The 50,554-nt window shown below is 39.4% G+C and overlaps 4 protein-coding genes across 4 annotated transcripts; 2 read left to right on the top strand and 2 right to left on the bottom strand.

Annotated features, from left to right (window-relative positions):
* The first annotated feature begins 315 nt into the window (after window positions 1-315).
* Window positions 316-1,269, top strand: LOC109568901 (olfactory receptor 51Q1-like). The gene has a single exon (XM_019974266.2). The coding sequence runs from the start codon at window positions 316-318 to the stop codon at window positions 1,267-1,269; it is 954 nt and encodes a 317-aa protein (XP_019829825.2).
* Window positions 1,270-11,205: 9,936 nt separating this feature from the next.
* LOC109568900 (olfactory receptor 51L1-like) lies at window positions 11,206-12,342 on the bottom strand. The gene has a single exon (XM_019974265.2). The coding sequence runs from the start codon at window positions 12,154-12,156 to the stop codon at window positions 11,206-11,208; it is 951 nt and encodes a 316-aa protein (XP_019829824.2). The 5' UTR covers window positions 12,157-12,342.
* A 7,521-nt stretch (window positions 12,343-19,863) lies between these two features.
* On the bottom strand, window positions 19,864-20,808 carry LOC109569348 (olfactory receptor 51I1). Its single transcript, XM_019974686.2, has one exon. The coding sequence runs from the start codon at window positions 20,806-20,808 to the stop codon at window positions 19,864-19,866; it is 945 nt and encodes a 314-aa protein (XP_019830245.2).
* A 20,853-nt stretch (window positions 20,809-41,661) lies between these two features.
* On the top strand, window positions 41,662-42,600 carry LOC109569365 (olfactory receptor 51I2). The gene has a single exon (XM_019974713.2). It carries the CDS (start codon window positions 41,662-41,664, stop codon window positions 42,598-42,600), a length of 939 nt encoding a protein of 312 aa, XP_019830272.2.
* The last annotated feature ends 7,954 nt before the right edge of the window (window positions 42,601-50,554 follow it).

Below are 50,554 nucleotides of genomic sequence, written 5' to 3'. Positions count from 1 at the left end.
ATAAAAGGAAGATTCCAGGGCACTAAGAAGAAAATGGGAATTGAAAACTACAGGCAGGAAAAAAATTAAAGATGTGTTCATGAGTTAATGTGTATAGACTTATCAGAAGAATATGAGTTGTATGGAAACAGTCTCTGCAGAGACAGGCCAGGAAGAGCAACCACTGTCTTCCTAAGCTTCCTTAGTAATACTCAACAGCTCTGTATCTTTATTCAGATAGAGTTTAGATCAAACAAGGTAAAGATAAAGATTATTTTTAACCTTTCTGGTTCTCTCTGAGTGAAGAGCTTCAACATGAAACTACATTCGACTATCATGTCCGAGGTGATGAACACCACCCAAGACCCTTTCTACTTCATCCTCACGGGCATCCCTGGGTTTGAAGCCTACCACATCTGGATCTCCATCCCCTGCTGCTGCCTCTACACCATCTCCATCATAGGAAACACCACCATTCTCACTGTCATCCGCACAGAGCCATCCCTTGTCCAGCCCATGTACCTGTTCCTCTCCATGCTGGCCCTCACTGACCTGGGTCTCACCCTCAGCACGCTGCCCACAGTCATGCAGCTCCTCTGGTTTAACAATCAGAAGATCAGTTTTGAGGGCTGTTTTGCCCAGTTCTTCTTCCTCCATGCGTTCTCTTTTATGGAATCTTCAGTCCTGTTGGCCATGTCCTTTGACCGCTATGTGGCCATCTGCCGCCCCCTCCATTATGCCACCATCCTCACCAACAGTGTCGTTGGCAGGATGGGGTTAGCCATCCTTTGCCGCTGTGTTCTGGCCGTTCTTCCCTCCCTTTTCCTACTCAAGCGCCTGCCCTTCTGCCGCTCCCACCTTCTCTCTCACTCCTACTGCCTCCACCAGGACATGATTCACCTGGTCTGTGCTGACATCCGAATCAACAACTGGTATGCTTTTGCTGTGGTTTTGCTCATTATTGTGATGGACCCTCTGCTCATTGTGCTCTCCTACATCCTCATCCTGAAAAGTATCTTGCGCACAGCCTCATGGGCTGAGCGACTGCAGGCACTCAATAACTGTCTGTCCCACATGCTGGCTGTTCTGGTCCTCTATGTGCCCATGGTTGGGGTGTCTATAACTCATCGATTTGCCAAGCATGCCCCTCCTCTAGTTCATGTTATCATGGCCAATATTTACCTGTTGGCGCCTCCAGTGATGAACCCCATCATTTACAGTGTAAAGACTAAGCAGATCCGCCACGGAATTTTTCACCTCATTTCTCAAAGAAGCAGGCATTTAAGGTGAAGTACTGAATGCACTTAATTACACAGAAATTGCAGTCGATAGGTCTACAGGGAGAGTATAGTCAAATTTTTTAAATGGAGAGTGTAAAAAAAATTCCATCATATTTTTAAGGGAGTATGACATGATCTTGGATTTAATTAGATTTTTGTTCTGGGAGAAACTAGCAGCAAACATTCTATCCAAAAGAGTTGTGGTTCCAATTTGATCTGATTCTAGCACATTTATCTGCCAATGAAATAAGCATCATTGACTGAGTAAAGGTCTGTTTAAATTTTTTCCGAATATTTTTCTCTCCAGTGGGCCTGGTTAAGTAAATGTGAATGAAAACCTTTGTTGTTGCCTCCACCACACATTCTCCTAGGCAGCTCCACTTACTCCAGGTAAACTCCACTTTTCCGTTTCATATAATGGATAGGTGTGCTCTGAGTTTCTCTTGCAAAAGAATAGTAAATATTTGATGGAAGACAGATACTGATCAAGTTATTTGGATATTGATCCAGGCTATATGGATATTGATCAAGATATTTCTCAGCTATTCAACTGAGATTATCTAATCTATACTCAGCATGATTTAAGCACACACAATGAGCAAAGAGCCTAAAGATGGAGGTGAGTATACTTCGAAACCCCACCATTGGATTAATGCTCCTGCATTGTTAGAGGGTCTTAGTATTTAGGACCAAAACTTCAAGTATGTCTGCAGATAACATTTGTGGGGATATAAATTCATTTTTCTCACTATGATAGGCTTTTTCTTTTTAACCTTAATATTCTTAATGTGGTTTAAATTCTTTTTTTTATTTTTTTTAACTTTTATTTTATTTTTAAACTTTACAATATTGTATTAGTTTTGCCAAATATCGAAATGAATCCACCACAGGTATACCCGCGTTCCCCATCCTGAACCCTCCTCCCTCCTCCCTCCCCTACCCTCCCTCTGGGTCGTCCCAGTGCACCAGCCCCAAGCATCCAGTACCGTGCATCGAACCTGGACTGGCGACTCGTTTCATACATGATATTATACATGTTTCAATGCTATTCTCCCAAATCTCCCCACCCTCTCCCTCTCCCACAGAGTCTGTAAGACTAATCTATACGTCGGTGTCTCTTTTGCTGTCTTGTACACAGGGTTATTGTTACCATCTTTCTAAATTCCATATATATGTGTTAGTATACTGTATTGGTGTTTTTCTTTCTGGCTTACTTCACTCTGTATAATAGGTTCCAGTTTTATCCATACACACTGAGGAAACCAGAAAGGAAAGAGACACATGTACCCCAATGTTCATCGCAGCACTGTTTATAATAGCCAGGTCATGGAAGCAACCTAGATGTCCATCAGCAGATGAATGGATAAGAAAGCTGTGGTACATATACACAATGGTTTAAATTCTTGGAGGCCATTTCCCTTTGGCATTCTGGACTTGGGACTAGAAAATGTTATGATAGACAGGATGTGGCTTTTGGACTTCCCTGGTGGTCCCTGGTAAAGAATCTGCCTTCTAATTCAGGGGACACAGATTCAATCCCTGGTCAGGGAACAAAGATACCACCAGCTGCAGGGCAACTAAGCCCTTGCCACAACTAGAGAAGCCCATGTGATGCAGCGAAGACTCTGTACAGCCAAAACAAACAAACAAAATAGATGTGGCTTTAATGATCATAAAAAAGTATTTTATGGAAACCAGGTAGCCTCTCTCAGAAATATCAGTTTGAAGGGTAGTCATGGGATTTCTTTGGTGGTCCAGCCAGACTCCTCTGTTTATGTGATTCTCCAAGCAACAATACTGGAATGGGTTCCTGTGCCCTCCTCCAGGGGGTCTTCCTGATCCACATCTCTTATGTCTCTTGCATTAGCAGGTGGGTTCTTTACTACTAGCACCACCTGGGAAGTCCATGTAAAAGATACAGTCTTGAATTACTAATAGGCTTCATAGGTGCTCAGTTTATGTGAATTATTTTCTCCTTCTCCACTCCACTACACTCCAGATTATGGATAAGAACATCTGTGGGGACATTTATGTTTGCAGCCATTATGGGAACAGGAATTAGGGTGGCCGAGTGGTAATCATCTACATACACAGATGCTCCCAATTGCCATCTAAACACATCCCTGGACAAAAAGGGGTTTCTGAAGGGAGAGGTGACAGAACAAAATTAGCTTCAGGACAATTAGATCTACTAGTGACTTGGGCTAAATTCCCCACACATTCCTATTTTGAAATTCTAACCCCAGTATCTTAGCATGTGACTACATTTGGAGGTAGGGTCTTTATAGACATAACTGAGTTAAAATGAGGTCCTCAGGGTGAACTCTAATCCTGGGTGACTCGTGTCCCTGTATGAAGAGACTATTAGGACACAAGCACAGAAAGAAGACCAGAATGATGACACAGGGAGAAGACAACCACCTGCAAGCCAGGGGAGAGGCCCCCAGAGAAACCAGAAATGTGAGAAATTGTTAGAGGCCTCCATAATTTGAAGAAAGAAAATTTCTATTGTTTAAGCCACCCTTTTTGTGGCTGTCCTAGCAAACTAATACAATCAAAGACCTATAGACTATATTTCTGAAACTGTGAAATAAAGGTCAGCTATCAGAGAAAAAATAATAATATTTAGGTGATAAAGGGACTAGAGCTTAGAAACATGAAGGGGAATTTGGGGGCAAAATAAGCTGTTCAATGACCAGTGGTGGTGGTTTAGTCACTAAGTAGTGTCCTATTCTTGTGACCCCATAGGCTGTGGCCTGCCAGGCTTCTCTCTTCATGGGATTCCCCAGACAAGAATACTGGATTGGGTTGCCATTTCCTTCTCCAGGGGTCAAAGACCAATGATTGCAAAATACAGGCTAAGCAATTAAAGACAAAGCATGTTTGACAGAAAGCATCAGCCAAGCCTCTGCATAACGTCTTTACAGCAGCTGCTGAGAATTATCAAGATACATAAAGACATGGATGAATCCTAAATGTTCATTGCTAAATGAAGGAAGGTAGTCTAACAGGTCTTTAAAAAAAATTATGATTTCATACAGACAAAACTCTGAAAACGGCAAAACTTCATAGAGAGTAAGCTTACTGGTGGTAACTAAGAATTTAAGGGAGTGGAGTATTAAATTCATGACGCACAGAGGGTTTTGTAGACTGTAGAATCATTCTGTAATACTGTGATGGTACACAGATGACATTAGGCATTTGCTAAAACTCAAAGAAATTTACAGCCGCACAGAGTGGTCATTAATATATATAATTTATATATATTTATTATATATAATTTTTAAAAATTACTCAGGATGGAAGACACAATATGATAGTTCTATTATGAATACATGAAGCAACTGCACTGGAAAAGATGGAGGGAAATGGTGCTGACCTTTGGAATTGGGTGGGATCTGTACTAAAGGCAAAATGAAATATAATAAATGCTGCACCCAGGGGTCAAACCCACATATTTTATGTCTCCTGCCGTTGGATTCTTTACCAGTAGTGCCACCTGGGAACCAAGTTCCTCCCTACTTGGCTGGGATGTTATGGAAAAGCAAGGGGAGCAACATGAATGATCCATGGACTGGAGTTGGGGATATCAGTATGAAGTTATGTTTCGCTTAATGTAGATACAGATGATTAAGTAAAACATATTTATAGATATTTGTATATAAACAGGTCAGTATACAGACATATATTTTCTTGCTTTCTTAACTGGGAGGACCAAGAAGAAACGACAAGCTAGTAGCAATAATTGCATATATCACATAAAATTCAATATTTTTGGAAATAATTTTAATTTATCTGGCAAAATCTGTACAGGAAATATTGAAGCTAAATTTGTTAGATTTCCAGTGAGAAAATTAACTGAAAACTTGTATAAATTAAAGTTATTCTAGCACTATTTCCCATGCTGAAATAATATCAGAAAAATAAGAGATTTAAACTTTTTTGTAAAAATGCCAAACTAACTTGTCTTACAAGCAATACTAAGCAAATCTGAATACTTGTACAACCCGTCTGAATTTATTTATAAAATATTAAAACATTTTACATAATGTTTATGTCAATATGAGCATATTCTGTCATTGTGTTATTATGACTATGGATTTTTATAACTTATTATCTATTTGTATTTATTTTGCCTCTCATCTTAGAAGCTAGGTTTTTGTCATGGCTTGGCTATTTTCAGTAAATATATCAGATCAGATCAGTCGCTCAGTCGTGTCCGACTCTTTGCGACCCCATGAATTGCAGCACACCAGGCCTCCCTATCCATCACCAACTCCCAGAGTTCACTCACACTCATGTCCATCGAGTCAGTGATGCCATCCAGCCATCTCATCCTCTGTCGTCCCCTTCTCCTCCTGCCCCCAATCCCTTCCAGCATCAGAGTCTTTTCCAATGAGTCAACTCTTCGCATGAGGTGGCCAAAGTACTGGAGTTTCAGCTTTAGCATCATTCCTTCCAAAGAAATCCCAGGGCTGATCTCCTTCAGAATGGACTGGTTGGATCTCCTTGCAGTCCAAGGGACTCTCAAGTGTCTTCTCCAACACCACAGTTCAAAAGCATCAGTTCTTCGGCGCTCAGCCTTCTTCACAGTCCAACTCTCACATCCATACATGACCACAGGAAAAACCATAGCCTTGACTAGCCAGACCTTTGTTGGCAAAGTAATGTCTCTCTCTGCTTTTGAATATGCTATCTAGGTTGGTCATAACTAAATATTTTAAGTGAGTATAGTATCTACATTGTGTATTAAATACCAGGTAATATTTGCAAAACTAAAAGTTCCAGTAACAACTTTTAACCTGTAAATTGGCAGAAAAAGGTAGCATCATCATGTGTATTAAAAACTGGCTAAGTTATTGCAGGGGCTTCCATGGTAGCTCAGTAGTAAAGAGTCCACCTGCCAATGCAGGAGATGTGGGTTCTACCCCTGGTTTGAGAAGATTCCCCTAGACAAGGAAATGGCAACCTACTTCAGTATCCTGACTGAGAAATCCCATGGACAGAGGAACCTGGAGGGCTACAGTCCATGGGATCACAAAAGAGTCTGTCCAACACGATTTAGCAACTAAAAAACAACAAAGTTATTGCAGGCACCACATTCATTATGCTACAGTACTGTACACATTCTTTCTTAGAAATTAGCTATTTGTGTGTATCAGTATTTGTAACTTCCACATATTGTTATGTGAGAAATGTCATTGGGGAAAAAGGTCAGCCACTTTTAAGATGCTATCATATATCTTGAAATGAATGGCCTAAAATTATTTTAACCATTGCTGCTGAAAGGTCAAAATTAGAAGGTTTTATTTGAGCAATACATTTCAATTAGCAAGCAGCATTTCTTTGTTTAATGGATCGCATATGTTCAGGTTCATGAAATTTCCAACATGAATGGTAGAGAAAATATCTTATGTTTAGATAACTTTATATACATTGATATGTATATAATACATTATACATATTTTTCTAATATTTATTTCTTTCACCTACAAATTGTTGTGAAACATGATCAGCTTTATTATGGAGACAGGTATTCCACTATATTTAAAACAATTTAAGCATGTATTTTCCCTTTCTAATATTCTCTTCTTTTATATATTGTTTAACCCAATATATCTAAAATGTAATCATTTAAACACGTAACCTATGTTTAAAAATAAGATAGTTTACACTCTTTGTTTTTTTTAATGTTAAGTCTCCAAAGTCTGGCCACATGTCATTACAACAGATATCAATTCAAATTAGCCATTTTTCAAGAGCTCAGTAACCAAGACTGCAAAGCATCTCTGCTTTTGCCATTTGGAGGTTGTTATTTAAAGTTACAATCCACTGAGAGAGTCAGACACAATAAGATATACTAGATAACGTTATAAAATAATGCTTTAAATAAATTGTACAACTATCACTTTGGATTTTTCTAAGATTTGGATTCCTGAACAACTGTGAAAAAAATCAATAATAAATAATGAAATAATATCTGCATATATATGAAATCTAGAAAGATGGTACCGACGATCCTATGTGCAGGGCAGCAAAGGAGACAACAGACATAAAGAACAGAGTTTTGGACTCAGTGGGAGAAGGAGAAGGTGGGATGATTTGCTAGAATAGCACTGAAACATATACATTACCATAAGTAAATAGCTAACCAGTGCAAGTTCAATGAATGATGTAGGGCACCCAAAGCCGGTGCTCTATGACCACCTGGAGGGATGGGTTGGGGAAGTAATTGGGGAGGCGGTGTTCAGGATGGAGGGAACACATGTATGCCTACGGCTGATTTGCACTGATGTAAATCATGTGATGGCAAAAACCATCACAATATTGTGAAGTAATTATCCTCCAATTAAAATAAATTAATTAAAAAGAATAATCTGAACATCATTCTGAGTGTTGCTGCTAGTCAATCATGCCCTCTGAAGTGATAGTTTCTATGACAAAAGAAGTGACTATGAAAGTAATGTGACTAAAAATGAGATTTGATTACATATCTAAAGTGTGTTGAAGCATATTCATCCTTTAGACTTGCAGCTTACTGGTAGAGTCATCTGCTGATGACATCTAAAACCTATAAGGGAATATCTGGCTTGCCCCAATAATTATTGCAACTTCTTTGCTAAATTTTTAGATTTTACTTTCTATGCTGCATCCAAAAATAAAATATTATTACATATCTACCCTTTATACATAGTAGGTACTCAAAAATATATTTGGATAAATGAAGAAAATGATTAGTCACTTATTAATGAAAGATATACATATTATTTACAATCCCAAGTCTTTGGGTACCTTTCCAGAAGCAGTAATTTCCTCTGATATTTGACTGTGAAATTTGATCAATATCTGTCTAAGAAATTCACTTTGAACTTCACCTTCTTAGACAATTTATAGACACTGTCATTGGTGGATATCTAACCTCAGTTCAATTCAGTTCAGTTCAGTTGCTCAGTCGTGTCCGACTCTTTGCGACCCCATGAATCACAGCACGCCAGGCCTCCCTGTCCATCAACTCCCGGAGTTCACCCAAACTCATGTGCATGTCTAACCTAGTGGCCTTCAAATTGATTACCTGTTCCTCTAGAGAAATAAGATATTTTTGGGAGTTCCTGGACACAAATATTTTTGTAAGTATAAATTTTTAGATGTTAAACATCCATATAGTTTCTTCACTGAAATTGCTTTGTCTGAGAATGTAGGAGGTTTGACTATGCCTCTGTTACACTATTTTTTTTTCCTTTCTACAATCTTATTTTCTCACTTTACAAAAATTAAATAGTAATAATAATTTTTAATTTTCAAAAAGGAAAAAATATGAATAGACATAGTTCTTAAAGCTATTTAATATTTCCATTGTATATCCCAAATAGTAAACATTTCTGAGATACCAATCAAAAGGACTACTGAAAATATTGACATGGATTTTGAGGAAGTGAATGACACTTATGATGGGGTAGCATATTCTAGTGTAAGACAAATGGTATCAATTTTACTGTTATCAACAAAAATAAAAAGTGATCCAATGGAAATATCATTTATTATATCATTAAGATAATTTTTCATGAGATTATCATATGATTTTTATCATTTAATTCCAAAGGCATTAAAAATGATATTGTGCAATGATAAATGGTACCAATACCATTTTATCATTTATGTTACCAAACTTAACAGCTTTCACATTTACAGAAAAAGAAAAAAGTAAATAGTAACAGAATTGTTATTGAACTATGTCTCATTCTATTAATAAATAATAAATATTTTCCAGATCCAAGAAAAATAAAATCATGCAGCTCATTAAGAGATGGATTGAAATCAAATTTTAGTATTAATATATAAAAATTTGAATTATGCTCATGTTGTTTTGATCAATTATCTATTAATATCAGAAAAATGACTCAATAAAGAATACATTTTTAGAACAATACTCTATGTGTGACTAAATTTTAAACATAAAAAACTAATACAATTATGTAAAGTTTAAAAATAAAATAAAATTAGAAAAAAAAAGTTAAATATATATATATATATATATATATATATATATTTATTGGGAAGTATTGTGAAAGAGCAACCACTAAAATTTTTCCAAACAGAAAAATATATTATATGTATTACAAACTCTATGGTGGAGGTAAAATAAAAATTTGAGTTTGAGGAGAAAAAGGACTAACATAAAAATATGTGAATGGAATGTTAAAGAATATGTTCATGCATATTTAACTTCATAATGTCTGCTATCAAAATATGCATTTAGTTTACATTTGTTATTTTAAACTGTGATATAACAATTTATTTTTAACTTGATATATTTATGAAAGTGAAGCATTAGTCTCTCAGTTATGCCCAACTCTTTGTGAACCCATAGACTGTAGCAGCCTGCCAGGCTCTTCTGTTCATGGAATTCTTCAGTCAAGAATCCTGGAGTGGGTTGCCATTCCCTTCTCCAGGGGATCTTCCAATCCAGGGATCAAACCTGAGTCTCTGGGATGCAGACAGATTGTTTATCATCTGAGTCACGAGGGAAGCCTCAGTATATTTACAATATATCCAAAATGTGCGTTCAACATCTATGTAAATCTATGATAAAATTTTAGGTTTTAACCTGAAAATGCCTAAAAGGATACCTAATTTTTTCCTATTAATTATTTTACATAGAGAATGTAAAAATTTGGTAGCCACTATTTTAAACAGACCAAGCATTTCAAAAAGTTCACTGTTAAAGGTGACCCTAATGACGTGAACGAGCTCAGGAAGAATAGCATACGGTGAAAAAAAAACATTTCCCTTGCATTTGTAAGCCCTGAAGCCTGAGAGGCTGAGATCTGAGGCCAGTTACTGATCAAGCAGCACAGGCCTATCAATCCACCATACACAGACCTCTATTATTTAGGAGGTGTGAAGACGTACTCTCTGATTTGACCAAAGGTTTCCAGGAAACCATAGACAACCACAGGCAGAAGCAAGAAGTGCCAACTAGAACTCTGCTGACAGTAAAAGAGAAGAGGTGGAGCAGAAGGAAAGATACAAGCATACCTACTTCAGGTCATGGTGAGGATAGGAGGAGAAGGGAATGTAAATATCCAGACACCAGAAAAACAGGACCCAAAGCTCTATCAAAACAGAATTCTGTTGGTGTTTCTGTTGGGATTTTTCAGATCTGAAACCTGGTGTGTAAGGTTGTTCATATTTTACCTGATACCTAAGTTGAGGCCATTTACGCAGCTGTTCTTCATCCTCAGAATCTCCTGGCATATAAAATTTTGGTAGCCGCTATTCTAAACAGACTGAATAGTCTGAGAGTAGACACCACTGGACAGTAAGCTGGGGGGAAGAGTCTGATTCCGTATATAACACGAAGGAAGTTGTTTTATATGTAGTTTTACCATAAATTTACTGTTTAAACAAGGATACTTTTGAGAGGAAAAGGGATTGCTATTAATAATGATGCTGAGAAAAATAAGTGTAAATCACGACTATCTGGGACAACCCAAAAAGTACACTTGTCTTGCTCAAAGTCATGTTACTAGGATGGTCTTTTATTGGGAGCAGATTTTTAATATCTGTCTGACCCATCAAAATAAGAACTTGTTATATTTCAATTCAAATATCATTAAGTCTCAAGCCTCTACAAGTAACTTCCTATTTGTCAGACTGTTTGGTGTGAGCCTTGAGAAAAATAGGCAAAGGGCATTCAAGATCTCAAGTTGATCATAACTGTCAGAGATGGCATATGCATGGGCACATACAGACACACCTCTGTTGATAACTTGTGAGATGGCAAGGGGTCAAGGTAACTCCTATGATCCAGATTCAAGCCCGAGGCAATGCTTTGAATTTCTCACTCCTATTCTTCCCCAGAAATCCTGGTGTGGAGCTTTGCTCACAGAAGAACCACCACCAGAGTTTATGGACTGATTCAAAGTCCCTCCCCCCTTGGAATGACTCAAAGTAATTCTCTCTTGCAGGAAAGCACGGTGACAATTCCCTGTTGGATTGGTTTGGTCTTGACACTGTAGATGATGGGATTGAGCACAGGAGAGACAAAGAGGTAGATGCTGGACATGAGTGTGTGGGCCAGAGGTGAGGCATGCTTGGCAGTACGATGCATCACAGACACACCAATCATAGGCACACAGTACACAAGTACCACACAGATGTGTGACATACACGTATTGAGGGCCTTCCACCGTCCCTCCCCAGAAGCAATGTCCAGCACAGTGTAAAGAATCAGCATATAGGAGACCACAATCAGCAGTGAGTCCAGTCCAAAAGTGGCCAAGACAATGGCCAAACCCAGGATGCTATTGAGCTTAGTGTCAGCACAAGGCAGCTGGATCAGATCTGAGTGGAGGCAGTAAGAGTGGGAGAGGATGTTAGTGTGGCAATAGGGCAGTAACCTCAAGAGGACTGGAAGGGGAGCCATGAGTGTCACACTCTTCAGTGTAATGACCAGACCCATGGAGACAATACGGGGCAGGGTGAGGATGGCTGTGTAGCGCAGTGGATTGTAGATGGCTACAAAGCGGTCATAACTCATAGCCAGCAGGACCCCTGACTCCATGCAGGAGAAGGTGTGGATGAAGAACATCTGGGTAAGGCAGCCATCAAAGTCAATCTGGAAGGCATCAAACCAAAGAATGCCCATGACAGTAGGCAGTGTGGACACAGAGACACCCACCTCAGTGGCAGCCAACATGGAGAGAAATAGGTACATGGGCTCATGTAAGGCAGGATCTGCTTGCACTGCTGCCATGATTAGGCTGTTGCCCACAATAGCTACAATGTACATGGTGAAGAAGGGGATGGACAGCCAGCCATGTTGGGCCTCCAACCCTGGAATACCAGTCAGGAAGACAGATAGGAGGTCAAGACTTTCATTGCTCTCAGCTTTCATGTCACCAACAGCAGTGATCAGTCTTTACCTGCCACTTGAAAAAAAAAAAAATCAGTTAACTCCCACCCATGAAGCCTTCTGCCTTAGCAGCCTACCTCAAAGTGTGAAGAAGAGAGAAATGGAAAGACATGGAGGAAATTGGAGTCATCTACATTATTCCTTGTAAAAATATTCTCACCTGCTATTCCCCTGACAGCCAGAGCCCTAAAATCTTATGCCTAAAAGAGATATTTGAGACTACCCAATCTTATGAAAGATAGCATCATTTAAAAATTGAGAAGCACTGGAATAAATCAGAAATGGGTCAAAATCAATACTCAATCAGTTAATACATGATTTAACTTGTAAAGATAATAATATTCTCTTACTTAGATATAAGAAATAACAAAAAAAAAAATAGCTTCATATGTTCAGTGTTTCAGAGCTCTGCAAATGGATTCTCACAGACCTCAGTTTGGAGCCCAATTTACAGTTTACATGCAGTGTGACCTTGAACAGGTAGCTTAACCTTTCGAAGCCTCTGTGTTTCTATATCTAAAACAGAAAAATAAAATACATCTATTACATATGGACATTGTAAAGGTAAACATGATATCGTATGGTATGTATGTATGGACAGACCTCATTTGTCACAAAGAGTAAAAATGAAGGCTTATAAGCACTAGCCCTGACCCAAGGCATGGAGGAACATGAGTGATGGCAAAGAGTAACAACAGCACCCAGGAGCACACAGCTTCAGGAAAATAATTCAGTCTTTGTGTGCTAGAAAGGATAACCAGATGGGCAACTGTTTCTCTACCAAGCTGCCTCATTTCAGTCCCATAACAACCATGTTAAGTGACTGTCCTTAAGGCATTAAGTGGCTAAATTGGGACTAGAATCTAATTCTTTCAACTGGAAGTCCTGTGGTCCTTCCTATGAAACCCAGCTGCCAGCCTTCTGAAATTGCAGCCACTTAAGGAAGAAGAATGTAGAGATATTGGAAAGTTGAGCATCTTCACCTTCACAGGCAGAGCAAAGTAGAGAATGGCAGACAGATTTATTTTTCCTGCCTCCTAAGCAGACTAGGAGTTTGCTTGATCTTCCTCTTCCTTGTTTTTGAACTCCCACTGCCATTCATGCTGCTGCTACTGCTAAGTTGCTTCAGTCGTGTCCAACTCTATGTGACCCCATAGACGGCAGCCCACCAGGCTCCCCCGTCCTTGGGATTCCCCAGGCAAGAATACTGGAGTGGGTTGCCATTTCCTTCTCCAATGCATGAAAGTGAAAAGTGAGAGTGAAGTCGCTCAGTAGTGTCCAACTCTTAGCGACCCCATGGACTGCAGCCTACCAGGCTCCTCCGTCCATGGGACTTTCCAGGCAAGAACACTGGAATGGGTTGCCATTTCCTTCTCCAATGCATGAAAGTGAAAAGTGAAAGTGAAGTCGCTCGGTCATGTCTGACCCTTAGCAACCCCATGGACTGCAGCCTACCAGGCTCCTCCATCCATGGGATTTTCCAGGCAAAAGTACTGGAGTGGGTTGCTGCTGTAGTCAACACCTTTATTTTATCTGAAGCTTTTCCTATTACTACTTGAGTGGAAATAATAGCCTCATCTATGACTTTAAAATACTTTATACATACTCTTTGTTTTATGAGAAGTGCCTTTACACGTTTGTTCTCCCTTGGAATCTTAGGTAAACTTGTGTCTGGTTCCTTCTTGCCTCCCGCTGCTTCATGTTTCCAGCACAAAGACATGCTCAAGAATTCATGAATTAATAAAAGCATGAGCACATTGTTCAGGGTCATAACTGAAGTACATTCAGTTCTGGGTTCCATTCTCTAGATCAAAGTTAAACCAATGGAACACACACAGAGACAGAAGGGACCAAGTCATATATAAAGAGCATTGAAGGAACCAGTGATGCTTTTTCTCTGAGAGGAAGAGACTGTAGCCGAGATGGACAGGGATGGGTGTAAGAGGTAGTGCGTGACAGATGGAGATGAAGTTGACAATTTAGGATCCAGGTGAGGAAGATTTTTCTGAGTCAAAGCTACTAGATGAGACAATAAGTTTTTGTCAGTGAACATATTCAAGCAACAGTTGCCACAATTGTGTAACCATTGATGGAAATACTGGGGGGAGAATTCCAGCAGCTGCTGAACTGGGATTAAAGGCACTTTCAAGTCTCCTTCTGCCCTTGGGCCTGATGTTCCAGGAGGTCAAAATCTCTCCTGGTCTGTGATGCTGACAATATCATGACTTCGGTTCTGTGTGGAACAGAACAGAGGCAAGCTCTCAGCCCCTGTCACAGGATTGCCATGTGTCCTTCACTGATAGAGCCGTCTCTGTAGCCTTATCTGAAAGCGGTGTCCTGGAGGACACCTGGTGCTGGAAGGTATATTACTCTTTGTTTTTTCCTTTTTTAAGAAAATATACATGAAACTAAGATTTTGGAATTTTTTAAAAATTTTTTTCCATTGAAAGGGTTATACATTTTGACCAAGTGGGATCCATTCCTGGAATTTGAGAATGGGTCAACAGACAAAATTCAATCAATCTGATATGTCATCTTAATAGAATGAAGGAAAGCAACCAAGATCATCTCAATTGATCCAACAAAAGAATCCGACAAAATGGAATTTTATTTTTATTTGTTTTAAACCCTTCCATCATAAGCCAAACAAATGATAGCAAATACACAAGCACACACTTGCATGGACAGAAATTCACTCAAAGACACAGAGACTTGAGAGAGGCTGAGGGAACCACACAGGGACACAGAGAGAATTACAGACCGAAATATACTTCTTGTGCTCATACAAATAGATTTCAGACTCACCTGAAAGAGCTCAATGAAGGGAGAGTTGGCTTGAAAGACAAAGAACCTGAGCTCACAGTGTTTCCAGAATGAACCTCAAGCAGGTACTAGCCTCAAACAGGTAAACTTTATGTCTCTGAATATGAGTTCCTAAGCACCAAAGCCTCTGGGGTCTCAGTTTGCCTGAATGTGATACTGTGTTGGTAAAGGGGGAAGAAAAGGAGGATTAAATGTCACTTGGGAACAGAAGGAGGAAAAAAAAAAAACTATCCCTGGAGACGCTGCCCTCTCTCCAAGAGAAAATAAAATTCCAACTGCTTCCTTGCGATGAAGAGGAGAATTTTCCTCCAAGCTCCATAGCAGCATTCTTCCTATCCCAATTATCCAGTCTCAAAATCAGAACTCTCAGCACAGAACTCAAGAGTTAAAATCCCCAAATTTGGGGCTTAAAATCCACATTTTAGGCAGAACCTAAAGCTTTACCCTCTAAACCACCAGGGAAGCCCTAAATAGTATACAATTGTCGTGTGTGTGTTCAGGCATGTCTGACAACTGTTTGTGACCCTTTGGACTGTAGTGCACCTAGATTCCTTTGTAATGGGATTTTTCAGACAAGAATACTGGAGTTGCCATTTCCTTCTCCAGGTGATCTTCCCAATCAAGGGGTCAAAGTAATGTCTCCTGCACTGCAGGTGGATTCTTTACCATTGAGCCTTGGGGGAAGCTACATGGTGTCTCAGAGAGTAAAGAATCTGCCTGCAATGTGTGAGACTTGGGTTCAATCCCTGGGTTGGAAAGACTCCCTGGAGAAGGGAATGGCAATCCACTCTAGCATGCTTGCCTTGGAGAATTCCATGGACAGAGGAGCCTGGTAGACTGCAGTCCATGGGGTCTCAAAGAGTCCACAAGGACTGAGCATGTAACACTTTCACTTTGGGGGCTTCCCAAGTGGTACTAGTGGTAAAGAACCTGCCTGCCAATTTAGGAGACATAAGAGACATGGGTTCGATCCCTGGGTTAGAAAGATCCCCTGGAGAAGGAAACGGAAACCTGCTGCAATATTCTTGCCTGAAAAATTCCATGGACAGAGGAACCTAGTGAGCTACAGTTCATGAGGCCACAAAGAACTGGACAGGACTGAGAACACCCATTTAAAGCATAGACCCAATGGGTAAACTCCAGAACTCAGAGCCAAGAAAACAGACCTTGAAGTGCAGAGCTATTCCCAAGATTTAACCAACAGATCATATGACCATGGCTACCTCCATCCACTTATAACTGGTATTTCCTGCTCAATTCCCACTCTCATCACCTCCAATCCAACCCTCTACCAAGTTCTACAAGACTGAGATCTCCTCCAGGAGAGACATCCCCACTGAAAGACTACTGATTACAAAGTCACACAGATGTGAGTTTGAGCTCTAACTGTGCTATCTACTAGCTCCATAATTTCATGAAACTAGTATTCCTTCAAACTGGTACCTGATCTGTAAAAAAAAAAAAAAAAAAAATAGATCCTGTCTATAAGCGATTCAAATAAAAACAAGAAAGTGATCTTCAAAAATGTGATTGTACTACATGTGGTAATTATACTCATTAGAAGTTCTGCTAAAGGTTCTAATTTCAGATACTCCAAATAGTTTATTTTTCCAAATAACTGATCTTCCCATTAAGTATTTCATTTGACCTCCTCCTTGTTTCAGTTTCAGACAGAGTAAAGATGTACTGAGGGAAGGAATGGTTGGAGATCTCTCTATTTTTTCTATCAAGTCATGGGATGGTTAAGGGATGGAAACAAAATATGGACATAGAAGAAATTTTTCCTTCTCCATGTGGAACTTTGATGTATCTTAGATAAGCAGTTTGAAAACTCTTTCTGCTTTCCATCACTGTAGAATCCACTAGGTAAAAGTTAATGGGTTAGGAATGAGAAGATATAATAAAGAGAATGTATAAAGCAGTCTTATTAATAAGGTCATAGAATTATGGAGAATAGAGAGACCTACAATGGTGCCTCAGGTTGAGCATAATAAGTTCCTCGTGAGGAGAATCTAGGCTTTGAGAAGACCCAGAGGGAAATGTCTCTTAACTATGTCATTAGAGGCAGCATAATTGGAAATAAGCATCATCTTTGATACAGTCTTTCATTTATTTAACTAGTCATTTGGTTATTGATTTAATTCACGTACATTGGGTATATCAAACACTGTGCTAGGTGTAAAATTTTAGGTTTCACTATCATTTCATTATCTCTTTTTCAACTTTTGAAAAGTCTTCTTTCGAGACTTAGTGTCTGCCCCTATTTTATGAGAAAAGAAGTCAGGGAAAATAGTATTTGTTCATTCCAAGAGTGATAATGCCAAACATAATGTTTGTGCAAATCCCAACAAAAGGGATCTATTACAAGTTAGGGCTTCCCTGGTGGCTCAGATGGTAAAGAGTCTGCCTGCAACGCAGGAAACACAGGTTTGATCCCTGGGTTGGGAAGATCCCCTGCAGGAGGGCATAGCAATCCACTCCAGTATTCTTGCCTTTAGAATCCCATGGACAGAGAAGCTTGGTGGGCTACAGTCCATGGGGTCCCATAGAGTTGGACTTGACTAAGTGACTATCTTTCATTTATGGAAAAATGATGAAGCAGGGACAGGGAGCCTGGTGGGCTGCCATCTATGGGGTTGCACAGAGTCGGACATGACTGAAGAGACTTAGCAGCAGCAGCAGCAGCAGCAGCATGAAGCATTTTGCCCCACAGAGCTTAAATAGGGAAATAAATTTGTCTTGTGGTGTTTAAATCAAAAATTTTTTCAATGGAGCAAAGAAAAGATAGGCACAATGCAGGTACATGTTTGGTGCAGAAAAATACAATCACATTAAGAATTTCTCATTTTAGAAAAAGAATATACACTTTAGAAGGAAGTTAATAGAGTTTGTAGAAAATAAAAAAGTCTCAGAAGAGGTCTTGATCAGGAGACTTGTATGCATGGAACACTCACCCCAAGAACTCTTGCAAGATTCTGTATCTCAGTGTAACACCCATCTGATTATTTTCCCCTCTATATTGTATTTTCTTAGAGGGTAGCCTTCTAGTTGGATTTTACCTGAATTTAGGATTTCAGGTTAGTTGAGATCTTAGCAGGTGGAAATTGCGAGAAAAGACAGGAATCTAGTGATGAGGCAGGAGCCTGAGTGCTAGTGAAGAGGCTGGAGATTGTTCATCCCATTTAAGTCATTTCTGTGTTCCATGTGCACCACCTTGTGGAGATAAGAGGCTATAAGTCAGTATATCCCTTTACCACCAACACCTTACACCTAGTTGTCAGGCACTCAATTTCTTCCAGCTTTAAAAATCGCCTGCAAGCTTAGGCTTTCCAGGTGGCGCGTTGATAAAGAATCCACCTGCTGATGCAGGAGATGCAAGAGACCTAGGCTTGATCCCTGGGTCTGGAAGATCCTTGGGGCAGGAAATGGTTCACACTTCATTATTCTTGTCTGGAGAGGCTACAGCCCATGGGGTCACAAAGAATCCGGTTCGACTGAGTGCACACACACAATCTTAAGCAGTCTCTCAGGATCGATCTTGTTTCCAGAGCTTCTTAGTGTGAAACCTCCCCTTTGTCTAAACAAAGCTGTTTGCAATTTTCCCAAATAGTCTAAGCCAATATTCTAGTTTAAAGGTTTTCAACCTGTAATATATATCAGATTTGCTTGGAGGACTTATTAAAAATACATATTACTGGACCTCACCACCTAAGAGTTTCTGATCAGGATATCTGAGGAAAGGCCTGAGAATTTGTATGCCTAAAAATTTCCCAAACAATGCTGATGACACTAGTCTGGGAATCACACCTTGAGAACTAGTTTTTCAGACTCTTATTATTCATGATCTTTGTTATTTTTGTTGCACATTAGATACCCATAACCTTAGAGGGGTTAAAAAAGAGAAACACTATGCCTCTCAACATTTAATCACCCCAAGGTCTTATTAAAAGCAATTTGAATTCAGTAGGTCTTGTTCAGGGTCTAAGATTCTGTTTCATTAACAAACCACCAGATACAACAATTCTGTTGTTCACTGGACCACACTTGGAGTAGTAAAGGTTTAAATATGCTTGCCTAAATCTTTTTTTCTCAAGTAGTTTGTTATGCAAAGATCATTACTTTCCTGTCTTTCTGCCACCCTGACCAACTACCATATCCCTTCTCTTCCTTCATAGTCTACCTCACAAACATAGAAAAAAAATATTTATTCCCACAAACCAATGGGCCCTTTCTCCCCCATGTGTGCTAAGTTGTTTTTGTCATGTTCAAATATGTGTGACCCTATGGACTGTAGCCCACCAGGCTTCTCTGTCCATGGGGTTCTCCAGACAAGAATACTGGAGTGGATTGTCATGCCCTCCTCCAGGAGATCTTCCTAACCTAGAGATAGAACCCACATCTCCTTCATTGGTGGGCAGGTTCTTTATTACTAGTGCCACATGGAAAGTGCCCTTTTCCTCCCAACGAAGTCCCAGACTTCCACTGAATTTTGTCTTCAGTGTATCATTTCCTCATTCTTGGTAGTAGAATTGTGTTCAAGGATAATTGCACTGTGGAGCTTCCAATATTTTCACATATGTCAAATATATTTCAGGGCATCTTTATTTTTATGTTTTTCCCTTGATACATCTATCTCTTAAGAGTATGTCTTATTCATCATTATAACATTGCTAGCAACTAGCACAAAGTTTTTCATAGAGTAAGTGTTCAATACATATGTCATTTTCTTGAGTCCAATGTTCTTTTATTAGTTCCATATTCACAGCTATCAAGATCCTGGTTCTTTTCCTTGTTTTAACATTCCTAAAGTCAGAAAAAGTCCCAGTCCTTCCTCCAAAATGGTTCTCGCAGGGTCTGCAGCATTCTTCAGCCCCAAGACTTACAGAAGACTTGACGGATCCCTCTGCGTATCTCCTTTGTCTTCACACTGTAAATGATGGGGTTGAGCATGGGGGGTATAAACAGGTAGACATTTGACATCATGACATGAACAACAAGTGGGGCACTTTTCCAGAAGCGGTGGATCATGGAGACAGCAATTATAGGCACATAAAAAGCCAGTACTGCACAGATGTGGGACATGCAGGTGTTGAGAGCTTTGAACCGCTGCTCCCGGGATGCAATTGCCAGCACGGCTCTCAGGATCAATGTATAAGAAAGCAGGATAAAAGTTGAGTCTATGCCATAGGTAAAAATAACCACAAAGAGCCCATAGATGTTATTAACATGGATATCTCCACATGCCACTTTCATGAGATCTGGATGGAGGCAGTACGAGTGATGTAAAACATTGCCTTTGCAGAAGGGCAGTCGTTTCACCAGAAAGGGGAAAGGGAAGAGAGTGGTGAAACTTTTGGCAATGATGCCTAGGCCCATAGCCAAGATGCGGTTGTTGGTGAGCACAGTTGCATAGCGTAGTGGGTCACAAATAGCCACAAAATGATCAAAGCTCATGGCTAGCAGTATGCCTGATTCCATGAAAGAAAAAGTATGAATGAAGAACATCTGAACCAAGCAGGCATCAAAGTCAACATGACGATAGTTGAAGCAGAAGGTAGCAAGCACGGTGGGAAGTGTAGAGAAGGACACTCCCAGATCATTGAGAGAGAGCATAGAGAGGAAGTAGTACATGGGCTGGTAGAGAGTAGGCTCTCGAGTCACCAAAGCAAGGATGGTGAGGTTGCCTATGATGGAAATCAGGTAGAGGATGCAGAAAACCAGAGCAACCCAGGCTTGACCTGTCTGCATCCCAGGGATGCCTGTTAGCTGGAGTGTGGCTGGCTGGAAGGGGGTGCCATTGAGGCCTAACATGGCAGGCAGATGTAAGAACACAGATGGGGTATATGCCCAAGAGGGTGTGTGGGAATGTTCTTCACTCTTTTTCAGACATCCTGTCTCCAACACAAAAGGTCAGAGATTGAAAGTGTTGGCTTCTGGTCCTACTTCCTCCGTTAGATTTTGAGGATAACAACTGAGTTCTACTCTGACTCACCAGAGCCCAGTTCCCTCTCACGACCATGTTATAAACTCCATGAAGGTATCATGAACAAGTGAGCAAAAGCAAGGTGACATGACGGGAGGTTATATGAGAAAGTTTCCTAATTCTCACTTAAAACTCCAGTATTCCTTCACTTCACCATCTCACCCTAGAAAACATATTCTGGAAATTTTGAGAAAAAATTAGGAATTAAGATGTACAGGGAAAAGGAAACACTGTCCTTGTCTCTGGGAAACCTTTTGTAGGTGGCAAAGATGAAACCTCTACAGCTAGAAAATTACAGCTTCGATAACTTTACTCAGACTTTACGTCAACCTCCTTGTCACTTTGAAGTCTTAAATTCTATTTTTTTTTTTTTTTTAGCTTCTGACCATAGCCTTCCACCTACCAATAATCTTACCTTCTCACCCCATGATCTTGCTTTCAAAGTTTTAACCATTCTTTCACCTTCTTCTCTTTATCTATTAGCTCTTCCTTCCTCACTGCTTTCCTGACCTACCCTCCCTCTAGGACTGGTATCTTTATCTTCTCTTTGCCTCTCTTTCACATTCACACAATACACTGTAACCACTGATAAATTCTATAATCAAATTGGGTGTGCAGCTGGATAAAGTCAAAGAAGCAAGTGCTTTATTGGGGAAGAAAGAGGAGACAGAGTGAGATTATTTACCACTACCAAAAACTTTAACTTGCTCTCAGCTAGCCCTTGTTTTCTGAGAAAAAAATGTCTCTTTCCCAAGCCCAGGCCCTCCACCTTTAGGATTGTGTTTCTTGCCATGTCACTCAGAGACCTCTTCCATTAGTCTGTTGTACTGTATCTTCAACCTCTCACTTTCTATCTCTTTCCCATCAACCAATAAGCACATACAAGATTATCCCGTCATAGAAACATAACTTTCCTTCTCTAGCTTCCATGCTGTTATTCTTTCTCAATTCATAGTCAAACTTCTTGAGACCCTGTCTCTCTAGATGCCAAGGAAGGGGAGCTTGTTTGTATGTCTGTTTTTCCAATCCATTCTGAGATCCCCAGATTCAAGGATTTGATCTTAAAGACTGCCTTATCAGTGCTTGATATACTGTATTGTGGCTTCCACACTGCACCTTCCCAATTGAAACTAATTTCTGTGTGGTTATTAGTGACCTCTTTGTCACCAAATCTAATGAAAACATTCTCTTTCTTAATCTATTTGACTTTCCTATGAGAGTTAACATTGTTGGTAACTCATCCTTTTAGAACTGCCTTCTTACTTCAGAAGCATTTCCCTAATTTTCCTCCTTCCTTGGCATTTTCATCTCTACCTTCTTTATTGATTCCTCTTTCTCTGTCTTTGTCCTTTTCCAGCCTAACTCCTGGAAAAGAAATCAATAGTCAGAATAGTAAAAATTAAGAAACCATGCATAAAGGACTTCTTTCCAGTTTTTATCCAAAATATCTCTGTAACTATATTTCTCTGGAACAGATAGCTCAAAATTAAAGGTTCACTCTGTAAAGAGTAGAACAGTGGTTTCCAGGGGTCTGTGGCAGTGTTGGAGGAAAGATGCATGATGCTAATAAAAAGGTGCAGACTTCCAGCTATAAAATGCATGTTGACTATAATTAATAATTCTGTAATAGGCATACTTAGGATTCCCTTGTAGCTCAGGCATAAAAGGATACTTCTGCAATGCAAGAGACAGGAGTTTGATCCCTGGGTCTGGAAGATCCCCCACTTCAGTATTCTTGACTGGGAAATCCCATGGACAGAGGAGCCTGGTGGGCTACAGTCCATGGAATCACAAGAGTCAGACATGACTTAGTGACAAAACCATTACTACAAATATACATAGTAAAGCCTTTAAAAAAGTAGATCTTAAATATTATCACCACATTAAAAAAACTGATAATTATGTAAGGAAATAGAGGTGCTAACTAACTTCATTATGGTGATCATTTTGCAATACATTTGCTTACCAAATCCTCACATTGTGTTAAGTTTACATATGTAATATGTCAGTAATAGTTCAATAAAGCTAGAAAATCTATATTTAAAATTAAAAAATAAGATAAAACTGCTTTGAAATTTAGAAATGGTTAAGTCCCATATTTCTTTGACTTTTCTAGTTTCCATCATCTTCCTATCCCTCTTAGTAAAATCAGTAAAAGTAGATGGTGACTAGAGGATGGAGATGCCCTGATATCAGTAATAATCATGAAAGTACATGGACCATAAGACGGAATTATATTTATTTGGTTTCCCTCCTTTTCAACTGAGAATTCAAAGTGAAAGTGAAGTCGCTCAGTCATGTCCGACTCTTTGCAACCCCATGGACTGTAGCCCACAAGGCTCCTCCATCCATGGGATTCTCCAGGCAAGAATACTGGAGTGGGTTGCCAGGAAACTTTTAATAAATAGGATTTCTTTTTCTTACTTCTCCTGTAAACTTTTCTCTTCCTCCTCACCTAGGTTTAAAAGTTGATGTCTCTAAAAAGTCATCTTAGATACAACCTCTCTTGTATCTACTTTTTTATCATCTTCATTCCAAGATTATTTCTAGATCTTGGGGAAATGGAAAAACTCTTAGAGGATCAACAAACATGCAGGATTCTTCATAAGACAGGTTTACCCCACTGTCCTTAATCCCTGGTGTGCAAATTTATGTAGTCCAGAAGGGCATATTTCACAATGTTTCAGATTTTCCTCACTATGGAAGGTAACTTTGAAAATGTCTCCCCCAAGGAAAACATGATTTGTCACCACCCAGCAACAAATTTTTCTTTGCTTTGACCAAAGAGGTGTCAGTTAAGTCTTGCTAAATATAACTAATCTAGGCATAAATGTAGAAAAAAAAAATAAACAGGTATAAGCAATGTACTTCTTTTGCACAGCATGTATATGAGCATGTATACTTATACACAGTCACATAAAGGTACCAATGAATACACTCCTGTGCACATGTATACCCCCAGGTAGTCATAAGCACTACCTCACACCACACAGATAGAAACTATTGCGTAGTCCCTTGCTCAAATAACACTAGCACAATCACAAAATTTAATAATACCTCAATGGTATTACATGGTATGTTGCAGATATCCTCCCATGTTTATACCCACCTGAAGGTATACACATAAGTACACATGTGCACACACACAGTGCTATAAGTGCATTAACAGACTCACAGTAATATCCTAATCAATTATGTTCCCATGGTATACTTAATTATGAAAATCCAGCTAAAATTGACTTCATTGTTCAATGACTTCAGTTCATTTGGTTCTTGATTTTCACCAGCTGCACACCCAAGAGTTAGGTATAGGACACAATAATTCAAATTGTAGGGGAAAAAATATGGATACCATCAACACAAAATCTAGATTTGATGAATCAGTCCCTTAATCTAAACGTGTGGTTTGGTACTAGGATTTTCATTCAGATGGCAACCGGGCATCAGGGTTTATAATCATGGGCTTTGGAAGAGAAGCTAGTTATCTAATGTCTAGAGAGTATGAGGGTCTGAGTCTGCCTGGAGTCACAGTAAGAGTGTTAAAGTTTGGCATAAGTTCTCGATAAGGAGCCCTGATGAGCAATCTGAAGGAGGTGGCACTCACTGGATAGCAGACAACTCTTCCCTGTAACTGGAGGCAGTGGTCTGTGGATCCCACAGGCTGAGCAGCATCAGCCCAGTCTTCTGTGACTCATAAATATATCAAACCACTAAGCTTGTTTGTTTGTGATGGGAGGAGGGAGAGTGAAAATAATGGGGAGGGTGGTGTCAGTGAGTAATGGATTGGCCATAGGAGGACTGCTCCCAGGAGAAGCTTCTCAGCCTCAACAGCACTAATGTCTCTATCTATATCCATTACTATGTTATCCTTTACTATGTTAATCCTTCCTTGGCCAAGGAATGCACACTTACTTATGCATACAAAGATGCATCATAGACATTCTGAGACCCTTCCTCCCCACAGATACACCCTTAGGCACATTCAGCCATTTATTTACTAACATTTACATTGTCTCTTTTAGGTCCATATATATACAAACAGATAGAAACAAATATGTTCCTACAATTCTCCAATGCAATAGTCACTGATCCCACATCTGTGCACACACACACACACACAAGATTTTGCTGGACATAGACCATTCTTCAGCAAGCACAAACCCCATTCAACTGCAATGAAAATTCAATCTGATATAAATGATCTCAAGACCTATTTTAAACCAACCCTGAACATCTTCTATATAACTATGAGATCAATTTTATGTATTTAACATAACTGATACCTTTTCATATGATTAAAGACAAGAATCAAATTTCTCAACTGCAGCTCGTTTTATCCCAAGGTTAGCCATTTATGGTGAACAAATCAGTACTCTGGGTCATACCTGTGCTCCATCGTAGGGGTATCTGGTTCTTCCGCTACACTGCTTTCTCTGCAATCAAGGCTACAGAACCACACAGGAACAGCTATAACACTATGATTGCTGCTTTTATGGCAGAAATGAACAACGTTATGAATAAAGAATCATCGATTCTACTTGAGTCAGGTTATAGGTTATGTTTTGAATGTATGCCAATTTTGAAATAACTCCAAGATAATCTGGCTATCTGGCTTTGAGAGAAAAGATTATTATATACGATAGAAACTCTATTTCTAAAAACCAAGTCCAACTGTGATTTTTCAGACCTCAGTGACTTGATACCTTACATCGTTCTCACTATGAAGGTAAAAGTCCATAGGAGATCATGTATTTTACAGTTCTAGTGATATAACAAGACTGAGGTGAGTGGATGAATTCTGCCTCTATGCTATACCAAGGATTCACCTCTCACTCTCTGTGATTCTTCTCCATATCACAGGGCTCCACTTATTACTTGAAGGATATCCCAGACTCTAATATCAGCAAATCACGAAATCCAGTATCATCACTTCATGGCAAATACATGGGTAAACGATGGAAACAGTGACAGACTTTATTTTCTTGGGCTCCAAAATCACTGCAGATGGTGACTGCAGCCATGAAATTAAAAGACGCTTGCTCCTTGGAAGGAAAGCTATGACCAACCTAGACAGCATATTAAAAAGCAGAAATAAAGTACCCATAGATGCATGGGTTTATTTCGGGGCTTTCTATTTTCTTTCATTGGTCTACATTTCTGTTTTTGTGCCAGTACCATATGGTTTTGATGACTCTAGCTTTGTAGTATAATCTGAAGTCAGGAAGGTTGATTCCTCCAGCTCCAATATTATTTCTCGAGACTGCTTTGGCTATTCTAGGTCTTTTGTGTTTCCATATGAATTGTGAAAATTTTTGTTCTAGTTTTGTGGAAAAAATGCCATTGGTTATTTGATAGGGATCACATTGAATCCGTAGATTGTGTTTGGTAGTATAATCATTTTCACAAAATTGATTCTTCATACCCAGGAACATGGAATGTCTCTCCATCTATTTATATTGTCTTTGATTTCTTTCATTAGTGTCTTCTAATTTTCTGTATACAGTTTTATTTTTCTCCTTAGATAAGTTTATTCCTAGATATTTCTTTTTGTTGTAATGGTGAATGGGATTGATTCCTTAATTTCTCTTTCTGATTTTTCATTGTTAATATATAGAAATGCAAGTGATTTCTGTGTGTTGATTTTGTATCCTGAAACTTTGCAAAATTCTCTGATTAGCTCTAATAATTTTCTGATACTATTTTTAGGGTTTTCTATGTACAGTATCATGTCATCTCCAAACTGTGAGGGATGTACTTCTTCTTTTCTGATCTGGATTCCTTTTATTTCCTTTTCTTCTCTGATTGTGGTAATTAGGTCTTCCAGAAGTATGTTGAATAATAGTGGTAAAAGTGGACACCCTTGTATTGTTTCTGATCTTAGGGGGAATGCTTTCAGTTGTTCACCATTTAGAATAATGTTTGCTATAGGCTTGTTTAACTCAGATGACCATTATATCTACTACTGTGGGCAGGAATCCCTCAGAAGAAATGGAGTGGCCATCATGGTCAACAAAAGAGTCTGAAATGCAGTACTTGGATGCAGTCTCAAAAATGACAGAATGATCTCTGTTCGTTTCCAAGGCAAACCATTCAATATCACAGTAATCCAAGTCTATACCCAGTAATGCTGAAGAAGCTGAAGTTGAATGGTTCTATGATGACCTACAAGATCTTTTAGAACTAACACCCAAAAAAGATGTCCTTTTCATTATAGGGGACTGGAATGCAAAAGTAGAAAGTCAAGAAACACCTGGAGTAACAGGCACATTTGGCCTTGGAATATGGAATGAAGCAGGGCAAAGACTAACAGAGTTTTGCCAAGAAAATGCACTGGTCATAACAAACACCCTCTTCCAACAACACAAGAGAAGACTCTATACATGGACATCACCAGATGGTCAACACTGAAATCAGATTGATTATATTCTTTGCAGCCAAAGATGGAGAAGCTTTATACAGTCAGCAAAAACAAGACCAGGAGCTGACTGTGGTTCAGACCATGAACTCCTTATTGCCAAATTCAGACTGAAATTGAAGAAAGTAGGGAAAACCACTAGACCATTCAGGTATGACCTAAATCAAATCCCTTATAATTATACAGTGGAAGTGAGAAATAGATTTAATGGCCTAGATCTGATAGATAGAGTGCCTGATGAACTATGGAATGAGGTTCGTGACATTGTACAGGAGACAGGGATCAAGACCATTCCCATGAAAAAGAAATGCAAAAAAGCAAAATGGCTGTCTGGGGAGGCCTTACAAATAGCTGTGAAAAGAAGAGAAGTGAAAAGCAAAGGAGAAAAGGAAAGACATAAACATCTGAATGCAGAGTTCCAAAGAATAGCAAGAAAAGATAAGAAAGCCTTCTTCAGCAATCAATGCAAAGAAATAGAGAAAAACAACAGAATGGGAAAGATTAGGGATCTCTTCAAGAAAATCAGAGATATCAAAGGAATATTTCATGCAAAGATGGGCTCGATAAAGGACAGAAATGGTATGGACCTAACAGAAGCAGAATATATTAAGAAGAGATGGCAAGAATACACAGAAGAACTGTACAAAAAAGGTCTTCACAACCCGGATAATCACGATGGTGTGATCACTCACCTAGAGCCAGACATCCTGGAATGTGAAGTCAAGTGGGCCTTAGAAAGCATCACTATGAACAAAGCTAGTGGAGGTGATGGAATTCCAGTGGAGCTATTCCAAATCCTGAAAGATGATGCTGTGAAAGTGTTGCACTCAATATGCCAGCAAATTTGGAAAACTCAGCAGTGGCCACAGGACTGGAAAAGGTCAGTTTTCATTCCAATCCCAAAGAAAGGTAATGCCAAAGAATGCTCAAACTACCACACAATTGCACTCATCTCACACGCTAGTAAAGTAATGCTCAAAATTCTCCAAGCCAGGCTTCAGCAATATGTAAACCGGGAACTTCCTGCTGTTCAAGCTGGTTTTAGAAAAGGCAGAGGAACCAGAGATCAAATTGCCAACATCTGCTGGATCATGGAAAAAGCAAAAGAGTTCCAGAAAAGCATCTATTTCTGCTTTATTGATCATGCCAAAGCCTTTGACTGTGTGGATCACAATAAACTGTGGAAAATTCTTCAAGAGATGGGAATACCAGATGGGAATACCTGATCTGCCTCTTGAGAAATTTGTATGCAGGTCAGGAAGCAACAGTTAGAACTGGACATGGAACAACAGACTGGTTCCACATAGGAAAAGGAGTTCTTCAAGGCTCTATATTGTCACCCTGCTTATTTAACTTCTATGCAGATTTCATCATGAGAAATGCTGGACTGGAAGAAACATAAGCTGGAATCAAGAGTGCCGGGAGAAATATCAATAACCTCAGATATGCAGATGACACTACCCTTATGGCAGAAATTGAAGAGGAACTCAGAAGCCTCTTGATGAAAGTGAAAGTGGAGAGTGAAAAAGTTGGCTTAAATCAACATTCAGAAAATGAAGATCATGGCATCCGGTCCCACAACTTCATGGGAAATAGATGGAGAAACAGTGAAAACAGTGTCAGACTTTATTTTTCTGGGCTCCAAAATCACTGCAGATGGTGACTGCAGCCATGAAATTAAAAGATGCTTACTCCTTGGAAGGAAATTTATGACCAACCTAGATAGCATATTCAAAAGCAGAGGCATTACTTGGCCAACAAAGGTCTGTCTAGTCAAGGCTATGGTTTTTCCAGTGGTCATGTATGGATGTGAGAGTTGGACTGTGAAGAAGGCTGAGTGCCGAAGAATTGATGCTTTTGAACTGTGGTGTTGAAGGAGACTCTTGAGAGTCCCTTGGACTGCAAGGAGATCCAACCAGTCCATTATGAAGGAGATCAGCCCTGGGATTTCTTTGGAAGGAATGATGCTGAAGCTGAAACTCCAGTACTTTGGCCACCTCATGGGAAGAGTTGACTCAATGGAAAAGACTCTGATGCTGGGAGGGATTGGGGGCAGGAGGAGAAGGGGACGACAGAGGATGAGATGGCTGGATGGCATCGCTGACTCGATGGAGGTGAGTCTCAGTGAATTCTGGGAGTTGGTGATGGACAGGGAGGCTTGGTGTGCTGCGATTCATGGGGTCGCAAAGAGTCGGACACGACTGAGCGACTGATCTGATCTGATCTGATCTGATAGGCTTATCATACATGGCCTTTACTATGTTTAGGTAGCTTCCTTGTATGCCCATTTTTTGAATAGTTTTAATCTTAAATGGGTGCTGAATTTTGTCAAAGGCTTTTTCTATATCTATTGAGATTATCATATGATGTTTATCTTTCAATTTGTTAATATGGTGTACCACATTGATTGATTTGCGTGTATTGAAGAATCCTTACATCGCTCAAATAAACCCAACTTGATCATGGTGTATGAGCTTTTTGATGTGTTGCTGAATTCTGTTTGCTAAAATTTTGTTCAAAATTTTTTCATCTATGTTTATCAGTAATATTGGCTTGTAGTTTTCTTTTTTTGTGCAGTCTTTGTCTGGTTTTGGTATCAGGGTGATGATATCCTTGTAGAATTAGTTTGGAAGTGTTTCTTCCACTCAGTTCTTTGAGTTTTAGAAGGATAGGCATTATTAGCTCTTCTCTAAATGTTTGATAGAATTCTCCTGTGAAGCCGTATGATCCTGGGCTTTTCTTTTCTGGGAGATTTTTGATCACAGCTTCAATTTCAATGCTTGTAATTGGATTCTTTATAATTTCTATTTCTTCCTGGTTCAGTCTTAGAAGATTGAACTTTTCTAAGAATCTGTCCATTTCTTCCAGGTTATCTATTTTATTACCATATAGCTCTTGATAATAATCTCTTATAATACTTTGTATTTCTGCATTGTCTGTTGTAACCTCTTTTTTATTTCTAATTTTGCTGATTTGATTCTTCTTTTTTTCTTGATGAGTCTGGCTAAAGGTTGGTTGATTTTGTTTATCTTCTCAAAGAACCAGCTTTTATTAATCTTTATTATTGTTTCTTTCATATCTTTTTCATTTATTTCTGCTTGGATCTTTATGATTTCTTTCCTTCTAATAATTTTGGGGAGTTTTTCTTCTTCTTTTTCTAGTTGTTTTAGGTGTAAAGTTAGGCTCTCTATTCGATGTTTTTGTTGTTTCTTGATGTAGGATTGTATTGCTATAAACTTCCCTCTTAGAAATGCTTTTGCTGCATCCCATAGGTTTTGAGTTTTCATTATCATTTGTTTCTAGAAATTTTTTATTTTCATTTTGATTTCTTCAGTAACCTGTCAGTTATTTAGAAACATGTTGTTTTATCTCCATGTGGTTGTGTTTGTTACAGCTTTTTTTTCTTTTAATTGATATCTAGTCTCATAGCATTGTGGTCAGAGAAGATGCTTGATATGATTTCAATTTTATTGAATTTACCAAAGTTTGATTTGTGAGCCAAGATGTGGTCTATCTTGGAGAATGTTCCATGTGTACTCGAGAAGGTGTATTGTGCATTTGCATAGAAAGTCCTGAAGATATCAATGAGATCCATTTCATCTAATGTACCATTTAAGACTTGTGTTTCCTTCTTAATTTTCTGTTTTGATGATCTGTCCATTGTTGTGAGTCGGGTGTTAAAGTCTCCTACTATTATTGTGTTACTGTCAATTTCTCCTTTTATGTCTGTGTTTGTCTTATGTATTGAGGTGCTCTTATGTTGGGTGCATAGATATTTACAATTGTTATGTCTTCCTCTTGGATTGATCCCTTTATCATTATGTAGCGTCCTTCCTTATCTCTTGTAATCTTCTTTAAGGTTTATTTTGTCTGACATGAGGATTGCCACTCCAGCTTTCTTTTGCTTTCCATTTGCATGGAATATATTTTTCCATCCTCTCACTTTCAGTGTTTATTTGTCTTTAGGTCTCAAGTGGGTTTCTTGTAGACAGCATATATGTGGATTTTCTTTTTGTGTCTATTCAGCCAGTCTGTGTCTTTTGGTTGGAGCATTTAATCCATTTGCATTTAAACTAATTATTGATATATATATTCCTATTGCCATTTTCTTCATTGTTTGGGGTTGATTTTGTAGATCTTTTTTCTTCTCTTGTATTTCTTGACTATATAAGTCCCTTTAACATTTGTTGTAAAGCTAGTTTGGTGGTAATGAATTCTCTTAACTTTTACTTGTCTGAAAAGCTTTTTATTTCTCTATCAATTTTGAATGAGATCCTTGCCAGGTACAGTAATCTTGGTTGTAGATTTTCCCTTTCAGTACTTTAAATATATCCTGAAATTCCCTTCTGGCCTGCAGAGCTTCTGCTGAAAAATCAACTTTAAGTGTATGTTACTTGTTGCATTTCCCTTGCTGCTTTTAATATTCTTTCTTTGTGTTTAGTCTGTTTTAGTTTGATTAGTATGTGTCTTGGTGTGTTTCTCCTTGGGTTTATCATGTATGGGACTCTTTGTGCCTCTTGGACTTGGTTGACTATTTCCTTTTCCATGTTGCAGAAATTTTCAATTATAATCTCTTCAAAATTTTTCTTATATGCTTTCTTCTTCTCTTCTTATTCTGGGACCACTGTAATTCAAATATTGGTGCATTTGATATTATCCAGAGGTCTCTGAGACTGTCCTCAGTTCTTTTAAATCTTTCTACTTTATTCTGCTCTTCAGAAGTTATTTCTATCATTTTATCTTCCAACTCACTGATTCATTCTTCTGCTTCAGATATTCTGCTATTGATTCCTTCTAAAGTATTTTTAATTTCAGTAATTGTGTTATTTGTCTCTGTATGTTTATTCTTTAATTATTCTAGGTCTTTGTTGATTGATTCTTGCATTGCCTCCATTCTGTTTTCAAGATTTTTGATCATCTTTACTATCATTATTCTGAATTCTTTTTCAAGTAGTTTGCCTATTTGCTCTTCATTTATTTAGACTTCTGTGTTTCTAGTTTGTTCCTTCATTTGTATAGTATTTCTCTGCCTTATTATTACTATTTTTTAACTTACTGTGTTTGAAGTCTCCTTTTCCCAGACAAAGACAGCCTCTTCAATAAATGATGCTGGGAAAACTGGACAGCTACATGTAAAATAATGAAATTAGAACACTTCCTAACACAATACACAAAGATAAACTCAAAATGGATTAAAGACCTAAATGTAAGACCAAACTCTATACAACTCTTAGAGGAAAATATAGGCAGAACACTTGATGATGTAAATGAAAGTAAGATCCTCTATGACCCATTTCCCAGAGTAATGGAAATAAAAACAAAAGTGAACAAGTGGGACCTGATTAAACTTAAACTCTTTTGCACAAAAAAGGAAACTATAAGCAAGGTGAAAAGACAACCCTCAGAATGGGAGAAAATAACAGAAGTGAAAAAACTTACAAAGGATTAATCTCTAAAGTATGCAAGCTGTTCATACAACTCAATACCAGAAATCAAACAACCCAATCAAAAAGTGGGGAAAAACCTAAACAGACAATTCTCCAAAGAAGACATATAGATGGCTAACAAACACATGAAAATATGGTCCACATTGCTCATTACTAAAGAAACGCAAGTCAAAACTAGAATGAGATATCACCTCACACCAGTCAGAATGGCCAACATCAAAAAGTCTACAAAAAATAAATGCTGGAAAGGATGTGGAGAAAAGGGAATGCTCTTGCACTGTTGGTGGGAATGTAAATTAATACAGCCACTATGGAAGATGGTATGGAGATTCCTTAAAAAACTGGGAATAAAATCACCATATGACCCAGCAATCCCACTCCTAGGCATATATCCTGAGGAAACCAAAATTGAAAGAGACACATGTATCCCATTGTTCACTGCAGCACTATTTACAATAGCTAGAACATGGAAGTAACCTAGATGTCCATCAACAGATGAATGGATAAAGAAGTAGTTGTATATATACACAATGTAATATTACTCAGCCATTAAAAAGAATGCATCTGAGTCAGTTCTAATGAGGTGGATGAACCCAGAACCTATTATACAGAGTGAAGTAAGTCAGAAAGAGAAAGGTAAATACTGTACTCTAATGAATATATACAGAATCTAGAAAAATACTACTGAAGAATTTATTTACAGAGCAGCAAATGAGACACAGACAAAGAGAATGGACTTATGGACATGGGGAGAGGGGAGGAGAGGGTGAGATGTATGGAAAGAATAACATGGAAGCTTACATTACCATAGGTAAAATAGATAGCCAATGGGAATTTGCTGTATGGCTCAGGAAATTCAAATAGGGGCTCTGTATCAACCTAGAGGGGTGGGATGGGAAAGGAGATGGGAGGGAGGTTCAAAAGGGAGGGGGTATATGTATACCTATGGCTGATTCATGTTGAGGTTTGACAAAAAACAGCAAAATTCTGTAAAGAAATTCAGTTCAGTTCAGTTGTGTCTGACTCTACAAACCCATTGACCACAGCACACCAGGCCTCCCTGTCCACAAACTCTCAGAGTTTACTCAAACTCATGTCCATTAAGCCGGTGATGCCATCCAACCATCTCATCCTCTTTCATCCCCTTCTCCTCCTGCCTTCAATCTTTCCTAGCATCAGGGGCTTTTTAAATTAGTCAGTTCTTCATATCATGTGGCCAAAGTATTGGAATTTCAGCTTCAGCATCAGTCCTTCCAATGAATATTCAGGACTGATTTCCTTTAGGATGGACTGGCTGGATCTCCTTGCAGTCCAAGGGACTCTAAAGTGTCTTCTCCAACACCACAGTTCAAAAGCATCAATTCTTCAGCATTCAGCTTTCTTTATAATCCAACTCTCACATCCATTCATGATTACTGGGAAAACCATAGCTTTGACTAGATGGACCTTTGTTGACAAAATAATGCCTCTGCTTTTTAATATGCTGTCTAGGTTGGTCATAACTTTTCTCCCAGGAGCAAGTATCTTTTAATTTCATGGCTGTAATCACCATCTGCAGCAATTTAGGAGCGCTCAAAAATAAAGTCTGCCACTGTTTCCACTGTTTCCCCGTCTATTTGCTATGAAGTGATGGGATGGAAGCTGGAGAGGTGGCTGCACGGTCAAGGTCAGGAGCAGTGGCCATGAGGAGATACCCCACATCCAAGGTCAGAGAAACCCCAGTAAGACAGTAGGTGCTGGAGTGACTGTGAGGAGATACCCCACGTCCAAGGGCAAAGGAGAAGCTCCAGCAAGATGGTAGGAGGGGCGAAATCACATTTAGAATCAAACCCCATACCCATCAGAGATGCTCAGAGAGCTCAAACAAACTTTGTGTGCACCAGGACTCAGAGACCCCACAGAGACGAAGACAAAACTGTGTCTGAGCATCTCCTGTGGAGGTACGGGTCAACAGTGGACTGATCAGGTGCAGGGGCTCTAGGTGGAGCAGACTTGGGTATGGCACAAGCCCTCTTGGAGGAGGTCGCCATTAACCCCACCATGGAGCTGCCAGAACCTACATAGGACTGGGAAATAGACTCTTGGAGGGCACAAACAGAACCTTGTAAAGCAATTATCCTTCAATAAAAAATAATTTTTTTTTTAAAGCAGAGATATTACTTTGCTGACAAAGGTCCATCTAGTCAAAGCTATGGTTTTTCCAGTAGTGATGTGATGTGATGTGATGTGATGTGATAGTTAGACTATAAAGAAAGCTGAGTGCCAAAGAATTGGTGCTTTTGAACTGTGGTGTTGGAGAAGACACTTGAGAGTCCCTTTGCAAGGAGAGTCCTTTTGAAGGAGATCAAACCACAAATGCTAAAGGGAACCAGTCCTGAATATTCATTGGAAGGACTGATGCTGAAGCTGAAGCTCCAATACTTTGGCCACCTGATGCAAAGAACTGTCTCATTGGGAAAAATCCTGAAGCTGGGAAAGATTGAAGGCAGGAGGAGAAGGGGATGACAGAGGATGAGATGGTTGTATGGCATCACTTACTCAATGGACATGAGTTTGAGCAAGTTCTAAGAGTTGGTGATGGACAGGGAAGCCTGGCATGCTGCAATCCATGAGGTTGAAGAGAGTCAGACACGACTGAGCAACTGAACTGAACTGAATATCAGCTAGATTCCAGATACCTTCAATGGTTAAGTACACACAGAGATTATGTCACTCCCTCTATTCTCCTGCCTAAAGAAATCTCTGGCACGTGTTACGTTTCTTCCACAGCTCCAGCTTTTGCCAGTTGGAATCATACTGACTTCAGTTCTGGTGATCCCACCTCGAGTCTTCAGCCTGTGGATCATAGTGGCAAATCTCTAAGTTGTATTAGCAACAGCAGGTCCATTTCGTGGATCTTTTGAAATCTGTATAAATGATTTCCAAGATTAAGTTCACTCTGTTTTATTGTACTAGTTATTTTATTATTGTCTCTCAGTCTCAATTACATATTTACATTATTCCTTGTGGTACTGGGTCTCTGTAAACTCCATTTATCACTTTCCAATCAGTTCCCCAGATCTGCAAATAGGATGTCCTAGGAAACTCGAGCAAGAAGAAGGATTGCTTTTTGTTGCTTTCAGTGTTACCGCAGCAACACTTTTGCACTTGAGTGACAATGATTCTTTCCAATGCATTAGCTGGTTCCATTTTATAGCTTTCCAAGAGCTTCCCTGATGGCTCAGTAGTAAAGAATCTGCCTGTCAATGCGAGATACCTGGATTCAGTCCCTTAGTTTGGAAGATCCCCTGAAGAAGGAAATGGTAACCCACTCTAGTATTCTTGTCTGGAAAATCCCAAAGACAGAGGAGCCTGGTAGGCTATAGTCCATGGAGTCACAAAGAATCAGACATGACTTAGTGACTAAACAACAAAACTCCACACTTATAAGTAATAAAATAAGAAGTAAATGATCATGTGTGAAACAAAAACTAGATTTTTTTTTTTTTTAATGAGCAGATGTAACATCGCATCATCCATCTTTCAGATTAGAGATAAAGATTGCACCATCCATCTTGTCTCATTCTGGAGGAAGGTATATCACAGACAGTCCTGTGGAGAGGGTTAAGCAACTAGGTACTGAAGCCTCCTGCCAATACCCATGTTAACTTGGGGGAGGGTCTTCCAGACCTAGTCAATTCTTCATGAACTGGAGCCCTAACCAGCAGTTTGACTGTAACCTCATGAGAGAATCTTAGCTGGAACCACTCAACTGAGCCAATCACTGGTCCTTCATAAATAAGACACAAAGTTCATAACTTAATGAGTTAATATGTATTAAGCTACTGAGGGTTGTTTTTTTTTTTTTTTGGTAATTTGTTACATATCAATTTATAACTAATATAGATACAGGATTCATACATCATAATCTAAAAATTTAATCAAGTCTAAGCATATACTTGCTACTTAAAAATGGTATTTGGCTAATTTATTTATTCATTAATTTTATATTTTAACAAATAAATTGAGTACCCAATATATACTGTGGGGAAACAAGAGTAACCAGACTCCTTCCTTTTTTATAGTCCCCATATTGAGTTTTGTGATGATAGTCTGAGGAAATTGTGAATAAATTCATTAACAGTACCTAAAACATTCCTGGTAATGTTAAGAGGTAGGCAGTATTTAGGAGGAAATAACTGGTACCAGAAGAAGAGTCAAACTCTGGGTTAAAAGAGGCCAAATACCACTTAATATCCTTAAAATGGTTAGTTGTGCATTCCATATTATTTCTTCACCTTAGAAATTTCCCTCAACTTCTTTTTAGAGAAATTTTGAAAACTCATGAATGGCACTGAATGTGGATGACTCTATCTTAGGTTACGTGTTTAAAAAACTGCTTATTTGTGAGGAAACCTTTAGCTATTTCTGTGATTATGTACACTGTCATGGACTGACTCCATTCCAAAATCAATTTCTAAATGTCTACATCATGTGAAGTCAAGCGAGACTCTGGATAAGACATAGTTTCTGTGACTATGAAGCTGAAAATAATTTTCTCTATTCATTCTTGCTAAGGGTCAAAAAAGCCCCAGGCCCTGAGCTAGGTATTGAGGATAATGTAATGAGGAAGACACTTCATGCAAAGAGTTGACTCATTGGAAAAGACCCTGATGCTGGGAGGGATTGGGGGCAGGAGGAGAAGGGGATGACAGAGGATGAGATGGCTAGATGGCATCACCGACTCCATGGACATGAGTCTGAGTAAACTCTGGGAGTTGGTGATGGACAGGGAGGCCCGGCGTGCTGCGATTCCTGGGGTCACAAATAGTCAGACACGACTGAGCGACTGAACCAAACTGAACTGAAGACACAAAATGCGTGATTTATGTAAAGTTTCAGTAGCATTTGATAAAACCAGAAATAGGGAAATGTCAAGTTCATAAACAATCACAAAAAAGCACAAGAAATTAGGAAAATAATTAAATAACCAGGTAAGGTTCTTACAGCTGTAGGGTTCACTAGGAAATGTTTTAGGTGGTAAAAATTCCCAGCAGAGGACATGATAAAGACCAAATACAGAAGCACAACGTCATGAAATGGCATATTTGTTTGAAAATCTGCAAGAGGTTCAGTTAAAAAAGAAAGAAAGAAATGTAATAAGGATTTGAGCTGAGAGATTATTGTTGAACCCTACACCAAGGTCACAGGTGGGGAACCTTGTACTAAGGCCACAGATGTGGAACCCTTTACCAAAGTTACAGGACAAAATTCTCCAGAACTGACCAAGCCCCATAGCAACAATTACCAAGCCCCCTGACTTACCCCAGCCAACTCTCTGACACCATATTAAGTAAAATACCCACTCTATAGCATCCTAACCAATCACCTAATGCCACTGTTCCTGGAGGAATTTTGTCTTGAGGCTATAAAAATTGGCTAGTAGCCCTTGAAAGGGGTCTGCTTTCCTTTGAGACAGCCCACTGTTCTAACAGCATCTCTCTCTCTAATAAGCTCTATTCACCTCTCATTCTGCCTCATGTCTGGAAATTCTTTTCTAATTCATGCACAAACCACACTTCTGAGATGAGAAATTCTAATGTGCTAAGAGTTTGAGATGCTTTGTACATGACACAGAATTTTTAAATGGATCCTGTGTATCTTAGACTGGTTCACATGTGAAGATAATGGCTATTATATTTTTAATGAACAATCATGGGAAATTTTGATTTTCATAGAACCAGTTAGCTGACTTATACACTCCTTTGCAAAATTCAGTGGTTCTCAACCAAAAGTTCTTTTGTACTTCATGGCACACTTGTCAAAGCCTGGTGGCATCTTTTATTGTCATATTGGGGGCATATTGGGAGCATCTGTTAGGTGAAGGCCAGTGATACTGCTAGAATTCTTACAATGCACAAGACATCACATCACAATAAAGAATTATTCACAACAAATTGTTAACACTGCTGAGGTTGAGAAGTGAAGTGAAGTGAAGTTGCTCAGTCGTGTCCGACTCTTTGCAACCCCGTGGACTATAGCCTATCAGGCTCCTCCGTCCATGGGATTTTCCAGGCAAGAGTACTGGAGTGGGTTGCCATTTCCTTCTCCAGGGGATCTTCCCTACCCAGGGATTGAACCCAGGTCTCCCGCATTGTGGGCAGACGTTTTATCCTCTAAACTCTGCCCTAATCAAAGGTGTAAAAGAGTTACGAATTAGAGGATCTAAACAAAGATTTCTGAAGAGAATCATTGGAAAGAGCTGTCTCCCATCCCACATCCTACATCCTACATGCAAGAGAAAGGGATATGGAGGTACATCCCACTGTTCTTGAATAAAAAGAGAGTTTCCTCAAAGATTCTACTCAGGAGCATGTGTCCTCTGAGTTGTAGGGGAAAAGAGACATAGCAGACTCGTTTCTTATTACACTTGAAAATTTAAGTAGTGTGATAAAAGCCATCTCACTCTTCAGATAGCAGGACTAAATAGAAGACTATTGCCATTTTGAGGTAGGGCATTAGTTATACACAAGAAAGTTAACCCTTTCCTGGGTGGCTACATTTTAGAGAGAGTTTTCATGGTGGTGTTGTCGCTTCTAATCAGAAGAATATATAGTTCTACAAAGGTGAAGGCAAAGAACTATTGATACTTTGTATAAAACAGATAACTAATGAGAACCTACTATATAGCTCAGTGCTCTGTGCTGACCTAAATAGGAAGGGAATCCAAAGGAGAGGCAATATATATATATACATGCATATATACATACATATATATATATATATATATATAAACTAATTCACTTTCCTGTGCAGTAGAAACCAACACAACATTGTAAATCAATTATAGTCCAATAAAAATTAATTTTAAAAAAGAACTAAGCATTTTCAATAAATTCACCAGGATAAGAAAACTTAGTTATTTTCTGATTATACCTTATTTGTTCAGCTAGGTCAATATGTCACATAATTCTGGGATTTCTTTAAAGATAATGAGCTCCTGTCTTACATGCCTGCCCAGCCTTCACCAAGCAGCGTCTTGCACTGGGGAGAGAACTGGTGTGGCAGATTGCAGAGTTCTTTTTCAGCTAAAAGTGCTTATGGTCAGTAGTCATGAAAGTCCTCAAGAGAATAAAATCTTCCTAACGAGTTTTCAGGCACAAAGTCAGCACCACTGCTCTCCTCCTGGGGCTTAGAGTGAGATATAAAACAGGCAGGCACGAACGCACTTGAGCAGATGGAGAGAAGAATGTTGTTCCATGGATGTCTCTTGTCATTCTGTTCTCTGGTGAGTTCTGAAACCCAGTAGGGGTGAACTAGCTGACTGTCCTGAAAGGGTTTAACCCTGCCCCAAGAAAGGGTTACACTGGGAAAAGGGGAGGGTGAAGAAGAGAGAGACACTGCGTGGAGGCAGTATCTTAGCTGAGTGAACAGAATAAGGGGGACTCTCCTTTGACTTGGGGTTCTAATCCTTGAACAGCCACTAACTGCTTATGTAACTCCGAGTGATTCACCGTACTTCTCTAGACTGTCTCTTTCCAGAGTCAGATTCCTTGAGATCAATGTTTCTATGATTCACTAACATTGCTGCAAGTTGAGGAAGGTAAGCAGGACTTGGGCACAAGAAAGTTTCAGAAAAATAGGAGAGAAGTGATCACCACCAATTCCACGACTCAGACTAACAGCTGAGCCAGCACACATGATCTAACTTTGTTCTCATTTTATTAATTCTGAGAAAAAGATATATAAAAGTTCTCAGGATATATAAAAAAGTATACAAAAGTCCCCAGAGAAAAATAAATCAGTTAGTCATAAACTATAGCCATAAATAAATGAGCGTATCTAAACATGGATGACTATGACATAGATTTAAAACTATGATCCTTACATCAGCTATATTCAATTGTAAGGATCATAGTTTTAAATCTATGTCATAGTCATCCATGTTTGACACATGTATACCTGTGGCGGATTCATTTTGATATTTGGCAAAACTAATACAATTATGTAAAGTTTTAAAATAAAATAAAATTAAAAAAAAATTAAAAACTATGGTCTTTAGACAACCTGAATGTTAGTATACCTATACCAGATTTAGAGGAGAATTCATAAATTTTCCCCAGACAGGAACAACTTCACACCTTTGCACAAATACAAGGTTTCTTTGTTGCTTTTTTGCAGCAGCTCTGCTAGTAAAAAGCTGATATCCACTGGCAGTCAATTTCATCGAAGTCCCACTGGCCCGTCTCCTCCCTAACCAAACATATATCATAGTTCAGACTAGCTCTGGGGTACGCTATCATTAATTAGTGACATGTAAGAATCAACACTGTGAAGGAAAAATTTAAATACTTGTAAAGTTACTAATGAGTCAAACTCCCAATGTCATTTTGTAATAGTTCTCTATGAAGTTTAATTAACCTATTTCCATTCAAAGATGTGATTAAAATTGTAGATACCATAGTGTGAACATTTTCTTTGTAACTAATTGACACATCTAAGTATTTGCCAATATTGTCCTTCTTTCATAAAACAGAGGGAATATGTAGCCCAGCCTATGACTTGATATATTTAAACATTTGTCAATATCTTCCTTATTCCATAAAACAGAGGGAAACAGTAGCCCAGCCTATGACTTGATGATCATGAACTATGAAGAAAAGAAGTTTGCCTGTATTTTTCCAACGCAAGTGATTTCATGAACGCCTCAGTTTAAACTGTGTAGACACCATCTGCTCTGTCTTTTACTCTCTGGTTCCTCCTCTTCCAGTAAGTGCAGCTCTCAGAAATCACTAAATCAGAAGGTCTGACCCTGAAAAGCTCTCTGGTTTCCTCCTGCCATGGGGTTGTTCAATATCACTCACCCTGCCTTTTTCCTTCTGACTGGTATCCCTGGCCTGGAGAGCTCTCACTTCTGGCTAGCAGGACCCCTCTGTGTGATGTATGCTGTGGCTCTTGGGGGCAACACAGTGATCCTGCAAGCTGTGAGAGTGGAGCCCAGCCTGCATCAGCCCATGTACTACTTCCTGTCCATGCTGTCTTTCAGTGACATGGCCATGTCCATGGCCACACTGCCTACCGTTCTCAGAACCTTCTGCCTCAATGCCCGCACCATTGATTTTGATGCCTGCCTAATCCAGATGTTCCTCATTCATTCCTTCTCCATGATGGAGTCAGGCATTCTGCTGGCCATGAGCTTTGACCGCTATGTGGCCATTTGTGATCCCTTGCGCTATGCCACTGTGCTCACTAACGAAGTCATCGCTGGAATGGGTTTAGCAGTGACTGCTCGGAGCTTCATCACCCTTTTTCCTCTTCCCTTCCTCATCCAGAGGCTGCCTATCTGCAGGTCCAATGTCCTTTCCCACTCCTACTGCCTCCACCCAGACATGATGAAGCTGGCTTGTGCTGACATCACAATCAATATCATCTATGGACTCTTTGTTCTTATTTCCACGTTTGGCATGGACTTGTTATTTATCTTCCTCTCCTATGTGCTCATTCTGCACTCAGTCATGGCCATTGCCTCCCGTGAGGAACGCCTCAAAGCTCTCAACACATGTGTGTCACATATCTTGGCTGTACTTGCATTTTATGTACCAATGATTGGGGTCTCCATGGTGCACCGCTTTGGGAAAAATATTCCACGCTACATACATGTCCTTTTGTCCAACATCTACCTCTTCGTGCCTCCTGTGCTCAACCCTCTCATTTATAGCGCCAAGACAAAGGAGATCCGTCGAGCCATTGTTCACATGTTTCACCACATCAAAATGTGACTTCCACGTTTGGCTTTAAACTATAATGATCATTGTAGTCCTAGACTATCACCCACAGTGTTGTTATTATCATCATTGTTGATGTTGTTATCCTAAACATCATAATTATCATCACAAAGGTAGATTTACTGGGGGGTGGGGGAAGTAAAAGATCAGGAATGGAGATTCAAAACGTATAGGACAGAACAAATGTGTAACAATACATCTAACAAAAATCAATTTCATTCATAGAAAGATAACTATTGGAGTCAATTGAGTGATTAGACAAAACTTTGCAGAGGAAGATTAAGCTAGGAATCATTTTCTATAATAATAATTATTACTAATATAATACTAATTGTAGTATCTGTTTCCTAAAAGTGCCAGATTCAGTTCTAAATTATTTTGCATTAATTCATTTAATCTTTCTAACAATCTTATGAAGTATAGAGAATGAAATAAATTGTTCAAAGTAACTCACATAATGATCCAAGTGAGATTCAATACTAGTCTGTCTCCAGTGTTTGTACCCAACCACTGCAAATACTGCTTCTCTAACTGACATCACTATTAACATTACAACTTCTTGAGGTATGCCAGACTGGGAAAGATAAATATCATATGACATTGCTTAAATGTGGGCTCTAGAAAAAGACTTGTTGTTCATTGTTCAGTTGCTGAGTCATGTCCTGCTCTTTGTGACCCCATGGACTGCAGCATGCCAGGCCTCCCTGTCTTTCACAGTCTGCTAGAGTTTGCTCAAACTTGTGTCCTTTCAGTAGGTTATGCCATCCAACCATCTTATCCTCTGTCATCCCCTTCTCCTCCTGCCCTCTGTCTCTCACAGCATCAGGGGTTTTTCCAATGAGTTGGTTCTTCACATCAGGTGGCCAGACTATTGGAGCTTCAGCTTCAGCATCAGTCCTTCCAATGGATATTCATGGTTGATTTCCTTTAGGATTGACTGCTTTGATCTCCTTGCTGTCCAAGGCACTCTCAAGAGTATTCTCCAGCATTACAGTTCAAAAGTATCAATTCTTCAGCACACAGCCTTCTTTATAGTCCAACTCTCCCATCTGTACTTGACCAGTGGAAAAAACATAGCTCTGACTACGTGGATCTTTGTCGGCAAAGTGAAATCTCTGCTTTTTAATAGGCTATCTAGGTTTGTCATAGCTTTTCTTCCAAGGAATAAGTGTCTTTTAATTTCCAATAAATATCATAAACGAGTTTATAGTTTATAATTTACTTAGATATCAATAGCTTACTTAAAAACTTATATTAATAGCTTAAACAAATACAACTTATCTCAGAAAAAACACTTCTTTCTCCCCATGAGTCTGTTAATTAGGAAATTGGTCAACATTTATTAGTCAGAAATAATACATATACATTGGTGAATGAAATGGCAACCCATTCCAGTATTCTTGCCTGGTAAATCCCATAGACAGAGAAGCCTGGTGGCCTGTAGTCCATGGGGTCATAAGAGTCAGACACGACTGAGTGACTAAACAACAGCAAAATTAAAGTAATACATATACAAATTTACATACATACTCATATATAATGGATTATTTTTTTCTCTATTAAGAATATAAGGGCTTATCATTTTCAACCTCCTCAACAAATGTCTCTATAATCTATGGTCACTCTAAACAGGCTGTGTGTACACACCCGCACGTGCCCCATAGGTCCCTAACCAAGCAGGAGCTGGAAAGTGAGTGCTTCCAAACGCTGAAAGAAATTGCTATCACTATTTTGTTCAGTGATGCCTTACTTATTCAGAACTCAGATCAGCACATTTGTATTCAGCTGTTAGCACTGCTGAGGTTAAGAAACTCTGTTCTAATCAAAGATTTAAAAGAGTTAAATTAGAGGATTTAAATAAAGGTTTCTGAAGAGACCCCCTGGAAAGAGCTATCCCATCCCCCACCCCTCATACAAAAGAAAGGAATGCAGAGGTGCATCCCACTGTCCCTGAATGAAAGGAGAGTTTCCACAAGGTTTCTACTCAGAAATCATAGGTCCCCTAAGTTGTGGGGAGAAAGAGACACAGAAGATCAGTTCCTTATTACCCCTGGAAATTTAAATAGAGCAATGAAAGTTACCTTGCTGTTCTGATAGCAGGATTGAGTAGGAGACTATTGCTGTTTTGAGGTAGGACATTTGTTTCACACAGAAAGGCTGCCCATTTCCTGGATGGCTACATGTTAGAGAGAGCTGGTGTGATGTGGCTGTAGATCCTGACCAGAAGAATGTAAAGGGGATCTGGGATGTAGACAGAGTCAAAAGCAATCACATAAAAATATATTAGTTAAAATTGATGTAGGAAATAGATGGACTCCCGGGCTGGACAACTAGTGTTTGTCAATTGGAGTACAACTGAAGCTTTGTTTTCCCTCAGAGATTCCAAGGACAAAGCTAGTGGCAAAAGCTGAGCTTTGCTGGAGTAAAGAGATAACATGCAGAAGTTTCCTAAGATCAAGGAAACTTCCCTGACAGCAAAAAGGGTACAGAAAGGAGGGGTTGCTGCCCCATGGCACGTGATGCCGAGACTCCCACAGGTCTGTGTGGTAGAATCCATCTTAGGAAAAAGTTGCACAAGCATATTGGGGAGGGTCTTAGGGCAGGACAGGTGTGAAAAAGAAAACAAGATAATTGGGCAAAGATAAACTAAAACTGGACTTCCCTGGTGGCTCAAGTGGTAAAAAATCTGCCTGCAGTGCAGGAGACCCAGGTTCAATCCCTGGGTCAGGAAGATCCCTTGGAGAACGGAATGGCCACCCATTCCAGTATTCTTGAAAATTCTTCATGCCTGGAGAATTCCATGGACAGAGGAGCCTGGTGGACTATAGTTCATGGGGTCTCAGGGAGTTGGACATGACTGAGCAATTAACAGTTTCATTTTTAAACAAAGACCGGGGAGAACTACCCTATGTAAGTGATTTAAATCACCTCTTACTGCGATCTTCCTCATTATGAAGGACACTCACATCCTTTCTCTCTGGTTGTGTATTTTTGGCTTGATTTTGTCTTAAATAAGCAAACTATGTCTCTGTGTGCTCTCCCACATGTTATGCTGTATCTCTGATAATAAACTTTGTACTTATTTTTGCAGTTTTTGCTTCCTTGAGAAATTCATTTCTCACAAGAGGCAAGAGCCAGGGAAACTGTTTCTAGTCTCCAGCTGCTGGTGGACTAGCAGCTAGGATTCCTGGTTTTCATCCAGGCCACCTAAATCCAATTTCTAGGCAGGGAACTAAGATTCAAGACTACTCACTGCTGTCTCTTCAAGATCAAAATCAAGTGGAGAGGTCAAAGATGGAAAGAAATTTCTTCAAATAATTAATGAAAGCACCCAATGAAATAATCAGCTTTAAGTATTGTTTTAAGTATTTAACAAACCTAGGAAACATGATATCAGGTAACTGAATCATAATGAATCATGAATCTTGCCATTTCCCTTCTGGCTCCTTTCTGGGTGAGAAGTCAGGTACCATTGTTAGCAAGGGAAGGATAGCAGAAAATAAAAGACTGCAATTCTGAACACTGGAAGATTCGACTATTACATGAGTCTGTTATTGCTTAGTGATGTCTGACTCTTTGTGACCCCATGGACTGTAGCCCACTAAGCTCCTCTGTCCATGAACTTTTCCAGGCAAGAATACTAGATGGGTAACCATTCTCTTCTTCAGGGGCTCTTCCCCACCCAGGCATTGAACCCAGTCTCCCACATTGCAGGCAGATTCTTTACCATCTGAGCTATAGGGAAGCTATACATGAGTCTGGGTTGTCCAGATACTCACTGGAGGAAATTTTATAATCTGAATGTGACCAGAAATATTAAGGAACTTGTTTTTCATCTAGGAGTAAAGGAAGAACTAGCGTTTTCAATATATTTAAGAGGAAAAGAAAAGTGATCTTAATCATTTTTGATTATACCTTCTTTCTTGGGCTTGGTCAGCATATCACATAATTCTGGAATTTTTTAGAGGGTATTGAGCTCCTGTCTTACATGCCTATCCAGCCTTCAGTGGATAGTGTCTTGGATTGGGTAAGAATCAGTCTGGCAGATTGTTGAGTTATTTTTCAGCTAAAAGAGTATATGCTTTATTCTCAGTAGTCATTAAAGACCTCAAGAGAATAAAACCTTCCTGATGAGTTTTCAGACAAAAAGTCAGCATCACCGCTCTTTCTCTCGGGGCTTAGAATGAGATATAAAAGAGGCAAGCATGAATGCCCTTTAGTAGATAGAAGAATATGTTGTTCTGTGGGTGTCTCTCATCTGCCTGTCTTCTGGTGAGTTCTGAACCCAATTAGGGGGGAGACCCGGGTTCAATCTCTAGGTCAGAAAAAAATGCCCTGAAGAAGGAAATGGCTACCTACTCCAGTATTCTTGCCTAAAGAATCCCATAAACAGAGGAGCCTGGTGGGCTACACGTCCATGGGGTTGCAAAGAGTCAGACACGACTGAGCGACTAACACAACAGCAAAGGGGTGAGCTAGCTGACTGTCCTGAAATGGCTTAACCTTGCCCCAAGTAAGGGTTAACTGGGAAAGGGATAGGGTGAGAAGAGGGAGAGACTGAGGGGAGGTTATCAGATTGTAGCATCTTAGCTGGGTGAGCAGAGCAGGTGGAAATGCCCCTGGACTTGAGGTTCTTGTCCTGGCACTGCCTCTAACTGATTGTGTAACTCTGGGTGATTCACTGTAGTTCTCCAGATTATCACTTTCCAGAGACAGTTTCCTTGGGGTTAATATTTGCATGATTCACTAACACTGTTGCAAGTTGAGGAAGGAAAGCAGGACTCAGGGCACAAGAAAGGTTCAGAAAAACAGGAGCAAAGTGGTCACCACCAATTCTACAACTCAGATAACCGCTGAGCCAGCACACATGGTCTAACTTTGCTTTCATCTTATGAATTCTGAGACACAATATGTAAGATCACCAAGGAGATTAAAGAGTAAGAAAAATCAGTTAATGGTAAACTTTTGATGAGCCATGAATAGACAAGCATTTCTAACTTGTTATTATCCATCACATAGATAAAAAATTATGGTCTTTATAAGACTCTCTATACAGCTCTCCAATCCCATCAGAACAACAGAGCCATAAAGGATACTCTAAAATGTCCACAAAAATTGATATAAAGAAGAAGACACAGAGGTCTAGAGAGAAAAAGAAATTTTTCTGTCTCACACAGCCAGGGCATGCCAGAGCACAGTAAAATCACAGGACTCCTGATGCTCAGCCCAAGAACTGTTACCCTAAACCATTCTGGTTCCTATAAATCTTCAGTTGAAGAAAAGGTTCTGGGTTCCAAGAGCAGAAGAAATAGAGTCCAGCACTGAATACAGGGTGTGTTCGTTTTTGTTTTTGTTTTTTTGTATCACTGTCTCATGTGAATCTGCCTTTTTTTTTTTTTTTTGAACTTAAATGCATTTTATTTTTATTTTTTAATTTTATTTTATTTTTAAACTTTACATAATTGTATTAGTTTTGCCAAATATCAAAATGAATCCGCCACAGAATCTGCCTTTTGAAACCCTCTCTCTCTTCAAGGGTATCTAAGAAATCTCCACCCAGAAATATGTACCTCCGTTTTCTTTTCCCATTTCCTCCCCAACACTTCATAATGCTTCAAAGGCATCAGTGCAATATTCAGTTCAATTCAGTCACTCAATCATGTCTGACTCTTTGTGACCCCATGGACTGTAGTATGCCAGGCTTCCCTGTTTATCACCAACTCCCAGAGCTTGCTCAAACTCATGTCCATAGAGTCGGTGATGCCATCCAACCACCTCACCCTCTTTTGCTTCCTCCTGCCTTCAATCTTTCCCAGTATCAGGGTCTTTTCCAATGAGTCAATTCTTCACATCAGGTGACCAAAGTATTGGAGTTTCAGCTTCAATCCTTCCAATGAATATTCACGACTGATTTCCTTTAGGACTGACTGATTTGATCTCCTTGCAGTCAAAGGGACTCTCAAGAGTCTTCTCCAACATCACAGTTCAAAAGCATCAATTCTCCAGTGCTCAGCTTTCTTTATAGTCCACTCCAATATTCTTGGACTTTCCTTGTGGCTCAGCTGGTAAAGAATCTGCCTGCAATGTGGGAGACCTGGGTTCGATTCCTGGCTTGGGAAGATCCCCGGGAGAGGAGGAAGGCTATCCACTCCAGTATCCTGGCCTGGAGAATTCCATGGACTGTATAGTCCATGGGGATGCAAAGAGTTGGTCATGACTGAGCGACTTTCACTTTCACTTTCTCACATCAAAACATGACTACTTGGAAAACCACAGCTTTGACTAGACTGACTTTTGTCTGCCAAGTAATGTCTCTGCTTTTTAATGTACTATCTAGGGTGGTCATAGCTTTTCTTCCAAGGAGCAAGCATATTTTGATTTCATGCCTGCAGTCACCATCAGCAGTGATTTTGCAGCCCAAGAAAATAAAGTCTGTCACTATTTCCCCATCTATTTGCCATGAAGTGATGGGACCAGATGCCATGATCTTTTGTTTTTTGAATGTTGAGTTTTAAGCCAGCTTTTTCACTCTCCTCTTTCACTTTCATCAAGAGGCTCTTTAGTTCCTCTTTGCTTTCTGCCGTAAGGGTGGTGTCATCTGCACATCTGAGGTTATTGATATTTCTCCTGGCAATCTTGATTCCATCTTGTGCTTCATCCAGCCCGGCATTTCTCACACAAGTGGAATAAGCAGGATGACAAAATACACAAGTACATCAAGGAGTACGTCAAAACTGTATATTGTCACCTTGCTTTTTAACTTATATGCAGAGTACAATATTAGAGTCTTACATATCTTTACTTGAGGTTTTATCAGCTACTTGCACACTCTGTGAGGCAAGCTCACCTTACTGAACCTTCAGTCAGTCAGTTCAGTCGCTCAGTCATGTCCAATTCTTTGAGACCCCATAGACTAGCACATCAAGCTTCCCTGTCCATCATCATCAGTGAGCCTTAGTTTCCACTTCTGCCAAGAATTAATGAGTAAATAGTTGTAAATTTCTTTGCAGAGTATCTGGCACATAGCATATGCTCCATAAATATTGGTTTTTCTCTAACTACATTTTTTTGTCTTTGCCTGCATCTACACCACCCACAAATTCAGTGGCTGCTGGATATAGTAAACAATGGGATCCTGGGATGGTCAGGAAGCCTTTTCCCCATAAACACTAGAGCTAGGATAGCCAGACCCAGAATGGCTTTGTCTCTGCCCTGCACAAAATAAGCCTGTTTTCTTCTCCTTTTCTTTCTTTACATTAGCTCAGTTCTTGAATTTTTTTCTATTACCTTCTAGAAGGCTGCATAAGAAGCATGAAAATTCTAGTCATAGGACAGAAAAAAGATATGGAGAAGTTTAATCAGTCCCATACCCAAAGGAATCACAGTTCTGAAGGGGAGATGAGCATGCATGGACTGATCCCTAAGACCAGAGGAGGTAACCAATCACATAGAGAAGTGGCCCCTAATTTTCTGGGAACCACAGGAAGGTCTGAGTTCTAGCCTGCCAGAGCAAATTCAGGAGTTTTTCCCAAGGTGTTAATACTGCATTACAAACTATCCTAGCATCTCTGTGACTTTCAGGTACCTAGGGCTCCTTTGTTCCTCCATTCGCATCAGAAAGGACACTGCCATTACTTTCTGGCCTTGTTTTGTTAGAGGCTAGAGAGGAAGGTAAAGGGAAAATAGTAGCAGATATTTCTGGAGTTCCTCCCCCAAAGGAGGATGCCTTAGAAGCCTGAAACATGTCCACCAGGTGAAAAGGCTTCTAACTTTCTTTCTTCACCCATCATGAAATATGAATCTGGAAGAGTTTTGAAAACATGAGAATAAAGACAAATAAAAAAATAATTACTGTTACAGAGAAGTAGTTGTGGGTTAGTCTCTAGGAATTGGATAAGTAATACATAAATGCTACTGTAAGAAAAATTGTGAGTAAATGCAATGCCTG

Source organism: Bos indicus, chromosome 15, assembly GCF_029378745.1.
Source record: "Bos indicus isolate NIAB-ARS_2022 breed Sahiwal x Tharparkar chromosome 15, NIAB-ARS_B.indTharparkar_mat_pri_1.0, whole genome shotgun sequence".
NCBI lineage: Eukaryota > Metazoa > Chordata > Mammalia > Artiodactyla > Bovidae > Bos > Bos indicus.
This window is presented reverse-complemented; position numbering and strand designations above follow the sequence as displayed.

Bases quoted from the DNA above. Each gene is read 5' to 3' on its own strand.
- LOC109569365 (XM_019974713.2), top strand. From the start codon at position 41,662: ATGGGGTTGTTCAATATCACTCACCCTGCCTTTTTCCTTCTGACTGGT.
- LOC109569348 (XM_019974686.2), bottom strand. From the start codon at position 20,808: ATGTTAGGCCTCAATGGCACCCCCTTCCAGCCAGCCACACTCCAGCTA.
- LOC109568900 (XM_019974265.2), bottom strand. From the start codon at position 12,156: ATGAAAGCTGAGAGCAATGAAAGTCTTGACCTCCTATCTGTCTTCCTG.
- LOC109568901 (XM_019974266.2), top strand. From the start codon at position 316: ATGTCCGAGGTGATGAACACCACCCAAGACCCTTTCTACTTCATCCTC.